Source organism: Cajanus cajan, chromosome 4 (genome assembly GCF_000230855.2).
Source record: "Cajanus cajan strain Asha chromosome 4, NIPB_CcT2T_4, whole genome shotgun sequence".
Lineage (NCBI taxonomy): Eukaryota > Viridiplantae > Streptophyta > Magnoliopsida > Fabales > Fabaceae > Cajanus > Cajanus cajan.
In genome coordinates this window covers 12890619-12962707 of record NC_138520.1, presented here as the reverse complement: position 1 = coordinate 12962707, position 72089 = coordinate 12890619, and the positions used below count along the sequence as shown (strand labels likewise).

Sequence of the window (72089 nt, the reverse complement as noted above, 5' to 3'; positions counted from 1 at the left end):
ATAAGATTCAAACTTAAAACCTTAAAATTTGAAAATTAAATATAACATCAATTAATTTAATAAATATTAATAATTTTTAAATATTTTTATTAAATAAAGTTTAGAAGTACAAAATATTTCGACTTCACTAATATATGTAGAAAATTGATAAATTTATCTTATATATCCATATGTGGTTGGACAATGTAAAAATTAATTATATTATTGGTAGATACTCTATTTATCTTTTTGATAGTCAAACATACACCATTCAATTTTGGAATTTTAGTAAAGTGACAAGCTTTTATATGTTCTCTCTTCCATAATAAATATAGTATTATTAAAAAAATAAATCTTAAAATATGTGTCATATTAATTTATCAATATATTAATTATCCCTTTTTTATTGATATTTTTAATAATATTATCTAAAAAGTGGTTTTTATATTATGTCGATTCTACTAAAAAAAAATTAATCATTATTATTTTTTATTTATTTACTAATTTTTTTAGTCTGTATAAAATAATTTAAAATAATATTTATAATGAGACGGAGAGAGTTGATTTTATGATCCTATTATTTAATCGATAATTTCAATTTTTTATGATTTAATTTCAAAACCACATCCAATTTTACAATGTTATTAAAGTCACAAGGTTTTCAATTCCACATTCTGTTTTAGAATTCTTTCATCATTAATTAGAGTTGTAATTTAAGAATTCTTTATTTTTTTAATCGACAACTTATAGTGACAATTTAACTTGTGAATTCCTTTTTCAATACCACATCTTATTTTGGAATTTTATTTAAAGTGACAAGTTTTTCAACACCGCATCCTGATTTGGAAATTTGTTCATCATTAATTAGTGTTGCAATTTAAGAATTCTTTATATTTTTAAGTTTGACTGCCACAGTATATACAATACCACATCGTATTTTTGAAATTTTATTAAATTGATAACTATTTCATTGTTGTATCCTATTTTGGAAATTTTCTTATATTTTTATTAAAGTGGTAACTATTTCATTGTATTTATATTTTTAATATATAAATTATATTATCATCGTTTTTACATATGAGACTCAATTACATAATTCACCAAAATTAAGAAAATTAATTTAGTTCATAATAATAATTTTTTTCTATATTTTTTTTTTCTAAAGCTGTCCTTATATTACTTCCGTATCTTAATTAATAATCACATATTTTTTAACCAATTAGGGTGGATGTTCTATATTATTTTTCTCCTAATTAATACTCATCTTTCTCCTATCCAATTAGAGTGCATTCTCCTTAACGAACTTATAGTTCATACATTTTACCAAATTAAGAGAAACATACTTTAATTAAGTATATTTCCTTATAACACTGGTGTAAAACAAAAAAAAAATTAGAGATATTTTAGTCTCAAAATAATTAAATATATGAGATAATATGAATTGAGTATATAAAGGAAAAAATAATTGTTCTAAGTAGAGTCTTATCAATAGGAACGAAGGTAGTATTTAAAATTTGTAAAAATAGATAATTTTAAATATATAAATTATATTTTAGATATATGATAAATAATTTATATATATTGTAGCACAAAATTATTTTTATTTATCACTAATTTATTTTAAAAATGTTAAAATTTAAGTCATAAATAATTATGATAAATAAAAACTGAATTACATAAGGAGTTAAGAGAATTTTTAAAAATCCCCTTGTCGAGGAAAAACCCTTGCATACAAGAAAGACATACGTGTTTTACATATAGGAGTTGATTTGCAATTTAAGAGTTCTTATTTTTCTTTTACTGCAACATTGTGTTTTGATGCTTATATATGTTGGCTTATGATGTGTTATGTTGTGTTGTTAGTTGCTTTATAGGGCTCTGAGAATTAAGGGATCCTTGAGAGCTAATTTGTTTAGAGATGTTTATGTTGTGATCAAAGTTAATCAAGAATAGGGGAATGTATATAAGGTTTTTCAGAAAATTTGAACTTCATAAGTTCTTTTCTATGGATTTTAGAGAAAAGTTTTAAAGAGATAAACTCTAGAGTGTCAAAGAAGACATTTTCTTCTTCTAACTTCACTAGAAGTGTTTAGATCCTTCCTTTTAGAGGAAATTGAGTAGTTTAGGTAGAGATTCAAGCTAAAGAGCTAAGAATGTTAGAGAAAAGTCATTGTAAGGAAGGTTTTAGGGTTTCTCTATCTTCTTCTCTTCTTTTTGCTTTGTGAAGCAATTGAGGTAAGGGAAGTTTGTTGTTTAATTCTTTAAGTTGTTTTTGTGACGCCTTTCTACCCCAAATAATTAAATAAAAATAAATAGATAATCACTAGTGCAAAAATTAGTTTTAAAATCGAGGTTTTAAGATTGGTTAAAAGGTGACCGATCTTAAAAGTGACTTGGTGGCAATTTTGGCAATTAATCGGTTCTTCTATGACTAATCTTAAAAGGTATGTTTGACACAACTTTTAAGATCGGTTACAAAAGTACTTTTAAAAGTACTTATAAGATCGGTTAAAATTTAACCGATCTTAAAAGTACTGTAACTATTTAAAAAATGCAACGCTCTCCCTTAGTCATTCTTCCTCGCATGCGCCTCCCTTAGTCATATTTTAAGATGAATAAATATATTAAGTTAATTAATAATTTATTTAAAATATTAAAATTTAATTTAAAAAAATAATATTTTAAATGTAAATTTTATAAATTCAATCGTTAGATTGAAAGTTTTTTACTCTGAGCTCATATGTAAAATTTTATATTAATTCAAGATGATTTAATACTTCATTCTTATAAAACCAAATTGACGTAATATATACATTTCAAAATATACTAAAATATGAACACTTTGATTCAGTGATTTAAAACCCGGATCGAACCGGCCGGTTGGACCGGGAACCAATGGTCCAGCCGATCCGAATCTTAAGTTGGATTATGTAGTCGACCTGTTTCAAACCAGATTGAACCGGTCAATTTTCCGGTTCAACCGGTAAATTGGTGGGTCAAATCGGTTCAACCACTTTTTTTTTTCTTTTTTTTTGTAAATTTTTTTAAGGGACCATAAACCACAAAAATAATAATGAAAATTAAATCTCTTAATGGAAGAGCAAAGAGTCTTATTAAATATAATAATGACTACTTGTTCTAATGTATTTGTTTGTAATATATACAACTTAAATAACTTTTATAGTATATTATTAATTTTAAATTATATATTTAATAATATAATATCTATGTAGATATTACATATATTATTTTGTGATATCAATTGCAAGAATATTATATATGTACATATTATTTATATGTTTAATTTGTATTAATATACAATTTAACATGCAATTTTTTATGTATTTTTTACAAAATAAAAATAAAAATAATTTTAAATAAGATAGAAAAATTGAAATTTAAAATAAGATATGAATTTATTAAAATTTATAAGTATAAAATATATTTAATATGAATATTTTTTAATAAAAATAAATAAAAATTGAGTCATGCGGTTCAATTAGTGACTCGCCGGTTCAACTTTCGACCCACTGATCTAGTACCCTAACCGGTTCAATGACCGGTCCGGTTTTTAAAACTATGCTTTGATTACCTTTAAGTTGTTCAATTTTAACAAAATTTGATATAAACATATAAAGTGATATGAACTTTCAATCTAACGGTTGAATTTATAAAATTCACATTTAATATAAAGTTATTGAGCGGTGTAATACTTAGTAAAAGTTACACCAGTGTTATTATAACCCTTATCATTTTAAAATATATAAATTATTATTTAAACTTTTAAATTTATAATAAATAATTTGAATTGTATCATAATATTAACTTTAAATAGAAATAAGTAGATTGTTAATTATACAAGTAAGTATATATATATATAAAGATTAATTAAATATAATATAATTATTATTATTGGTAATATAATTATTATATAATTTTTTATATTTTTATAGTGGTCTAGACACACCAAAATGAGAGGGATCCAAAAGTAGTATAAGTATGAGATTGTATATATAGTTGAGGATGACTTAAATGAATTAATTTGTACTACTTATACTAACAATATGCATTTGCTTTTCGGTAGCTTATCTCACTCCACAATTAGGCGTGCTTGACTTGGAGTAATATATGGGTAACCTTCTGAGAAGTTTTCCAAAAAATGTGCAGTTTCCCAAAAAATGTGCAGTAAGGACATAATACGTTGAAAAGTAAAGTGTCATGAAATAACATCCTTGAGAGGCCAAATATGAGGGTTGTTACATTAATAAATTTATTAAAATTAAACAAAAATTAAACCAGATACTTTTAAGATCGGTTATTTCATAACCGATCTTAAAAGTTTAGCTTTTAAGATCGTCTCTTTTAAGATTGGTTCTTTAACCGATCTTAAAATTAAAAAATAACCGATCTTAAAAGTCTTTTTTCCACTAGTGAATCTAACATCAACAATTTTATAAAAATAATAATAAATTTATTTAAATCAATACCTTGTAAAAAAAGGTTCACAATACTATTCCATAATTTTATTAAAAGAAGAAAGTATAGAAAATATTGTTTGACTCAAAGCAAGGCACAACCGCGTAATTTAATAAAGTTTCGACAAAAAAACATAATGAGATAGAAACTTTGCCCCGATGTCATAATATTAGAGCAAAACCATTTTTATGCCTCTCCCTTGTCAAACACATCTTCTTGTACCTATTCTAGTCCTACAAGTGGTGTTCAACCCAAACATAAGCATATAAACATAAGGAGTGAGAATACATCTCATCCATACACAACATATATAAGACATAAAGGTAGATACACATATTTATAACATCAATACATCTTATACTTATATAAGTATCCTTCCATACATATACAATAACCATCTTTATACATTCAATTCTCATTCATGACCAACAATTCACACAACGTATATCAATTACAAATCAAGACTTGTGCAATGAATGCTCCTAACACCATATGCATGTGGTACCAATCTCCTCATCATTATTGATAATACAAAATAATCTAAATGTCATTAAATGGGATCACCCCATCGAATAGTGTAGGGACCATCCATCAATAGTAATCCCCTCTGAACCACCTCAACTGGGGGATGTCTATTAGGGTTCTGTTAAAGTGTTACACCTGACTATGGTAGCCTCCCATTCCCGTTAGAGGTTTTCCCATCATAACACCCCCAGGGCATAGGTAGATGACTTATGATATACCACTTGCATGGACTCACATTATCCCACGAATAAAATATGTATGCATGGACTCAATACACACATCAAAACAACATAATATGCATAACTCATCTCCTCGAGTTCTAGTTCGCAACACTAGACTTATTCATTTCATCTCATTACAATTTTCATCACAATATATATATATATATATATATATATATATATATATATCATCATCATCATCATCATCATCATCACATTTCAACATCACATCATGTCAATCCAACCAGTTCTCAAGATAATTCCTCAAACAACATCATCAATAATGGTATACCAGAACTCATCATTTTACTTGACTATTCACATATTATTATTCATCAATTAATTCTCTTAATTCTTAGTTTTAGTCTTTCCTCTCGACTCCTCAATTATCCTTTAATTCTTAAAAGTAACATCATAAGGGAAAATGCGTGGATCCTGGCGAGGTTTGACTCGCATCGGGTGTAGAGACGTCAGTGACCTCTCTACTAAACTCATGCCTAACATGTGATCACCCATGCTTGACATGACGAGGTCTAGGACCTTTTTGTCTTAGTCTTGCCCAGTGTGGTATGGGTCATGCTCAATGTCACCTCTTTTGAAAAGTTCATGTCAAACGGCACTAGGTTCAACACCTCATGCCCTGTGCCGAGAGGTCTAGGACATCTCTAGCAACCCTACTCCCAATGTGACTATCTTCACACCCAAAGCGATCGTAGATACTACAATTTTTAGAATCGTAATCTGTACGACTCTTTTTCTTCAATTACACACAGATACACATCCAAGACTTCCAAACATAATCCAATTGGTCATTTGATCAAGCCATATTCAATAAACATCACCATAAAATCAATTCATCAAGATTCATCCATTCCAACTCAAAATCCCCAATTTACGTATAAATAACCTACCTTTCAAAGGTATGATGTAACATCCTATTTTTCTAATAAATAAATAATCAATAAGAATAATTAGAAATAAATATAAATATATTTTATTAATAAAATAAAAGGGAGAGAGAGCTCATTAGAAACATTTGGGCTAGACTTTAGGCCTAACCTAGAGGCTAATTCAAATAAGAGAGGTTAGATATGATTATGTCAGTTTACGTGTGTTTTTGAAATCCTAAGAGCCCACAAGAGGAGAACCAAAGGAGACCGTGGGGGAAAACACAATTTGACGACATAAGCTACCAGAGGGACACCATTTTGAGAGACTCGTTAGTTCAGGTAGGGGAGGGCAATTATCAAGTCCTAAGCATGTATGAGGGATAAGGATAGAAAAATGAACCCTAAGCCTTTTAGGTTATCTATTTGAGGGGAATTTCTTAAGTACGAATTTGATTGACATTATATTGTTATTGTATACTGTGATTCTTATATGTTGAATTGATTAAACTAATATTAAAATTATGCCTTATGAGAATTGCGATTATTTTGTATAAATTTTGTGGTTTTGGGTTGTATTCATAATTTAGGGGGTTTACAATGATTTGTTTTTAATTTAGAAAAATTATTAGAGTATGATAGTTTTAATTTTGAAGATGATACAAGTATCAAATAATTTTATGATTTGAATTAAAATAAAGAATCATGTGCGAATTAGTCAAGCTCAATGCAATTTTGTGGCTTGGATTGACAAACACAATCCTGCTTGAAGGAAGCACACTCGTGAAAAAGGTACCATAGTTGTGCTTGAAAGAAGCAGGCCAGTGTAGGAGGCACTACAATTATGCTTGAGGAAATATGCTTGTGCATGGCTAAATTCAAGGGAACCACAATCATGCTTAAGAAAGCATGTCTGTACCTGGCTGAATTTGAGGGAATCACAACAATGCTTAATTAAGCACACACATGCATAATGGATTTTAGTGAAGCATGTCCATGCTTATTTTATACATGGTCGTACATACTTTTAAATTTTGAATTAATTTTTTATGTCTTCAATAGAATTTTATCCTTAGATGTTAGCTTTAGAAGGGCACTAGAATCACCCAAAATAGAGGTCTAGAACTCAAGTTATGATCAAATTAGTAAGCAAAGGTCAATTTGTCGAAATTAGGCTAAAATACTGGAATTTTGTAATTTTTAAAAATAGTAGGAGATAAAATCAATTCTTGAGGTCAACATAGAAGTTGTAGATAATTATCTTAACGTTATAATAAAATTAAGATCAACTTGGTAGCATAGATACATCTCTAGATATCTCATATAGACCACACAACGTCATAGAAGGTTAAGATGAAAAGAAAAGGGTTTGTGAATTGTTTTATTCCTTGAGTGTTTAATTTTGAGACTTTATGCCTACATGTGATATAAGGCATGGATGTTGAATTGAGAATGATGTGTATAATATTACGTTTTGTAATAATGTTATGATGATGATGTATAGTGTTATATGCATGAAATAAATGATGATGTGATGTGATGTTGAGTTGTAATGAAACATATTGTGATGAGATATGGTTAAGTTGATGTATGAAAGGTTATGTTGAGATATCATTGAGTTGTTGTAATGAATATTGTGAAAATATTGATGATAAGATATGATGAATAAGTCCAGTGCTGCAGACTAACACTCAAGGAGTTGAGAATGCATTTGTGCAGTTGAGGTTGATTATTTGAGTCCACGCATACCATGCTATGTTTTCGTGGAATAATGTGAGTTTATGCAGGTGAGATATCATAGGTCATTTACTTGTGCCCCGAGGGTGTTATGGTGGGGAAACCTTTATTGCGAATGGGAGACTACTATGGCTAGCTATAACACTTTGATAGGACCTTGATAAATATTCCCTAGTGAGGTGGTTTGGGGGGATCATTACTACAAAGTGGTCCCTATACTATTCGATGGGGAGGTCCTATTCCATTACTCATTGGCTATTTTTACACTTGATGATGATGAGGAGATTGGTACCACATGTATGTAGAGTTTAGAGCATACATCTCATGGGTCTTAATTGATGAATATAATACATTTGTGATTGATGGAATGATGGTGATAAATGTAATGTAATATGTTAACCTATTATTAATATTGTATGAGAGGAATTGATAAAAGAGCATTATAAAGAAAAAACTATTTAGCGATCGACATTTTTTGTCACTGTATACAAAATATTGGTCTCTATTCACCTTAGCAACTGAACTAGCGCGACTGAATGCTGGTGGTCGCAAAAAGCCTAACCACTAAGCTATTTTTTGCGACTAAAATGGAATCAATGGCTGAATAGCGACTAACTCTATTGGTAACTAATAGATATTGATCAATTACTGCAATATTGGTCGCCTTATCAATGGGGACCAAATTTGCGACTGTGTTTATCTGTTGCCAAATTGGTCGCTAAACTTTAAGTTATTATTTAAATTAAAAATATGCAAATAAAATTCGTTCCCTATTTTGGTTGCTACTTAACTATTGAATTGCGTTAATCATTGCTAATTTGGTCGCTAAAATTAATGTATTTTAGAAAAATTAAATATTAATAATTGTCTTTAACAACTAATTCAACTAATAATTCATATTTACATTACTTTTATTTTTGAAGTAAATTTATTTTAATTAACAATATCTACTATCATAATTATAATAAAAATAATTTTTATATAACTCAAATAAAATAAATTTAATCAAATTAACATTTAAAGTAAAATTAATCACATACATCAATGTCGTTAATAATATTACATACAAATATAAAAAGTATAAAAAAAAATGTCTATAAGATAAAAAATATAACTTAGATACATTTAACACAACCATTCTTCACTTATATACTAAAATCAAATGATGATTTTTGATTTTTTAGCTATATCACTATACGTAGACTCGTGTATATATATATATATATATATATATATATATATATATATATATATATATATATATATATATGTATATGTGTGTGTGTGTGTGTATATATATATATGTATGTATGTATGTAATGTAATGTAATTGTTATATGAATTATGTGTGTGTATCGTTTTCCTTATGCTTCATATATGTTTTGATGGATGAGATATATTCTCACTTCTTATGTTTTTATGTTTCTATTTGGTGAATGTCAATTACAACAATAAAGTAGGTACAAGATGACAGGTTTAAAGAAGGAGAACAATAAAAAGGGATATTACTCTAATAGTGTGACATTAGGGTTAAGTTTTAGGATAAATGATTAATTGTTTTAAGTTGGATTTATTTTTAAGTTTTTTTTATTGTTAGAACTTATTTGATTTAAGAGGATGTTCTTATTTTTGATTAACTAATGTTTAATATGTTTTCTATGTTTTAAATAGTGGTTATGAATGTGAACCTGTTAACAAATTTTATGAGGAGAATTATTATAAATGTTTTATTTTTCAAAAATTTTGTTATATTTTATTTATTAAATCATTTGAGGTAGAAGGGTGTCACATACAAACTCATCATTCAAATAGATTGAACTGAACATCATACCAAACTTGTAAACTGAGTATCAATAGATTCCCAATTGTATTCATACACATAATATGACTTAAACATAAACCTATGCAGCTCAGGGATTGCCGCTCTGCCCTTATCCTTCATATATGCCTAAAGTATTTGATAATTTGATTCCTTCCTACTGATAGGAATCTATCAAGGTCCAATGTTATAAAATATGAGTTTCAATTGATGAAATACCTAATGACAATAAGAAGATAAAAAAGAATTAAAAATAAGAATTTGAAGAGTCAAACCAGTCCAACACCAATTACTAAAGATGTTATAATGGCCGGATTTTATTGGTTGATTTACTTAACACTTGGACTTGAAAGTTTTTTTAAGGGGATTTGGAGTTGAAAGTTACTTAAGCCTATTTTCTTATTTTTAATGTAATTTTCATATTTCATTTTAATTAAATAAATTCAGACAGCTTTACATATTTAAAAGGTTAGTTTTGAGTTATTTTAGGTTTCCTAATGAAAAATAAATGCTAGTGAAAATTTATTTCCTAATCGAGCTTAATGGAAAATTACTACATGTAAGTGAAAGGCAGCATATCTTAGTCTATAAATAGAACCTCTTGTAAGCATTCATGATAGACTTGAATATTAATCAAATTGTGAATTTCATATTGTGAGAGTTTTTTTCCTTTATCCTTGGATAAACACTTAATAGTGTTGGTTCTATCGATAGGTCATGGTTAAGGTCACGCTTCTCTTTGATAACTTTGGTTCTACCGACAGGTCATGATGGGTCATGTTTCATTACCTGTTTTCAAGATGATTCTATCTAATAAAAATCATATCACCTACCTAGAGTGATGATCCTATTGAACAACACGCTTCTTGTAGCTCCGGTTGCTAATTCGTGTCTTCCCTAATGATCTCCTATAAGTTTGCAAGCGCTTTGGCTTTTCAAAAGGTGTGTAATGACTTGACCCCTCTCTAATTCTTCTTTTTGAATCAATTTTTGAGTTAGGCCTAGAGTCCAACCCAAAATCTTTTAATTTACCTCTCCTCATTATTTTATTAATAAAATATTTCTTTTATAAAATTTTAATTATTCTAATTTATTTATTATTTGTTTTTAAAAATATAGGATGTTACAATTTTAAGTTGTTGTTGATGTTTTTTGGCCTATTAATGAATCAATTGTTGAGAATTGATGATGTTTATTTTTAAAAATATATTTAATAATAAAAGTTTTGTTTTAACTAAATAAATAAGATAAAGTACTTTATTTAAAATACTTTTTATTATCCTACCAACAACTCAGTTGCGACGACAGGGTAAATAATAAAGTTTTATTTTTGAGAAAATAAAATTTATTTTGATAATTATATAAATAAAATTTTAACTTGTGCATTTCATATTCTAAATGCTTATGATATATAAGTACATACTATATTTTAATATATAAATGATATTTAAAATTCATATAAATATATAATTTGAAACAAATGAATTATATTTTAGATTTAAGATAATTAATTTATATTGCATTACAATAATATTTTAAATTATTAAAAACTTGTTTTTAAATAATAAAATTTAATTAATAAATAAATAAGATAATAAAAATTTGAATTTGATAGAGATAAATTTTTTTTGAAAAATGCTCTCGTCGAATAATAGTTTCTAAAACTGCTCTCATATAAGATAGTCATTCACGTTTAATATATATGAGTTAGTGTTTTAAAGTTAATTAAAAAAATTATTAGCTAGTTTACTTTAAAGAAACATACAAATAAACAAGCTCAAATAGAGTTTCTCATAAGTTTACTTAACGATTTATTTAATTATATCATTATTCAAGTTTTAATATAGTTGATAATCTTTAATTGAATTTAGAGTACCAAGGCCTTTATCTTGCAATATGATCATTATTCTATTGCAAGGAGTTATGGTGAATTGGATCCGGACCTGCTGGAGTCTCTCTTAAAATATGATTAACATTGTTAGGTTTTAAGGAATAATGGTGAATTGGATCTGAACCTCCTGACTCTCTCTTAATATATGACCAATATTATTAGGTTGCAATAATATGTGAAAGATTGGATCTAGATCTTTTGGACTTTCTCTTAGAATACATTTAAAATTATTAACACTATCTTCTTGAGGTTTTGTGGAGTGAGAAAATACTAGACTTTTTCTTAGAATATGTTTAACATTATTAACACCATCTTCTTGAGGTATTGTTGAGTAAGAAAAGCGAGTTGCAATAGTTATGATATTATTAATGAACAATACATAACGAACAACTATTAGGAATTTTTTTTTTTTTTTTGTAAAAGTCATGCATATATGTAATAGTTAGAAATAATATGAAATAAAATTAAGGGTTGGTGAACATTACTTATAATATATATAAAGCTTAATTCAATCACCTTATTAACTCTTTTTGGATGAAATATTTATTATTCTTTTTTGTTGTCAACATATCACATCCCTTGTAAAAAAGAAAATCACATCCTATTTTGAATTTGTGAAAATATTTTTTTAAGTATTAATTATGATTGTTATTCTACAATGCCAAATTTCGCACATTTTGGATTGTTCATTATGAATGTATTTAAAGAAAATCACATCTTGTTTTGACTTTATGAGAAAATTCTTTTTAAAGTATTAATTATAGTTGCGGATTTAAGAATTCTTATAATGACAAATGTCACGCATTTTGGATTGATAATTATGAATATATTCAAAGTAAATAAGTGAAAATATTTGACAAGTGAAACTCGATAGATCATTATACAGTAGAAGCTCTTTAAATTAATACTCGGTAAATTAACAAACTCTCTAAAATAATAAATTTGTCCGGTCCCGACTTGGGCCAATGTAAAAAATTGAAAAACTCGATAAAATAATAAGATAATAATTTTTCGGGAGATCCCTTTATAATTTTCGGTCCCAAGAAAATCATAAATTAATAATTCATAGAAACTGAAAAAAATATATTACACTCTATTGAAATATGATTCAATAGTTGTCTGTTTTCAATGCATATGTACTTCAAAGTTACTAATTTACGTTGAGTCCCAAGGTTCGCTGCAACGTAATTCTAAGAGGCATAGACTAATTTGCCTTTTTGTTTGGTATGTACAGTATAATTACTTAAAAACTCTTTAAATTAATAATTATTAATTTATCGATAAATTAATAACTCTCTAAATTAATAAATTTCTCCGGTCCTGACATTATTAATTTAAAGAGTTTCTACTGTACTTGTTACAGTTCAATTATAACACAGTAGAAAACATAAAACATCTTCCAGTTTAGTATTTTCATGCAAATATATGTATAGAGTGCATAAAACATAAAGCAATTCCTTATAGGATTACAACAATCCATGTACACATGCACACACGCGCGCGCACACACACACACATATATATATATACACACATACAAATATCAAACATATAAAACCCTAAGTGTTGATCAAGCATTTCTATACACATGGTTGTACAAAGCAGACTCCACAAAACACCATCTCCTAGATGTCGAACTAATGTACTCACCCTCCATCCTAATCCTGACTTACTCCTATATCAAGTATGATCATAACAATCGACATATGAAAAAGCAAATGTAAACTTGTGTAAAGGTTTCACATATGAGATAGAAAGCAATAAGATAGTCCAACACATTAATATTCTTTTTAGGAAATCTCTTAATGAAATAATATTATGATTTATGAAGAGAAATTATTACAACACAAATCTTATCTTACTTATAATAAAGCGAACAAACTCACAAAAAACTTTCCATACAATAATTTTTCTTTTTATATATTATTTACATACAATAATTTCTATTCATAAATCATAATATTATTTCCCTAAGAGATTCCAAAAAATAAACATTAATTATAGCAAATTGGAATTGTATTGACTAGGGATGGTGTTCTTACCGGGGATCTGAGGTAGAGTTGATCCGCTGGGTAAGGTCGGTGAGCCTCCTTCGCTGGTACGCTTGATGTTCCAAGATGGGGGTGATACCTGCAAAAGAGACTCCGATGCTAAAGTTAGGGTTTGTATAAGTATGAGTCTCGTATAAGTAATGCACGTACCTTGGTGTGAATTAGGGTTTTGTTGGGCCTTGGGCTTGAGATCAGTTATGATCTGGTTAGATAGCGGATCTCGTCTAAACCGAGATCTCTCAGCGCATGTCCGAGGTCGTTCTGCGCTATGATACCGAGCTCGAGCTCGGCATGGCGGTACGGATAGTACACTAGCCCCCCAAGCTCCGAAGACCACAGGCCGAGGAGTTGATACCGAGCTCGTCAAGGGGTCGTGACCTTTCGCGTGCGCCTACCTGTCGAGATGCCATGTGTCGTAACTGTCATTTCTCGAAAACGTGCAGGTGGCATGTTTGATGGGGGTGACGGTTATGCAATGATGATTTGCGTTTTTCATAATGGTCTTCGATTAATGTGTCGTCAGGTGTGCACCCGGACCGACATGTGTCATGACTGTTTTGAATTTTTGGGAAAACCCTTTTCTTTCTCTCGCGCCCTTTCCCCTTTCACTTTACTCATTTTCGTTCTCTTTCTTCCTTGGCTTCTTGTGTACACTGATTTCTTCGTCTTTGCTTTCACCATCTCCGTCCTTCTCCGTCGCCTTCTCTGGCAACTGAGTTTTGTTGTCTGGTTTTCGTTCTTGTTCTTTGTTTTCCAAAAAGAGTACCAGGTACTTCTATTTCTTTAACTTCTCATTTTTCTAGTATCTCTTCCATTTCTTGATGGCTGGAGAGAGGGGTGCTGCATCTTCTGCGCCTGCCAAAGGTAAGGGCAAGGCGCGCGGCAAGGCGGTGGCTGCTGGGGCGGCTGTCGCCGAAAAGAAGAATCCGCCCAAGGACCTCGTTCCAGGCATTCCTGGCTACGACTGGGTCAGGCGCGATGTAGGGGAGGCCCAAAGTGTGTTTAGGTCCTTCCTCGAGGTCAATGCGGTTCGAAAATCGCATAGGATTTGTGACCCTTCCGTCTTCCGAATGATCCGGCTTGAACCTTGTCAGGCTGGTGAGGGTGTGTACATGGAGAGTTCTACTGACCCCCCCCCCATTTCTATGTCTACTAGTGTTTCTTTAGGGATTTAGGCGTCTTCCTTCCCTTTACCCAATTTGAGTGTGATTTTTTAAATTTTATCAACTCGGCTCCTTGCCAGTTGCACCTGAACAGTTTGGATTTTTTGCGGGCTTTTCAAGCCCTATGTTTGGTCCTAGGGATAGAGGTGTCTCTTCCCGTTTTCCTTCATTTTTACCAACTGAAAATAGGCGTTCCGCCTTATGGCTTGTTGTCTCTGAGTGGGAGTAAGGATGGGGTTTATTTACCTTTTACTCCCAGTCATATAAAAATTTTAAGCAAGAGTTTTTTCGGGTGGCACTGGTGGACGTCAACCCGTTGGAGGATGGGGCATTCTACTTTGGCGGGTTGCCGAAGTTCCCCTTCTATTGGTGCTCCGCCCCGGCTAGGTTTCACGGGGTGGGAAAGTTGGAGTTGACGACTTCGGAGTCGGCCACCATTAAGAACCTTGAAGCACTTCCTTGCCCGCTGGATTGCAAGCTCGTCCTGTCGCTTGCGAACTCAGCTTACAAGGAGAGGGGCTTAGAGAGTGAGTATCCCATTTTTCCTAGATTGTTAGGGTTTGTAGAAGCTCATCTTGCTGATGTGTCTGTTCTTTCTGTTTGCAGGCATCATGGGCAGGAACAAGTGGCGAGAGCTGAATCATCGCTACAATGTTGCTGACATTGAGGTCCCCGAGCCTCGGGAGGAGGAGGTCGCCCCTCTAAAGACAAATAGAAAAAGAAAGAGGGGTGAGAAGGAGGTTAGAGGGACCTCTGCCCCCCCAGATGCCGAGGAGGTGACCTCCAAAGCTGCTGATGCTGATGCGGTGGACCTCACTGGAAGTCCACCATCTGAAGGGGCTCCCCAAATGGCCGTCGCGCAGACTCCTGAGCAAGTTGCTCCCTCTGCCGAGGTGGTGGCCCCGGCCGCTGAACAGGTTGCCCAGGCCGCCGAGGTAAGTGTCTTGCTTTGTGGTTTTCAGTTTTCTGTTGTATTCTGGTTGGGCTTTGTTTTAAAGGAAGGTTTTAATTTTTTGCTTGATTTTTCGTAGGCAGGGAATGCTGCTGAGGTCCTAGCGCCTCTAATGTCGGATGCGCTAGGCTTGGATCCTTCCACTGTCGAGTAGGGGGCGCCTGCTTTTGCTTCTGCCGAGGTTCGCGACAAGGGGCCGAGTTTTGAAGTCCCAACCTCTGCACCAGCGACCTCGTTGCCGTCGTCTGACCAGGCGAAGGGGGCTCGAAGAAGCCAATACCTCGCCCAGCACTTCGTAAAGGGCTCCTCCCAGGTGCGGTTAGACCATGTATGCGCCTCAGAGGACGTCAATTCTTTGTGGAGTGCGGGGGTTACCTCGGAGAAGTTCTTCTCCCGTTCCTCGCTGAGCACGACTGATCAGGCTATGATTGAGTCGGCTGGGCCGGTGGAAGGTTTGGATGCCGCTGAGGTCTTCTTGTAGAGAAGCATGGCCATTGTGGATCACTGGAAGCACAAGTGGTCCAAGCAATAAGAGGACTTGGCGAAGCTGAAGGGTCGGGTTCAACCTTTGAAGGAGGAGGCCAAGGCTTTGAGGGACGAGAATAGGTCATTGGCGGCTGCCCTCGGGGATGCCAAGCTGTAGAGTGAGGCCGAGCTTCAGGCTACACGGAGGGAGGTGGAAAGAGTCCAAAAGTCCTTGGAGATTGATCTGAGGGCCAATGAGACCTACGCTTCCCAGGTGCGCGAGCTACAGGATCTTGCCAACTCCTCTCGAGCTCGGGTGCGTTTTTTGGAGGACGAGGTCACTGCACAAAAGGCCGACCTGGTGGCAGCGGCCGAGAAGCGTCTTTGTGACGAGGTGCTTCTTGGTGGCCAAGTAGAGGAGAATGCCGATCTGAGGGTGGACATCGCAAAGCTGGAGGAGGCAAAGGCAAGGCTAGAGAAGAAGCTCGAGGAGACTGAGCGGGCCGTCGTCTTCGAGCACAAGAGGGGATTCCTCAAGGCTTCTCGCCAGGCAAGGTTGCTTGCGCTGGGGTTCGACCTCTCCGCTATGCATGTGGAGAAGGAGGTCCGCTTTGGAAAGCTGGTGAAGGAGGACGACCTCGAGGACAGCTCCAGTGAGAATGCTTCCGTCTAGGCCGTTTTTGTTATATTCTTCTACTTTGTTGTTTTCTTTTCCTTGAATTCATTTATTGAACATTCGTACTTGTTTTGTATATGTCATTTCCTTTGAGTTGTTCATCTTGTGTTTGGATGAGTTTGTTCGGAATTTGTTTTGCATTTCGCGTTTTGTGGTGCTCAGACTTGGCTTAGAATAAAATGATTTGAACCGAGGTTCGAGTTTTACATTGGGTGAAAACAAGGTACCTTGCGGTGGGACTCGAGTCCAAGTCTGACTTCAGGTTAGAGTGGTCCTATCGAGATTGAAACTCGACCTCGGCTTTAGGATAACCTATCTCAACCCTGAGGGAATCGTGTCAAGGTTCGAACTCGACCTTTACTTAGAGTGGGAAAAGTCCTTTCAAGGTTCGAACTCGACCTGGATTTGTTGTAAGGTGATTCTTACTAATGGTTCGAACTCGACCTCGCCGGGGTTCGAACTCAACCTCGGACTAGAGTGGAACGACTTGAATGAAGGTTCGGACTCGACCTTGAGTGGATCATATGAAGGTTCGAACTCGACCTTGAGTTGATCATATGAGAGTTCGAACTCGACCTTGAGTTGATCATACCGTGGTTCGAACTCGACCTCGGAGTGAAAGAGAGTGAATCGTATGAAGGTTCGAACTCGACCTTGAGTTTAGCGCAATATGCGTCATTTTGAGGTTTGTATTCGACCTTGACTAGGAGCGAGATAAGTTGGATTGAGGTTTGAACTCGACCTATGCGTAAAGTAAAATAACCCGAGGTAAGGTTCGAACTCGACCTTGGAGTAGCGTAAAGCATGATGTAAAACTAAAAGAATATGAATGGAGTAGAATGAGTTATTTTATTGATTGTATATATGTGCCTCGTTAGAAACCCTCTCAGCCAAAACCCATTTTTCTGTTTTTTGGGATAAAAAACTGAGGCGGGAAAAGAGTGCACAACTCATTCGTACAAAATTAACTGAAGTAAAACTTGAGATGCGTGGCATTCCAAGTTCGCGGTATGGGCTTTCCGCTGAGTTCCTCCAGTCGGTATGCTCCGTTTTCCAAGTCTTCTGTAATTCAGAATGGGCCACCCCAGGTGGGTGCAAGCTTTCCATCTAAAGTGTCTTTCCGAGCTTCGCCTAGCAAACGCCACACTAGGTCGCCAACTCGAAAAGAGCGAGGTCGCACTCGCGTATTGTATCTTCTGGAAGCTCGGAGCTTGCAGGCTTCTTCATGGATTTGAGCTTTGTCTCTGAGCTCGTCAAGTAAGTCGAGGTCGGCTGCTAACTCTTGAGCATTCTGTTCGCTGTTGAAGACTTGGCGCCGGTGAGATGTCTCTCCGATTTCCACTGGAATCATTGCGTCAGTTCCGTAAGTCAGCCTGTAAGGCGTTTCTTGCATTGTTGATTGGGGGGTGCAATGATACGCCCAGAAGATGCTGGGAAGCTCATCGACCCATTGCCCCTTGGCGTTCCCGAGGTGCTTTTTAAGTTCTCAGAGTATCACCTTATTGGCTGCTTCGGCTTGACCATTTGTTTGCGGGTGTTCCACTGAGGTCGGAAGATGCTTCACCCCGAATTCTCGAAGAAAGTCTTTGAAGCCCTGTGCAATGAACTGTCGGCCGTTATCAGTAACAAGGGCGTGGAGTATCTCGAACCTGCATACGATACTTTTTCAGGTGAATTTTTGTTTGTTCTCTGTGGTTATCTTAGCAAGTGGGCATGCCTCGATCCACTTGGTGAAGTAGTCGATTGCCACCAGGAGGAACTTGAGTTGACCCTTCACTAGGGGGAATGGTCCCAGGATGTCCATTCCCTACTGGGCGAAAGGCCACGATGACATCATCTGGTGGAGAGTTTCGAGTGGCTGTCGATGCGCGTTTCCGAATTCTTGACACTCTTTGCACTTCTGTATGTAGTCCCGACAATCTGATTTCAAAGTGGGCTAGTAGTATCCTGCTCGGAGTACTCTGGTCGCCATCGAGCGTGCCCCGGAATGCATGCCACATATGCCTCGGTGGATCTCCTCGATGACATAGGCTGCCTGAGGTGGAGTTAAGCACTTGAGTAGTGGGGTGGAGATGCCACGCTTGAATAGTTCGTCGCCAATGATCACGAACTTGGCCGACCTCAACCTCATCTTCCGAGCTTCGCCCCCGTCCTCGGGCAAAACTCCTGCCTTCAAGTAGCTCCAAATACCTGTCATCCATCCCTGGTCTTTGATGTTACTGGTGTTGACGATCTTGTCGTCTAGACTAGCTTTGAAAGGAGGTCGGCTCTGGTGTTTTGTTCTCGCGGTACATGTTGTATAGTGAACTCATCAAAGGACGAGATCTGCCGTGATGCCATGTGGAAGTATCGCTGTAGGAGAACGTCCTTGGCCTGATACGTTCTGCTGAGCTGTTCTACAATGAGTTTCGAGTCTCTGTTGCAACTCACTCTCCGAGCTCCGAGGTCATGAGCCAGCCTCAACCCCGCGGGAAGTGCCTCATATTCGGCCTGGTTGTTGGTCACCTTGAAGCTAAACTTTAGGGATTTCTCCAAAGTGACTTGGTTCGGCCCTTCCAATATGATACCTGCACCACCACCCTTAGAGTTGGCGGACCCGTCAACGTGTAAAGTCCATACCTGTGGTTCCTCGGCAGAGGTGGGCGTGAGCTCGGCTACGAAGTCGGTCAGGCATTGAGCTTTCAGGGCGCCACGTCTTTTGTACTAGATACCGAACTCGGATAACTCGACCGACCATGCAATCATTCGTCCTGCGAGCTCTGGCTTTCTCAAGATCTGCTTGATTGGGTAGTCGGTCTTGACGACTACTTGGTGACTCTAGAAGTAGGGTCGGAGACGCCGAGTCGCGGTAACGAGTGCCAGTGCCAGCTTCTCTATCATTTGGTATCGTTTCTCCGTGTCTTGGAGGACTCGGCTGATGAAGTAGATTGGAGTTTGTACTTTCTGGTGCTCTTGTACTATGACTGCACTGATGGCGTTTTCTTCCACGGCCAAGTAGAGGAGGAGGTCGGTTTTGTGATCTGGCCTCTGCAGGATTGGTGGGGTCGCGAGAAAAGCTTTAAAGCTCTTGAAAGCTGCTTCGCATTGGTCTGTCCACTCGAGGTTTTTTGGCTTGCGCAACAGGGTGAAAATGGGCTCTGCCTTGTCCGCCAACCTGGGGATAAACCAGGAAAGGGAGACTAACCTTCCTGCCAGACGCTGGACATCTTTCACGGTCTGGGGACTCTGCATCTGAATGATGGTTTTACACTTTTCTGGGTTGGCCTCGATCCCCCTGCTAGTGATCATGAAGCCCAGGAACTTACCTCCCTAGACGCCGAAGACGCACTTCTCTGGATCGAGACACATGTTGTGTCTCTTGAGTTGGCCGAACACCTCGGCAAGGTCGGCAGCAAGGTCTGCGGCCGAGGTGGTTTTGACCACCATGTCGTCAACATATACTTCCATGTTCCGCCAGATCTGTTGGTGGAAAACTTTGTGCATCAGTTGTTGGTAAGTGGCCCCTGCGTTCTTGAGATCGAAAGGCATCACACGGTAGCAGTAATTGGCGTGATCGGTCATGAAGGATGTATGAACCTCGTCAGGCGGGTACATCATTATCTGGTTGTACCCGGAGTAAGTGTCGAGAAAACTGAGGAGGGCGTGCCCGAATGCTCCGTCAACCAACCTTTTCGGCAGGGGGTATGAGTCCTTTGGGCATGCTCTGCTCAAGTCGGTGTAGTCGACGCACATTCGCCATTTCCCCGAGCTCTTTTTTACCAACACCACGTTTGTCAGCCATGTAGTGTACCTGACCTCGCGGATGAAGCCGGCGTTCAGCAACTTTTGTGTCTCGGTGATGATGGCCTCCTGCCTTTCACCACCGACCTTCCTCTTCCTCTGGGCCACTGGCCTTGCCTCCTTGTGTATCGCTAACCTGTGACAGATGAAGTCAGCGTCTATACCTGGCATGTCGGCACTGGACCAGGCGAAGAGGTCGGCTTTCTTGAGGATCTCAGCTTTGAGCTGCTGCCGCAACTCTGGGCTCAACTTCCTATTAATTTTTGTGCATTGCCCGGGAAGACTCCAGATCTGGAGGTCATCGAGCTCGTCGATGGGACTTCGTCGTTCATCATGGGAGTCGGACCTCGGGACGAGGACGGTGATATCCTCGTGGGTGATGTGAGCCATTGTGGGGGGATCACTTCGGCGTCGCTCGTCGGGTGAGGAAACTTTGAGACTTTCAGCGTAGCACTGTCGAGCTATCTTCTGAGTTGCGGGGTGGACACCACTGCTCCGAGTTGATTTAGCGTCGGCCTCCCAATGATGATATTATAGGAGGTGTTGGGTTCCACGAGGAGGTAGCGGATCATGATTATCCTCGTATCGGGAGAAGGTTCCGAAGGTCGTCAGCAGATCCACGTACCCTTGAGTGTGAACTCGTTCTCCTGTGAATCCAACTAGTGGCTCTATGTGAGGCTGGATGAGGGAGTGAGGGATGTCTAACCAGAGGAACGTCGACCAGTAGAGGACGTCGGCCGAGCTTACTTGGTCGATCAACGTCTTGTGGACCTCCCAGTTGGCGATCTCCACGGCGATGACCATCGGGTCGTCCTGGTTGGGGCAGACGCCAGCATAGTCGTCGTTGGTGAAGGTGATCAGCGGTGAGCTCTGGTGCGAAGCCGAGGTGGTGGAGTGGACGTCGTTGATGCTGCACAGGTGTCTTTTTCGGGCTGAGCTGCTGGAGCCTCCCCCTGCAAAGCCACCTGCAATGGTGTTGATTACTCCTCGTAAAGGAGTTGACCCTGTTTCCTGGCTTACCTCGGCTTGCACTGCTCCACCGGCATGTTTCTGAGAGCTAGAGAGTTGGTCCGTGCGAGATCCTGAACCATGGCCTCTGCCTTGTCCTCGTCCGCTGTAGCCTCCTTTGTGACCCTGTTGTCGCTGTACATATTGGCCGAGGTGGCCCGCCTGGATGAGTTCTTCGATGCGGTCTCGGAGTGTGCGGCACTCTTCAGTGGTATGCCCGTGATTTCTGTGGTACCGGCAGTGTAACAACCCATTTTTCGTGGGCCAAAGGCCCAATTCGTGGCCCAGAACGGGCCGTTTCAATTTTGAAACGGGCCGTTCTGGAATAGTGAGTATGGCCAAAATTATAGAAGCAGAACGGGCCGTTCTGATGGGAGAATGGGTCATTCTGGTTTGGAGAACGGGCCGTTCTGGAAGTAGAACGGGCCGTTCTACTGGGTTTGAGAACGAGCCGTTCCAGTTGAAAAATGTACGTAGGTTTGAAGGGCCCAGAACGGGCCATTCCGATTTTGGAACGGGTCGTAGTGGTAGGTGGGCGAAAAATCCTATAAATAGGCCTCAAATCCTCTCATTTCTACACACCTCTCATTCTCACTCTCTTTTCTCTTCTGTTCTCTCTTTCGTTCCTCTTCTTCTCTCTGAAGACCAAGGGGAACTCAGAGGATGAGGTTCTGCTCCAATTTTAGTTCAGATCCTTATTTAAGGAAAAAAGAGGAGGAGGTTCTACCCGAGTTCCTATTTATCCAGGTACGGGGGAAAATGAGATTATTTATAAGTAGAGTTACATGAGGGAAATTGGGTAGGGGAAGAGCCCTATTTTATAATTATTTTTGTTTGGAGAATTAATTATCTTATGTGATTCTATATATATTTAGAATTACGAATATATGTTTAACTTGTAAAAATGATGCTCTGGGAGAGAGAACGAAATTATAGAAAAGTGCCTGTAAGTTAGGTTGTGAAAAATTGGATGATTTCTGTTTGAGAAATTGAGGATCCCATTATATTCTGTATGTGTTGAGGATTATAGATATGCTAATAATTTGTAAGAATGATGATCTGAGAGGGAGAACGAAATTGTAGAAAAGTGCCTGTGAGTTAGGTTTTGGAACAATTGGAGATTTTACTGTTTATGTTAAAATTATATTAAATTGATAATTCTGTTGTTTGTTATATTAGTTTATGAATGTTATTGTTATATTATTTGATGATCTAGATGATGAATTACTTGAGAGGTATGTGAATCACCATTTTGTGTGGATTGTGTATGTATTGTGGAATTGAGATGTGGATGTGGATGTGGATGTGGATGTGGATGTGGATGTGGATGTGAATGTGAATGTCGATGTGAATGAGATGTGATTGTGGTTCTTCACACCTATGACCAGGGGTGAGCACGGCCCGAGATTGTTACATGAGTATCGTGACCTTGGTTAACATGTCAGGGGTGAGCACGGCCCTAGGTTAGGGGTAACGTGACCTTGGAACAATGTTATATCAGGGGTGAGCACGGCTCTGGATTGTTACATGAGTATCGTGACCTTGATTAACATGTCAGGGGTGAGCACGACCCTGGAATAGGGATAACGTGACCTTGGCACAATGTTATATCAGGGGTGAGCACGGCTCTGGATTGTTACGTGGGTATCGTGACTTTGGTTAACATGTCAAGGGTGAGCACAACCCTGGGATAGGGATAACGTGACCTTGGCACAGTGTTATATCAGGGGTGAGCACGGCCTAAGATTGTTAAATGGGTAGCGTGACCTTGGCATAGTGTGAAGTGCAAGATTTGTGATGATTGGTGTGATTGAGAATTATGACGTGATGTCGATGTATGATTGATTGAAATACGATATGTTGAAATATTTATGAATATTAAGTTATAATGAGATAATATGTTGTGTTTTCTTATGTGCTATATATATAGATGTTTTCTTTTCTCACCGTGCGATTTGTGGATATTTTAGGTGAGGAAGATCCGGCTACGAGTGACATCTAGAATGCTAACAGTTGAGTTGTGGTTATGCTCTGATATTGTGACATCGGGGTGACATCGGGGCAGAGGATTTTCTTTAGGATATAGATTGTTATATGGAATTAGAATTGTAAATATTATTTTTGAAAATCATTTGTAAACTCTCACGTTTCATTTTTATCGTTGTGGTTATTGAAGAATAATTTTGAAGATTCTCATGTGAACCCTTTTACCGAAATTGAAAATTGTTTTTGTTAAGTTTTCATTATTACAATATATGTGTTGGGGTAGTAAGGGTGTCACATTTAGTGGTATCAGAGCAGGTCAATCCAATCGACCGTGAGTTATGAGTCTACTATGCTTGTTTGGTAGATGAGTAATGTGATGATTTGATTGTAACTTATTGATGTGCTAATGTGATGATTGATTTTGTTTGTTTATTTGTGTGCATTGTGTTCTTAGGATTTATTTGGAAGACATGATATAGCTTAGTTGATGATTACTCATTGGTTTTGATACTTCTTACTTATGTAAGAAGTAGTGGTTAAATAGTATCGCTCGTGTTGCGAACACATGTGCCAGTAATAGTGAACGAAGCCTTGTGCTAGCCAACTAGAACTTTAGATGTAAGTGATACATTGATTTGTCGAGTGTACTAAGAATTTGCGATTGGTGGAGTTTCTGACATCTATAGTTGTAGCGGTTGAATCTAAGGTGATTGTCTCCTTGGTGAGAGATTGAAATGATGGTAAATCCCTTGAGTGTTAGTACTGGCATGTTAACTATTTATGGTTTAGGTAGCATGTGAGTTGTTTTCATTGAGGATAGTAGTGAGAGACTTGAATGAGAAATTGAGGTGTGAGTTTGGAAAGAGTCGAGGTAGTTTGTGGCATACACTATTGTTGTTTGGTGTAGAAGATATTTTCACTACAGTTTTGTTGTGCCAGTATGAGTATCATATTGACAGAATTAGATTTTGTGGTCTTCATGAAAGTTGTGGCTTTGGATATTATCTTTCCAATGAAACTGGAATAACATAAAACAGAGGTCTAGAACTTTAGTTATAATTGCTTTGGTGATCAGAAGTTTAGTTGTAAGAGCGAAATACATTTGTGGTGATTTTTTTTTTTGAACTTTTAGCTAAGAAAATGATCTTTTGGGAATCTTATGTTTTCATAAAAGTTGTAGCTTATTTTTTTTAGCTTTCTTTTGAGATAGGTTTGAAATCATTTGGATGAATATAACTCTATGTGTCAGGTAGATATATGCTGTTATGAATGTTTTTGAGATTTTAGGCATAACAAGGTTAAAAATGGATTTGGTGATGTTTTGAGGTTTGGTCATTGAAAGGTTGATTAAAATGATATGATTGGTTCATGGTGTAAACGATGATCAATTCATACATGCTTAGGGAGGTATATGTTATCATGATGTTTTTGAGTTACTAGGCAATGCAAGGATAAAAATGATTTTGTTATGATGTTCTTAGGTGTTGTCATGTGGATTGTAAGGTTGTTAAAGGTTGTATGATGCTATGTGGTAAAGTTAAGTTCATGCACATGTTATATGGTGTAAAATAGTGATAGATTCATATATATGATTGGGAATGATATATATGAAGGTTTAAATACGTATTTTAATATGATTTGATATGCATGTATGTTGATATGAGGATAGATGACCTTATGGATCAATTAGCGGGTGTTCAGTAAGGTTGACCTTAAGGTGTGCTATCATCAAATTGGAATTAAGAGTGAGGATTTATCAAAGATAGCTTTAGGCTAAGTTATCTAAGTATGAATTTGGGTTGTATAAGAAGAGTTTTCTAAGCCATGTAATTTCTTGTGGAGGTAAAACGTAGATCTATCTAAGATAGAAGTTGTGCTTAAGTGAGAGATACTTGAGTCTATTAGCGAGGTTATGAGTGTCTTGGATTAGCTCTTTGTTATTGGATATTGATTGAGTAACTTTCTAAGATAGCACTACCTTTGAGCAGATTGAGTAAGAAGAGTGTTATTTTTGTGTGAGATAGTAAGTGTGAGAGTAGTTTCCAAATTCTTAAGGAAAGATTGACTAGTGCACTAGTGTGAGCATTGGCCAATCTTAGTAAGCCATTTGTGGTATGGGTTGATGTTTCTAAGATAGGTTTGGGTGGAGTGTTGATGCAAGAAGGAAAGGTAGTAGCTTGTGATTCTAGGCAATTGAAAATTCATAAGAGGAATTACCTTACCTATGATTTTTTTTAAGTTAGCAGTTGTAATATTTAGAGATACTGCCTATATGAATCTAAACTTGAGGTATTTATTGATAATTAGAGCCTTAATTATTGGTTGACTGAAGGAGTTAATTATTAGACAAAAGAGATAGTTTAACTTTCTGGAGGACTAATATTTCAAACTTAGTTGTTATTTGAGTAAAGTCATTGTGGTGACCGATGTTTTGTGTAGGAAACCTTTATATTTATCTTTCCTTATGATTAGAGAGATGAATCCTTTTGGCTAATATTTGAGATTTAAGTTTGGCTTATAAGGTTACCCTTAGTAGTGTGAGACTAAGTATGACTTGAGTAATGAATAGATTGTTGAAGGAAATTGGAGAGGCATAATTTTGGTGACAAGATATGACGCTATAGGATAAGGTGATGGATAAGAATTTGACTTGGGTGTAGATGGAGTGGTGAAATTAGAGATCTGATATGTATACCTAGTGAACTTACGCTAAGGTGCTTGATCTTTAGAAATGATCATAGAAGTAAAACTAATATTGTGGCAGATGCCTTGATTATGATAACCTCTGATATATCATTCTTGATGATTTAAGGATTAGATTTGATTGAAGAATTTAAAGACTTATGCTTGGTGTGTGAGATTATCCTTAGGAGCATTGAATTGATTATGTTGAAAGTGACTAGTGAATTAATGGATGATCTTAGAAAAAGAACGTAAGAGTACTCTTAGCATTCATTTAAGAGCTACTACGATGTATCAGAGTAGCGCAGCGGAAGTGTAGTGACCTAAGATGAAGAGAGGAGTAAAGCAATTGTATACTTGTGGTTAGCATACTAGAAATCTTTAAGAATTTTGTAGCACTTAGACGCTCCATTTTGGAAGTGAGATGGTGAGTGGATAGACCTTAGTGGTAGGTTTGTCTAAGACGTTTAAGAGATTGATTTTATTTGTGTTTCAGTGGATAGACTCGCCAAGTTTATATGTCTTACCCTTAGAAATCCTTTGATAAAATTGATAGAGTTGTATATCAGTAAGGTAGTGAGGTTGCACAAGGATTAGAAAGTAAGAAGAGAGAAGTCTACCATTACAAAAATTTCGGGGACGAAATTTCTTAAAGGAGGGGAGTATTGTAACAGCCCATTTTTTGTGGGCCAAAGGCCCAATTCGTGGCCCAGAACGGGCCGTTTCAATTTTGAAACGGGCCATTCTGGAATAGTGAGTATGGCCAAAATTGTAGAAGCAGAACGGGCCGTTCTGATGGGAGAACGGGCCGTTCTGGAAGTAGAACGGGCCGTTCTGCTAGGTTTGAGAACGGGCCATTTTGGTTTGGGAACGGGCCATTCCAGTTGAAAAATTTACGTAGGTTTGAAGGGCCCAGAATGGGCCGTTCCGATTTTGGAACGGGCCGTAGTGGTAGGTGGGCGAAAAATCCTATAAATAGGCCACAAATCCTCTCATTTCTACACACCTCTCATTCTCACTCTCTTTTCTCTTCTGTTCTCTCTTTCGTTCCTCTTCTTCTCTCTGAAGACCAAGGGGAACTCAGAGGATGAGGTTCTGCTCCAGTTTTAGTTCAGATCCTTATTTAAGGAAAAAGAGGAGGAGGTTCTGCCCGAGTTCCTATTTATCCAGGTACGAGGGAAAAGGAGATTATTTATAGAAATTGAAAATGTTTCTAAATATTTTAAAAGAAAAAGAAAAATGGATCATCAAAAGTATTCAATTTTCTTTTTTCTTCATTAGTATAGCTCCAATAATTATATAATTCCTCATAATAAATTCTATCTCTTGTAAAGATATGTAATTTTGTTTCCATCATTTTTTTAAAAACGGATAAATTTGGTGGAAGAGTTACATGAGGGAAATTGGGTAGGGGAAGAGCCCTATTTTATAATTATTTCTGTTTGGAGAATTAATTATCTTATGTGATTCTATATATATTTAGAATTACGAATATATGTTTAACTTGTAAAAATGATGCTCTGGGAGAGAGAACGAAATTATAGAAAAGTGCCTGTAAGTTAGGTTGTGAAAAATTGGATGATTTCTGTTTGAGAAATTGAGGATCCCATTAGAGTCTGTATGTGTTGAGGATTATAGATATGCTAATAATTTGTAAGAATGGTAATCTGAGAGGGAGAACGAAATTGTAGAAAAGTGCCTGTGAGTTAGGTTTTGGAACAATTGGAGATTTTACTGTTTATGTTAAAATTATATTAAATTGATAATTCTGTTGTTTGTTATATTAGTTTATGAATGTTATTGTTATATTATTTGATGATCTAGATGATGAATTACTTGAGGGGTATGTGAATCACCATTTTGTGTGGATTGTGTATGTATTATGGAATTAAGATGTGGATGTGGATGTGGATGTGGATGTGGATGTGAATGTGAATGTGAATGTGGATGTGAATGAGATGTGATTGTGGTTCTTCACACCTATGACCAGGGGTGAGCACGGCCCGAGATTGTTACATGAGTATCGTGACCTTGGTTAACATGTCAGGGGTGAGCACGGCCCTAGGTTAGGGGTAACGTGACCTTGGCACAGTGTTATATCAGGGGTGAGCACGGCTCTGGATTCTTACATGAGTATCGTGACCTTGGTTAACATGTCAGGGGTGAGCACGGCCCTGGAATAGGGATAACGTGACCTTGGCACAGTGTTATATCAAGGGTGAGCACGACTCTGGATTGTTACGTGGGTATCGTGACCTTGGTTAACATGTCAAGGGTGAGCACGGCCCTGGGATAGGGATAACGTGACCTTGGCACAGTGTTATATCAGGGGTGAGCACGGCCTGAGATTGTTAAATGGGTAGCGTGACCTTGGCATAGTGTGAAGTGCAAGATTTGTGATGATTGGTGTGATTGAGAATTATGACGTGATGTCGATGTATGATTGATTGAAATACGATATGTTGAAATATTTATGAATATTAAGTTATAATGAGATAATATGTTGTGTTTTCTTATGTGTTATATATATAGATGTTTTCTTTTCTCACCGTGCGATTTGTGGATATTTTAGGTGAGGAAGATCCGGCTACGAGTGACATCTAGAATGCTAACGGTTGAGTTGTGGTTATGCTCTGATATTGTGACATCGGGGCAGAGGATTTTCTTTGGGACATAGATTGTTATATGGAATTAGAATTGTAAATATTATTTTTGAAAATCATTTGTAAACTCTCACGTTTCATTTTTATCGTTGTGGTTATTGAAGAATAATTTTGAAGATTCTCATGTTAACTCTTTTACCGAAATTGAAAATTGTTTTTGTTAAGTTTTCATTATTACAATATATGTGTTGGGGTAGTAAGGGTGTCACAGGCAGTGCTTGGATTTGTCGGCACTGTTGGGGGTGTGACCTGGTGGTGGCAGGGTGAGCAGGTTGCTGTTACTGGCCTCCTCCAGGATGTGGACTCTAGGCGAGTTCAGGGGAGTGTAAAAGTCGTATCTCCCCCCTTGCTTGTCCTAGCAGTTTTCTTGAACTGGGTGTCATTGTTGACCTTGATCTTGTCCTTGTGGGCCTGTTCTGGCTTCATTGGCCCCTTGTCGCGGACTTGGTCACGAAAAGCGGAGTGCTCCTCCATCTGGATGTAGCCCGCAGGACGGGCGCGGAGCTTGTCCATGTCGCGAGGAGCCTCACGACATAGGCTGTCGACGAACGGTCCGGGTTTGAGTGCAATGAGCATGGCATGCAGGGCGACGTCAGGGTTTAAATTTTGGATTTTGACCGAGATGTTGGCGAAACGCTCCATGAATGCTCTTAGTGACTCATCGTCGCCCTGGCGGAGGCTAACCAAGGCGGCCGATGTGACTTGGTGGGGTCGACTGGCGGCGTACTAGGCCGTGAACTGCCTCACCAGAGTGTGGAAGTTGTCGATGGACTCAGCTGGCAATTGGGTGTACCAATTGAGTGTGGCCCCTTTGAGCGAGGTCATAAAAACCCTACTCAGAATAGCATCGTTGTTAGTGTAAAGGTTTACCTGTGTTGTATACAGGTCGATGTGCTCGTCCGGGTCCGTCGTGCCATCGTAACGATCGAGGTGGAGGGGCTTCCATCCGTGAGGGAGTGGTGTCTCCATGATGCCATCCACAAAAGGGTGACGGCGAAAGGTTGCTTGATCCCCTGCGACATGAGTAGGGGCCCTGCTGACTTCATGGGCTGACTTGTTTGTCGGTGCATGAGATCGATGTGTGGTAGGGCATGGAGTCGATGCCCTAGTCGTAGTTTGGCGTTGAGAGACCGAATGTCCCTCTTCCTCGTGCAGGTTGCTCGCCTGAAGAGGATGATCAGAAGGGCGTCGAAGGAGCTGGGCGCGAATCCGCTCGTTCTCAGCGCGTAATGCTGCTAGGTCGGCTTCATTAGCGGTCCGTATCGCTGCTAGGTCGGTTTCGTGCTTGGCACGCATGTTTTGCAGATCGGCATCGTGTTGTTGTCGCATCTGTTCGACCTGGTCGATCAGTCTCCTCAATGTGGCTTCGTTATCCATGGTAGATGTGTGATCTAGGTCGTTTGTTACTCGTCTGCTATGGCTTCTGGTGCAAACCATAAGCGTGGCCGATAAGAGCTGTCTTGATCGGCCCCACGGTGAGCGCCAAATGTTCTTACCGGGGATCTGAGGTAAAGTTGATCCGCTGGGTAAGGTCGGTGAGCCTCCTTCGCTGGTACGCTTGATGTTCCAAGATGGGGGTGGTACCTGCAAAAGAGACTCTGATGCTAAAGTTAGGGTTTGTATGAGTATGAGTCTCGTATAAGTAATGCACGTACCTTGGTGTGAATTAGGGTTTTGTTGGGCCTTGGGCCTGAGATCAGTTATGATCTGGTTAGATAGCGGATCTCGTCTAAACCGAGATCTCTCAATGCATGTCCGAGGTCGTTCTGCGCTATGATACCGAGCTCGAGCTCGGCATGGCGGTACGGATAGTACAGATGGTAATGGGCCGCGCTCCATGGGGGCGGGTAATAGTAAACTCGCCCCTGTCTCGTTAGATGAAAATTGGCCCCAAACTCACATCATATTCGTGCGGGTATTCATTAAGCGAGTACCCATGAATTTCTTGAATACCCACGGATATTCATGGATATCCATGAATATTTATAAATTTTTTAAGAAATTAAAAAAATTATATTACAAATAATTTTAAGTTTATATTTAATGTCATTGAAATATTAAAAATAAAAATTCAATGTTAATTTTGAACTTGTATTTAACGTTAATTTTGTTGATATAATAATAAAAATGCAAGATAATCAATAACTTAAAATATATCAATCTGACAAGTAAGTTAAAGTCTCGTCAGAAAGCTACAATAATTCAATCTCATAATTTCAAACAAAAGTAAACAACTTAAAATACATAAATCATATTGGTCTAATCAAAGCTAGAAAATTAATCAAATTACATTCAACATAATTCTATAACATGCTTAACACATGTTGGTAACTTCATCAACCTCACTTTTGTAAGAAAATAAGATGAGAGAGTGTAGTTTTAGGGTTATGTGGTACAAGAATAATTAAAATATTTAAGAAATATTATTAAACGGGTACCTGCAGGTATGAATATCATCATATCCACCCCCGCCCCGTTTATAAACGGGTAAAAAATTATCTGTCCCTATTATTTGTAGACCCAATTAGCTTATCCATTTATTATCCGTAGCGGATTTTACCCGCAGATACCATCGGGTGCGGGTATTTTTGCCATCCCTAGTATTGACATAATAAAACATTAATTAATAATGATTAATTATATTAATTATTAATTATTTGTAGTTATAAAAATGAATATAAATAATAAAATTACGCTAAAATTTATTTCAGAAAATTCTCATAAAGAATATTTCACGCGTAGAAAATGGTAAAGAAAATTCACATAACTATTTTTATATAATATAAATAAGAAAAATTACGCTAAATTTTCTTTCATAAAATCAAAATAAAGAACATTTCAAGTACAAAAAAATTATAATAAAAATTAATGTAAAAAATATTCAATTAAAGGAAATGGAAATTTTAAAAACATAATAAAAAATTAATTTTATTAATTATGAGCAATTTTAATATGAATATAAATAATAAAAAAATGACCAACTTCTGAAACATTATTTTTTCTTGAGATTTCCCACAAAAAAATTTATTATAGGAAATTAAAATTGTAAAACTCTAATAAAATAAAATATTAATTATATTAATTATTAATTATGGGAAGTTTTAAAATAAATAAAAATAAGTAAACAAAATTAAAATGGAACAATTTTTTAAGTATTATTTTCCTCCAAATAACTTTTGAATATATCATGTGTATAAGAAATTGTAATGGAAATTGATCCCGTAATTTTTTAAATGTAATATATTTATATATATATATATATATATATATATATATATATTATATGCACTTTTTTAATATAATGACTTGATTAAGAAATTATTCAATGCATTGCACGAGAAGCCTATCCAGTTAATAACAAACTCTTTCACTTGGTTCGAAGACTACAAGATGTAACATCCCATTGTTTTCAAATAGGTTAATAAAATATTTTTTAATTAATTAATTGGGGTTTAAAATATTTTCAGTAATTTGATAAAATAATATCTATTAATTATTTTTTAAAAATTCAAATATGAGGTTAATTAGTTGGATTTCTTATTGACATGCTACACATGTGGGTGAGAATTAGGGTTTTATTTAAATACTTTAGTAATGCTAGGTCTGCCTCACATGTGATCTAATCGTACATTGTGATCTGAAGAGGAAAGTAAACCAGAGGCAACCAGATAGAAATTCAGATAGCAAAATCTTGAAGCTAGCACCGGTCATGGTAAAAAGGGAGTGAGAACCTTACTCTAGCATGTAGGATAACGAGATTGACCCCCAATCTCTAGGATGTGTATGTATGTTGGAGAGGGATTAAACTCGATCCTTTTTGTGAACCTATATGAAATTGAATGTTCTATATATGATAGACGTGTGTATTAATGTGTTAATTTGTTATAAAAATTGTATGTAATCATGAATCTATTTTTGATTGGATGTAACTAGCTAAACCTCATGTATTAACTTATATTTTATTATTCTATGTTAATTTTATTCCATTAATTAGTGTGTTGCTCTTTTCTTAATGTCTCTTAAGCTATGCATGAGAAAAAACACCCATTGAATATTATGTTTAGGAATAAGTATGAGTTCAATGGTCATTTAATAGCTATCAATGTTTTCAATTCCTATATTTCAACCACTTCAAACAAGAAATTGGTGATTTGAGTGAAATATATAATTCTAATTAAGTGTAACATCCTGAATTTTCTACTCATATAGTTGTTTAATTATTATTTCTTTTTATATTTATTGGAGTTATTTTCTTATATTTTTTAATTAATTAAAGGGGTTTTATAATATATTTTAGAGACTTTTAGTAATTATGAGTATTTTTTAATTAAATAATAAATATTTGTAAAAATTATTTTGTATAATATCTATTAGATAAATATGTATTTTGTTGATATTTTGTTATAATAAGTATTTAGAAAAAAAATAGGTGTTTTTATCATAATTTTTTATATATTTTATTTTAATTATAATTTTGTTGCGAGAAATATATTTATTTTAGATATTATATATTTATTAATTATTAATTATTGTATTTTGTTATAATCATCTGGATTGGGAGAAATATGTTTATTTGATATATTATTTATTTATAAGTTTTAATGTTTGAGGGAAAAGAAAAGAAAAATATAGTTAAAGTATTTTTACTAAAGGTTTAAGTTTGGGTTAAGATTTTAAATAGGTGGTTATGGTAATTCTTTTATTTTAGGCTTCTCATTTTCATATTACACATACACTCTAAAGAATGAGAATGAGAACTAGCTAGAGCTCATATGAAAACACTTCGAAGATCCACGTCCATCCGCTAGTGTTCATTAAGGTAAGGGGGTGAGTAGTCTCACTCTGAGTGTGAGATAATTGTTGGGTAGTAAGATTGACCTCAATCTCCTTTTTGTTGTATGCGTTGTATGAGAGAAAAACTCAATTTATATTTGTTCCTTATTTTTTTGTCTTCTATATGATTCTTCATTACACTAATTGATGATATTGAGTGGTATATATGTTTAATTTTATGTATTGAACTAATCTTGTGGATCTTGATCTATGGGTTTTTGTGAGAACCCTAAGGGATGCATTTTTGGTGATCGTATGAGAAGTTGATATGAGTATGTAATTATGTGCATTATATATGATGTTTAAATTATATATATAATTAATTTCATGTAATTTGAATTGTTTGAGAATCTGTGAGTACATTTAGTTCCTATAGGAAACCCTTGTTTATATAGCAAAGTGAAGATTGATGTTAATTGTATGAATATGTGAAACTAAGGTTGAATTTGAGTAGTTGATGGTATAATAGAGTAGCATAAAACTTTAATATATGTTCTTACTGATTGGATTGAGAGAAGAGAGTTTCGGTGTAAGTATGCCTTATTCTGAAAATTTTGGTATGAATATGTCTTGTTTTTATGTGATTTCTCTATGTGTGATTAAGAAAATTGGGTTCTAATTGTTGGATTAAAAAATAAATATTTGGAGCTACAATTTAGACTCGAGAATATCACATAAATATATTAAGGAATGACTGAATTATGTGAGTTAAAAGATGAACCTCATATTTTGTACGCGAAATGTAACATTCGTATGTTGCAAGCCTTTCGATTAGACTTAAATGACAGAATTAGGTTTTATAATCTTCATAAAAGTTGTAGTTTTGGATGTTAGCTTTCAAATGCCATTGGAATAACTTGACTCGAATTATGATTAAATTAGTGAACAAAGGTCAGACTGTTAGACTTAGACTAAAATGTTGCAGTTTTGTATTTTTTTTTAAATATTAGATGGTAGAATTAGATACTAAGATCAACATTGAAATTGTAAATAATTGTCTTATCTTTTTAATAAAATTAAGATCAACTTGATATCATACATATAGATCTAGATAAGGTGTTTGGACAACACAGTGTTTTAGAAGATTAAGTTATGAAAATGTAGTTTGTGAATGATGATAATGAATAGTTTTACCCTCTAAGTGTTTGATCTTATGAATGATTTGAGATATTTGTATCAATATTTAGGAAAGATAAATCATGAGAGAGAATAATTGTGAATAACTTATAATGTAAGTTGATTGTTAATGACTTGAGGTGTATCAGGTTGAATTGTGAAAATGAGTGTTTGAACTGTAAACATGTGATTATTGTGTGATACAATTTGTTGTGTGTGTGTGTGTTGATTATCTTATCCAAGGAATGATTCTTGTGATAATTGATGGATAAGATTGACTATGAAACTGTGAAGTTATGAGAATTGAATGTTGTAAATGAAATGTATATAAGACAAATCATACATGTGGAAAATTGTATGTATGGCAAATCGTGTGTATGACAAATCTTATGTATGTATAATGATTCATGATATGATAGATTCTTTGTAACATGCATCATATGCACACAAATTGACAAATTGTTATATATGCACTACGAATATCTTGTGATTGGTACCACATGCATGTTAATCGAGAGTCTGTATCTATTACATCTGATATTTTCATGTGACTGTATTGTATCTTGAGAATAATGATTGATGTATTGTGAATGAGTTATTGTGTTTGATAATGTTAATTATATGTTAATATCGATGCTATTGTTATAAAGAATGTATTGAGTGTGTTTGACTATCTATCTCTTGTGTCATGCCATGAACTAGTGAGATATTTCTCACTCTACTTGTTTCTGTGTTGTTCTTTTTTATGTTATTTTTGGTGAGGCTCATCAAGATGTTGATGATGCTAGTGACGAGGCTTAGGCTTAGACCTTATGTAGAAGTGCTCTGATAAGATATGTGACATCAAGTACATAATTTTAGGATTATTCATTTTATTATCATTTACTTGTAGTACAAAATATTGGATTATTTAGTTATGTGTTATTTTTGAAAGTTTTACTAGAGAATTTGTTATGAGGAGTTTGTTATGAAGTATCCTTTACCAACCTTGATTTTATTTAGATTGAATATCTATGCAGGAACTTAGTTATTTGACTTAAATTATTTTTGTGTTGTAGTTAATAAACATGTGAGATAGAAGATGTTACATTAAGCCTCTAATGAATTAGGGTTTGGATATTTTTAGTAGTAATGTTCATTAAATATATAAATATATAGGAAAATATTTTGTGAACTAATACATGATGGTGAATTAGTGAAGTCTAATCTCAATTATCAATGGTTTTACTCATTAATTTTCTATTATCTCTACTGTCAAGTGTTTGATAAAAAGCCCAAAAGATAACTTTACATTTAATTACATTGCTTTATTTCTCCTTAATTTACTTATGCTAAACCAACTTCCACCAAACTGAAGTTTCATTTTATTGAATTTTGTATTAAATTATCATTGTCATATATTGCACAATTTTTTTTAGAAGCAATATCTTTTAATTCAAAAATACTACAACACAATTTGATCATTTGACAATTTGTTAACAGTTTATAAAGGAAAAGGGTATAATGACTTGTCTTGAAGAAAGTTTACACATTAAGGTGATATATTTCCTTGTTCCGTGGGTTGAGTGCAATTTGTGTTTATCTTTGGAGATAGGATTTTTCTAAAGGTTCTTGAGCTAGTTGAATAGGATTTTGGCTAAGATTGAAATGTTTTCTAATAGGGTTTGAAGAAATTCTTGATTATTTTTTGTGTAAAATTGATTGTAAAACACTTTTGGTAATGTTAGTGAGAATCTTAATGAGCTACTGAGGACTGGATGTAAGTCTCTAAGGTTGAGAGTGAATCAATATAAATTTTAGTGTTCTTTTTTCTCCCTCTCAAAACTCTTTTAAATACTTGCACAATTATATTTTTACTAAAGGAATTTGAAAGAGCATATCTTTTTATTATTATTTTGTTAATTGTGTGATAAATTGTTTGACTCCTTGAAAGTTGTAGTTATTGACAAAAAAATAGTTTAATTATGAAGGACAAAAATGTTCCAAGAAATATTCATCTTTCCCACTTAAGTAACTGATTTATTTTATTAAGCACCACAGTGTTAGGCTTTGCGTTTCAATATTGTTTCGTAAATATTATAAATAAGAAAAGTTGCGAAAATTACACAGTGAGTTATTGAATTAAACAAAAAAAAAAGTTATTGTGGCAAATAAAACTGTTAACTAGTGAAAAATGAGTACTTCTGGATGGAGAGGGTACATCATTGAAGGATGAAAGATGTTTTTTATTTTTATTCAGATGAGAGATATTTTTTTGTCGTAAAGGATTTCTCCCCTATTTTCTCTATTTATCTCTACTTTAATTGTAGTGTTTTCTCTCACCATGAATAACTAACTTTGTTGTTAAGATTGTGGTATAATTTATGCTTTCAACCCTAAATGTTTATTTTTGATTAATTTCTTGTTTATTCAGTTGGATTGTCTTACTATTTTAATTCTGACTTGAAATTAAGCCCTTTTATAATAAATTTAGAATATAATTGTATAATAAAAATAATTTTTTTTAATTAATTATAACATAATCTATACATTCTAAACTATATATTTATTTTAGTTTTTGCTATAGAAAATAAAATTTCTCTATGACTAAAATACTGGTTATATTTTAATACTTAAAAAATAAATTATAAGAAAAATAAATGAATAATTGAAATATAATATATTTAATTTTTTAGAAATATTTTAGCATGTCCAATTTATCATGATAAATATTTATTTTATATAGCTATAATATATAATAAATAAATATTTTAAATATAAATTATAATTATAAATATTTTTTAACATACAAAATATAGTTAGATTTATAACAAACAATTGATATTTCAATATATTTTTTTTAATTGTTGATAGTTTTAAAAAAAATGGAATTTAATATGAAATTAATTTTTTTTGAAAGAAATGAGAAGTTGAGAAAAATTTCAAAAAAAAAATTATCATTGTAGAAAATCAGTTAAAAATGCGTTCGTTGAAAGATAGTAATTATAATAGTACGTACTCTATTTAAGATAATTATTTAAATATATATATATAGAGAGAGAGAGAGGGGGGGGGGGGAGACTGTGTGAGAGAGACGTTAATAATTTATTTAATTTAATAGCACTGATGAATTGTGAAAGTTAAAAAATATAAATACAGATTAAACGAAATTAAAATTTTAAATACCTATTTGCAAAGAAAAAAAAATTAAGGTAATTGTTCTTCCTTCTTATTGGAGTAACAAAACTCGCTATTGCTCTTTTCTTTTCTTTCTCATTTCCAACGGAGAAAATAAACCGGACTTCAAAGTAACAAGCAAGGTTATCTTTTTCTTTTCCCTTCGTCTAGTAAATATTCTTCTTCTTTTTTTTCAACCTCATCTTTCTTATTTAAAAAATTAAACGATGATAAGAGCATCCTTTTTTTTATATTGATTTTTCGGTTCATATTCAATCACTCTTCTCTTTTAGGAATTCTAGATCTGCTTTATACGAAGGCATATATAGCTCCTAGGTCTTCACGAAGCTCACTCAAAATTGTTGAGTTCATACATACATATAAGCCTAGAAGAACCTTGGATAGAGTTGATCAAGGTGGATCGAAGGCATGGAAAGAGACCTCTCCCTTGTGATCATGCATCAAGGGAGAAAAGGGAAGAAGATTTCAATTTTCCTGTTCACACATCATCTAAGAAGCAAGAGGAAGAAGCTTCTCTATTCCCCTATATACCTCCAATCAACACTGGTGATGATAGCACCATCTCTACACCAATACCACAATATGGTCAACTAGCCTTGATTGAGACGCACGACCCATCCCAGCAGCCTTTAAATCAAGGTAAATTTGCCAAGTTCATGCACCAACACTTTTTTCAATTTATATATATTATTATTTATATACATCAATAATTTCAATTCCGGATCAATCTTTTTTCTTTCATTTTCTTCTACAACAAATTTATATAAGGAGACCCAAAATAAAGATCTAAGCTTTTTCAAAAAAAAATTGTTTTTTTTTGTTATTATTATACTAGCCTAAGTGCAATTAGCAAATCTGGATCTCTCCTTGAAAAAGGATAAAAAGAAATGGGTATCTTTTATTTTTCTTTTTTGAAAAAAAAAAAAAAAAAAGCTATTGTTCTCTTGATGGCTGATGATGCACATGTAAAATATGTTTTACCTTGGAAAACTACATGCCAAGCCATGCCAAACCACTTGAAATGACACTCCCTTTATTGTATATTTATCTCCCTTCATGTAATGATTTTGATTATTGTTGAGACAAGTGGTTCGGTATTTCCCATGGATGGGCACTTTAATTTGTTAGGGTAGCTAGTTGATGTGTGTTTCATAAATGACAAATTGGACCATACAAGAAATATTGCTGCCTAACTAAAGCATTAATATTATTATTGTATGCAATAATTGAAAGGCAATGCAAGAAAAAGACACTATAGAGGAGTTAGGCAGAGACCATGGGGGAAATGGGCTGCCGAAATCCGCGACCCTAAAAAGGCTGCTAGAGTCTGGCTTGGCACGTTTGACACGGCAGAGGCTGCAGCCGCTGCTTACGATGCTGCTGCCTTGAAGTTCAAAGGCTCCAAAGCCAAGCTCAATTTCCCGGAACATGTTCTTGTTCCTCCCATGCCATCATCACATTCTAGTAACATTAATCACATTGACAATAATGTTAATAACTATGCTACTTCAGTATCATCATTGTGGTCACCACCACCATTATCGTTGTCATCATCAGAAGGGTTTCCAAATCTGATGCAGTATGCACAGCTTCTGTGGAGTAGGGATGATGATGATCTACAACGTGTTGCTTCGGGTCTTCAGCATCAGCATCGTACTAATGAGGCTTTTCATGATCCGGGTTCTTCTGCTTTGTTCTCGTCATCTTCTTCTTCCACTGTGGCTGTGTCTGATCAACAGCAGATTGGAGATGGCACGAGTGTGGCGACTAAGGGGGGAGAGTGTTGTGATTCATGGGGTTTTAGAGGGAGTGGTTTTCATGATGATGACAAGAATTGAACGTAATGTTAAGGGAAGCAGGTAAGTTTGATGTACGCCATGTAAAAACCTACGTACGTGTTGTTATCATGATTCAAATAATGTTTCTTTAGATCAGTGTTATTTTATGATCAATTTCGTTTCTATAATCTGTCTGATCTTTGAACATGTAGAGAAAACAATGTTGGTTGATCTTTTTCAAAACCTTATTCTTTTTTATTTTGTAATTCCATTATTTCAAATCCTAATTCTATGGATTATCGAATTGAACAAGAAGCATTTAAGAAATTAGAGTGTTAGTAACATTTTCTTAAACATACTATATTTTTTGGTATGGTGGACTCACTAAAGGTTGAACCTGGATTTCTTGTGTGTTATTTCAATTCTAATTATGTACTAGATTGATTATCGTGGTTCTCTTGAAAACACTTTTACAAATGCATTCTCTTTTATGTGTTAAAATTAATAAAATTTTGTGTGAATGAGAATAGTTAAATAATATAAAACTCACAATTTTTATGTTATTTCTAACAAAATAGCAGGTGGTGTTGATGACATTTTTCAATAAATTAATTATATGCAAGTGTTTTTTCTAATATTATATGTCATTAGTAAAACCCTATGGACGTGAAGGGACGTGATGTGTGGTTTAAGTGTTTAACATTCTTGTGACCGACCCGGGAAATATATAATCCCTCCATCCAGTTTGGCCAGTGGCCAGTTATTTGTTTAGGAGATTGGTTAAGAAATTAATAGATAAATTTCTTTTATCAAATTTATAATGAGAAGAACATTGATATTAACACTATATTGGATAAATAATAACGGTTTGTTTGTTATTCTTAATTAAATTGTTAAAGGTTTTAATCTTGTCATTATTAAGTATGAAATACATTATATTAAAAAAAGAATATTTATTTTATACTCATTTATGATTTTAATAAAAATTAATCACTATTTTTTATGATAAATATTTCATATTTATATTATAATTATTTTAAAAAAAATAAAAAAAATATTAATATCAATAAATGCTATATTTTTTAATTAAATTTGCTTATAATATCTTAAATAAGCAAACCCGTTTCAAATTGTCTGCAATTTAAATCAATGCATACATCTTTGAAAAATTAATTATTATCATAATAAAATTAATAGTCTTCTTCGATTAAAAGATTCTTATTTAAATAAAATTATATCATTAATTGATTTTTTTATACATCAGAACTATAAGAACATTTCTAAAATTTGAACTTAAAATTATGTATATACTATACAAATTTTCATCATTAGATAAATCTTAATGGTTAAATTAAGTATTTAAGTAATGTGATATAATAACAATGATTTTTTTTAGAAAAAATAATTAAAACTTTATTTTTAATAATAAGTTGTATTTTAAAAATAAATTGAACTTTTAAAATGAATAATAATTTAAAATTAAATGAAAAATAGGGGTGGCTCTCATTTTTGACTAAAAATTCAAAGTTTTTTTTTATTATTTTTTTTTATAGAATTGTCAAACTTTTCATGTAATTTCTTGGTGTATTCATGATTAGATAGCAATGAAAAGTACACGATTTACTTGCTGTAAAAAAATAGTTTAAAATTAAAAATAAAATAAAATAAAATATATATATATATATATATATATATATATATATATATATATATAATATGTAGGTGTGTACTATATAGTATATATAACATCGTTTTTCATACATAAAATTAATTTTAAATTTACAGCCATATCCTCCGGCATGATTCAATGATTGATATATATAAGATTTGAAAAAGAAAAAACACGTAAATGAGATTTTTATTATTATTATTATATGTTTTTAGTCGAAAGTATTATTAGAATGGGAGTTTGAGCCTAATTCAACTTTATAAAATTATTTTTATTTATATATTTTTAATTATTTTTATCACTAGTTGATGTGAAATTTAAATTTTTTCTAATACACCTTCTCATGTTTAGTATTATTAGGCTTAGCGTGCATGCATTAAAGGTGGGTGGGTAGCCTTTTTTAATCATTTAGAATACGCAAGATTTGGATTTTTCTAAGATGGATGGGTGGCCCTTTTTAATTATTTAAGATATGTGAAATTTGGATTTTTCTCAATACATCATTTGCATTTAGCACTATTTGATTTGGTATGTGTATCAACAGTGAGTGAGTAACATTTTTTAATAATTTAAGATACATGAATTTTTCACGATACAGATTTCACAATATACTCTTTACGTTCAACATTAGACTTAGACTTGGTACGTATATTAATGGTGGATAAACCATTCAGAGTGGATTTAAATAATTATAATATTATCTTAAATTATGGATTTGGACTTAACTAAATCCCACAAAATTGAATTGTAAAATGAAGATTGTCTCCACGTATATATTTTTTATTTATCTTAATTCTAATCAATGTAAAAATTAGATTTTCCTTAATAAATATTTATCAACTTTATGATAATAATTAATTCCAACTGAAAAATCTGAATAACTGCTCTTTTTTTTGCAAGACTATACGTAAAATATTTGAATTTGGTATTATTTAAACTAAGGACATGTAATTATATTAAATACAGTTAAAAGAATATTGTTCACCTTTCTCAACAATGTTAAAACTCTACTATAAATGAAAGGCGATAAATTTAACTCTTCTAAACTAATAATTAAGAAAGTATGTATGTAACAACTCGACTGGTCACTACACACACCACTGAACACCGGAAATACCAGACAGAAAGAGCGAGTATATAATTATAGGATCTAGAATATAAGTATATACAAAGTCCCAATCCGACTAGAGTTAGAGTGTGCTAAAAACATCCAACCAAAAACAAAATACAACGTCAACCGCTACACCTAGTAGCTAATACAACGAAACAGCAACTAAGTCAACTTCGCCTGCCAGCCGCAGACTCACCACAGGCCACACACCTATCCCTGCTCTGCTCCCGTACATAGTATGATCATAACAGTCCAGCCACAAGGAAACAACAAAGGGTAAGCTAGTATAAAAAGAACAACGTATAGCAAGGTTAAAAAAAACTCAGAAGAAATTTCAACTATTAACACAACAACAGTCTACATCTCATCGGTTATACAACAAACCAGCCATTAGTAAATAATGCGTCGTCACGCACACCACCTCGGAGATCTCCTACAACAACTCAGCCGCTTTGGCCTACAACAACTCAGCCCTTAAGGCATACAACAACTCAGCCCTCAAGGCCTACAACAACTCAGCCATTTCGGCCTACAACAACTCAGTCATTATGGCCTACAACAATTTATATCAACATTCAACACAACACAACTTTTACAACTCAACATATCAACTTGCAACACAACACAACTTTACAATTCAACATCAACTTGCAACACAACACAACTTTACAACTCAACATCAATCAACCAACATCATCTACTAGTCATCACATTATACTCATCCATTTCAACTCAACTCAGCATAAAACAACATAATTCACTACATAATGATATCTCATCTCTGCGCCCGGCGCCCTCGTGGTTGCGCCCAGCGCAGTACAACCAGAGAGCCCCAGGAGACCAGCGCGCCCAGCGCAAGCATGCTCGTGCCCAGCGGGACTCAGCTAGAGAGCCCAAGGCTCTCTCGCGCCTGGCGCAATACCAATTGCGCCCAGCGCAGGCCAGGCAGAGACTCTAAGGAGTCTCACGCGCCCGGCGTACCTAACCCAGTGCCTAGCGCGGGGAAGGCAGAGACTTCCCCTTGGTCTCGCGCCCAGGCGCAATTTAAATTGCGCCCAGCGCCCACAAGGCAGAGACTCCCAAGGAGTCTCACGCCCAGCGCGACAAGGGTCGCACCCAGCGCAGCCTCAAGATCTCCAAAAACATGTTACAACAGGTATCGCGCCCAGCGTGGTCCAAGTCACGCCCAGTGCGGGCCAACCAGAGACCCACATTCTCAAGCGCGCCTAGCGCACTCATCATTGTGCCCAGCGAGCTTGGCCAAATGGGGTCCCCTGGTGGTCACGCGCCCGGCGCAAAGAACTGCGCTCAGCGCAAAGCGCAGCAGTAACCTCATCAGTTCAAAAAACTTAACTAAATCCTGCCAAAACAACCAGCAATCCAACATGCAACCATCCAAAAGCTTCATCTTTCATCAAACATCAACAAAAACGTCTCATTTTCAACATGTAACCACATTTCATCATAAATCTCAAAATTTTATCAAAACTCCGAAACCCCCAAAAACCCCATTTTCAACAATCTTAGCCCGAAATTCAACAATCATCAACCAACAAATGAGTTCTGAACTCAATCACAGCCAAAACAGCGAAAATAACCAGCTTCCCTTACCTCGGGCAAGATTCCGAGCTTCCGGGAATGAAAAGATGAAGAACGGAGGAGAAGAAGATGAAGGGAAGAAGCTCCGCACGGGTTCAGTCAAGAAATTAAATCCTTCAATCAGCACCTTCAGCCACCAAAAACCACAAGCTCAAATGAGAGAAAGGAGAAGGGAGAGTAGAGAGTGAGTGAGTAGAAAAGAGAGTGAGCAGGAGTGGAGAGGGAAAAGAAAAAGAGAAGGGGTCTCACAATGTAAACTAAAAATATGGTTAAATTTGAAGTGGGTAAGTTTAAATATTAGATATTTAATTTAAATTAAATGCTGGTATATCTTCAATTAATTACTTTTTCATTTCATCCAATAGCAGACTTAGGAATCCGAGTTAGTATTAGTAATTAAGGACAATACTATAAAATAATAAAACATTATTATGTTATCATATATATATATATATATATATATACTAGAAAAGTATAATTTTTTTTGCGAATTTTCTTGTAATAATAATTTTGTAAAAAAAATTTACGAATTTATTTGCGAAAAATAATTTACATATATTTCTTACAAATTTTTTTACGAAAAATAATTTACAAGAAATTTTTGCAAATTTTGTTACAATTTTAATGATCATAGAAATTTTTTTCTATGGTAAAAATTTACAGAAAATATTGTAAGAATTTTATTTTGTTTCGTGTAGATTTTCTTACAAAAATAAATTCGCAAGTAATATTTACTAAATGGTAGAAAAAATTTGCAGGTAACTTTTCCTGCTAATTTTCCTGCCAATTTTAATTCGCAGGAAAAATCAAAAAATATTTAAAATTATAAGTTTAATATTTTAAAAAAATTTAAAGTCCCATATCGATTGAAAATAAAACAATTAAAGAGTATATAAGTTGGGGCAACACTTACCTTATAAGTTGATTTGTATGGTTGAGTGTTAGGCTTATAATCTATAATCTTAACATTAAAAGATTATTATGTATCACATGTTGGAGGCATAGAAACAAATGTTTAAGATGAATTCATTGTGAACATTTGAAAGTTAAAGAATCATTGATAGAATTTATAGTAATTTATTTAATTTTTTTTTGTACAAAATATTCCTGCAAAAATTTTTGCGAAAAAATTCGCAGGAAACTTTCGTGCGAATTTTTTTTTGCAAGAAACTTTCCTGCAAATTTTTTTCACAAGAAATTTCACAGGAAAATTTCTTGCGAATTTTAAAATCGCAAAAATATATTATCTACGAAAGTATTACTTGCAAATAAAATTTCGTAATAAAATTTCGTAAAAAAATTTGTAAGAAAAAAATCACATATAATAAAAAAAAATTCTAGTAGTGACTTATATGCATGAACGATGATTATTTCTTATTTTTAACACATACAAATTCTGAAGACAAGAAAAAATATCAAGTTTTTAACATATACTGTAAAATATCATGACCCACTTACCAATTATTGGTAACGCACGTCTACACTTTTTGCTTTGGTGGCTTGAAGTGAGAAAATACTCGCAACTACTCTACACCGTTTACACGAAGTGTCAGTAGTGAGAAACAAAAATCAAGGGTGAAGTGGAGACAAAGAAGGAATGGGAATGCCAACAGCCTAACACACTGAAAATAAATGTGCGAGAATAAAGCTGAACACTAAAAATGGGAGAGAGAAAAAAACTAATGAAAATTTAAATAGAAAATTGCAACATAGAAGTTAACATATTTATTTTAGAAAAGATAAAATTAAACTTTTAAAATAAATATTCAAATAAAATATAACAAACTAATGGATTATTTGTACCGGGAAAAGACTGATAGGAGAACAAAATTAAAGTATGGATTCAAAAATATAAGGCTTAAATATGTTTTTAGTCCCTCAAATTTAGGGTAAATCTATTTTTGGTCCCTCAAATTTAAAATTATTGTTTTTAGTCCCTGTAATTTCAAAAAATCTTAATTTAGTCCTTATATTCAAATTTTGTTAAGAAATTCATCAAACATTATTGCATAAAATCTACCTATTAGTATCCCTATTAGTGAAAATATCACATTAAATCTAGTTGATATTGCATAAATGTCTTAATTAATCACTTTCAAATATGTTATTGGTGACCTAAGGGACTAAAACAAGATTTTAAAAAATTACAGGGACTAAAAACAACAGTTTTAAATTTGAGGGACCAAAAACAAATTTATCTTAAATTTGAGGGACTAAAAACATATTTAAGCCAAAATATAATTATGGGGTGCAGCTGCCGTCCGCTCCTGATTTTATCTATCACATGAAAAATGCTAAATGATCAAAGTTAAATCTACAAAACAAATGATACTATTTACAATAAATAAAAAAGAAAAGGTGAAATCATGAGTTAAAGAACGAATAAATGAGTTTCAAAGAGTTGTAAAGTTATTTAAGTAAAATATTGATGTCTCATAGTTGTAACATGATAATATGAGACGTGTAAATAGAAGAAAAAAAATATCAAAATATAAAAATAAATAAATAAATAAAATTGATCTCCTCATCATTAACTTCAACAACAATATTTATCTGCTAAATCAAGAAATCTTAAATTAGTAAATTTGTTGATACATAAATGAAAATATACTACACACTTTAAATAGGAACCAAAGTTATATATACTATAATGACTTAACATGTAGAATCCTCGAATAACAACGAAATTATTAATTTATTAAAAGTCATACATTTACTTCTAATAGGATAAGTAATATATACCATGATCATCGAAATTCATACCACATGAAAAACATATAACAGTAAATGAGATTTCAAAAACATACAAGTATAGGAAAGAACATTTATACTACTTGCCAACATGTAAACCAACCAAAACACATTACATGATTTACAATATTTACCAAACCACATTGCACCAACATGTTTGAAAGCTAAAACACCCAAGCAATCAAATACACAATACAATCATATAACACAACAATATACTCATTTGATGCATATGAACAACAATAACAACTCACACCATATCATAGGCACACTCAACCACTAACGTGTTGTCACATATTCACCTATAAGGATCTCCTAATACACCAGAACAATCTAAGTGACTTAACCCTACCGAATCAATCCAATAGTTTTCACACCAAAATGCACCCACTCGATTATAGCTAAAATGGGATATCAGTCCCTAGCTTCTAATTTCTCAAGTATCTCCACTTACACTAAGAAAGTCTAGTTCAATCATCAGGAATAATATGGTTGTATCACGACCTTGATATGCATTACCAAGTCACATATATATGAAATTAATACACTAACTATTTGCAAGAAATCATGCAACTTACAATATCAATTAAGAGTTGTAACTCTTGACTTCATAATTTACTCCACATTGACTAAGGACCTAAACGAGACTCAACAAAATCTGCTCCAAGAGTTTCACACCTACTCAAGAAGAGTTTTCAAGCATTGGCCTCACAGAGTGCCAAAACAAGATTCTTTATATGGAATCTTCAACTTTCAACAACACCTCTCTTCTAATCCTAAGCAAATCAACATGTTTTAATGCTCATAACATTCTCAACAGCAAAGTCTTAACATACATCATTTATATACATTACGCCTACGTCAATGCATATAAAGATCAATCATACCAACTATACTTAGTATACCAATGCTAGACAACTATTCATAATAGCATATCAATGCACATCCACCATTTTCAATCATATAACTATAGCATTACAATGCTCAACGTCACCATCCATCATACAATATCTACATATATCATCATATATCGACATACATTGACTCATCACTCCTCATACATCATACAACATACAATAGACTCAATTATTCTATTTATGTTCACAAATTCACCCATCAAACATCATGTATTATCAAAACAACTTGCATTTGGTGCAACTTACCTCATGCCCAACACCACTAAAGTAAGGAACTTTTTAACTTGTCTATGTCTAGTGCCACTCAACCCATACCCAACGTGACTAAGGTAGAGAACCTATGATACCCAACATTTGGCTTGGCGAAACCCATGCACAGTCTCATGTCGAGCAGAAAGTCTCTTCCAAACTCACGGTTGACATATTTACAACTTTTGAAAAGTTAGTGTGTTTGGGGTTTAGGATTTTGGTGTCAATTTTGTCGATCTTACTATTGAACGTGTATATCTATATCAAATTTTGTTAAAATTGAACAATAATTTAAAGATAATTAATTTTTTTATATTTTAATATATTTTAAAATGCATATATTGCGTTCATTTTGATCTATATGAATGGAATACCAAATCAACTTAGATTTTTTATATATAATCTAGTGAGAACTTTTCAATTTAATGGAAAGTTTTAAAAAAAAATAGTCATTTAGTTGAATGTTATTAAGTTGTATAGTAGTTGATAATAATTAATAAATTAATAAATCAAATAGTAATTTAATAAATATAAAATATATTAGTATATTTATAAATGAACTAGTAATTTAATAAATATAAAAATATAACTTAATATATTTTTACAAAAATATAAATATATTATAAGAAAGTTATGTTAGAAGTGATTAAAACATGGAAATAAGATGTTTAATACTTATATATTTTCAATTAATATTTTTAAATATATTTATATTTATTAAATCATTAGCTTTTTTGAAGAAAGATATTAATTTAATATACTAATAAAATTATTAGTATAGCTTATAAATACATTATTAATATATATAATTTTTTATTTAGTAAGAATATATGTATTAATTTGTTTTTCAATGAATATATATATATATATATATATATATATATATATAAATCATAACTTTAATTTATATATCAAATAAACCAAAAATGATACATCTTACTAGAAATTTTGTTCGAAAAATCTTCCGAATGTTTAAAATATTAAAATAATAAAATTATAAACATATCTTATTTAAAATTCTTATAAATATTAATAATTGAATGGCTCAAAACACTAATTCAGAAAGCATAGCACTACGTTAAATAAATTAAACACGTTGTGTAAGCGTTACTTTTTAGAGTTCAGGGTTGGTGGGATCTAATCACATCTTCAAATATTTTAATCATCTGTCACATCAAAAATACATCATTTGTCATAACACAATTACTATATTTGGAGAAGAAGAAAAAAAAGACAAAATATTAAAAATGTTATGAATAATAATTAGTGGTTTAATGAGTGAATGTTAATATTTATTATCAATCATTATTATTTATATTTTTGTTATGTATTATTCTCTATTTATTGTGTAATTGTTCAATTATCACGTGTACTTATAAATAGACTAGTCCTCTCCCAAAAATAATACACCAGTCAGATTCTTTTCTCCATCTCATATTGTCTTATTTGTTCTTTCTATTTTTCTTTCTTTTATAACACGTTATTAGCACGATAGTCTTTTATCTATTGGTATTGCAACTACAAGAGAAAGTTGTGAAGAATTTTCTTGAAGAAAGTCATATTTTTCAAGACAAATATTTCAAGGTTAGCTATACAAAATTTTATATTAATCCAAGATGATTTGATACTTCATTCTTATAAAATAAAATTGACGTAATATATACATTTAAAAATATAATAAAATATGAACACTTTGATTACTTTCAAGTTATTGTTCAATTTTAATAAAACTTGATATACACATATAAAGTGATATGAACTTTCAATCTAACGGTTAGATCTACAAAATTCACATTTAATATAAAGTTATTGAGCGGTGTAATACTTAGTAAAAGTTACACGATGTTATTGTAATTCTTCTCGTATATATACATATATATATATATATATATATATATATATATATATATATATATATGACCGTTAATTTGAAAGTTCAAATCACTTTATATGTTTATATCAAAATTTGTTAAAATTGAACAACAACTTGATGGTAATCAAAGTGTTCATATTTTAGTATATTTTGAAATGAATATATTATGTCAATTTTTTTTTATAAAAATGAAGTATTAAATCATCTATGATTAATATAAAATTTTGTATATATGATCTAAGAATAAAGAACTTTCACTTTAACGGTTGGATTTACAAAACTCACATTTAATATAAAGTTATTGAGCGATGTAATACTTAGTAAAAGTTACACTGGTGTTATTATAACCATCTTCTATATATATAGTGATGTAATAAAATATTAATTATATTAATTAATAATTATTAGAGGTTTTTAAATAAATTAAAATTATAAAAAGTTTACAAAATTTATCTTAAAATAATTTCGTTGATATTTTTAATACAAATATTCATATTCAATTGCAACCAATTATATACGTTAAATTAAGATGATAAATATTATATCATTTAATTGAGTTATTAAAAGTCATTATTTTTATTTTTTAAAATCATTTTTAAGCACTAATAATAATAATTTTATATTTTAAAGAAATAAAATTAAAATTAAAAAAATATTTTACAGACCAAAATCAAAATTTACATATTTTACAAGTACTAAAAATATATTATAAAGATTAAAAATAATATTTATAAAATTAAAAAAAAATCAAGAACTAAAATTGAAACTCACTTATTTTATAAAAATTATAAATATATTTAAAACTTAATTATATTATAAAAATTTAAAAATAATATTTCTAAATTTAAAAATAATGAAATATATTTAAAATTTATATATATTATTATTTACACATGCAAATCTGTACTAGTTTAATAGTCATTTAATTAGCTCTTAGGTGCTAATTATGATTAATTAAAATAATTAATTTCTTTAACTTACATTAATTGCGTTAAATTGAAATTACCATATCACCTTCATTAATTTTGGTATGAAAAGTTACTGCAAACTACTTTTAACTATTTTTTAAAAATATTTTTAAAAAATACTATAATTAACATTGTATATATATATATATATATATATATATATATCATAATTCGTTCTTTCTTCGATTAAAAAAATTAAAATTTCCAAATTAAAAATTTTGAAAGACTACATTTTTTTATAATAAATTAAATTTTAATTAACAATAAACTAAATCTTGGATTTTTTTTTAATATTTTTATAATTTTATGTATTTGAATATATATATATATATATAATTTATTTACTCTGAGAGTAAGTTTATATAGATTTAATTTACTCAAATTAATGTTCTACATCAAATTTAATTTACCTAGATTAAGTTTATAATTTTTTAAAAATAAAATTTATTCGATACTTCATTTCATTAATTCAAATCAACATATAAAATATTTTTATGATTATCTGTCAATTTGAATAAATAAAAAAAAATATCAAATAATTTTAAATGTTTTAAAAAATTTACAAACTTAATCTATAAATTAAAAACTTTTAATTTAACAATTGAATCATTAAAATTTAAGTAACAAATATACTTACTCTTAAAATAAGTAATTCTAAAAAATATTACTAAATATATTATTAAAAACTATTTATGCATTTCAATACTCGAAATAATTAATTAGTAAATTAAATAACAGAATAAACAATTAGTGAACATTCAAATAGTTCTTAGATGCTAATTATGTTTAATTAATTTGATTAATTTCACTTAATTACATTAATTGCATAAAATTTAAATTACCCAGGTTATCATTAATTTGATATTATAATTAACATTAAATATAAGAATATGAGTAATTTGGTTTAAGATGGTAGAGGTCTGAAAGGTATAGTTGGGAAAAATTCGGCACAATGTGAAGGATGAGAGTTAATTCCAAGGACGGAATTTTTAAAAATCAGAAGTAGTGGTATCGGGGTCCCTAAATTTTAAATCTGTTAGTTTCTTAATTGTCAGTCATTAAGTGTTAGGTTATTATTGGGTTTTAGGATGCTGATTAAAGTGACACCCTTCCTACTTTCAACACATATATTATAATAATATAATTAGTTAGTGAAATAAATTTTTTAATATTGGTAAAAGGGTTCAGATAAAACCTTCGTAACTGACCTTTCATATCTAAAACAATTGAAAATATAGCTTGAAAAATAAAACCTAAGAGTTTACGAATTATTTTCAAAATAATAAGTACAATTCCAAATGCATATAAAATCCATTTCCTAGAATTTCTCTGTCCCGATGTTATAATATCAAAGCACACCCACAACTTAACTGTTGGCATTCTGGATGTCACTCATAGTCGAATCTTTGATCACCTAAAACATTCACAAATTGTACTGTGAGAAAAGAAAACATCTATATGTAAAACACACAAGGAAAAGTCACGACATAATCTCATCATAACTCAATACATAATGCAATATTTACAACCATTCCTACAATTCATAATTCTATCAATCATGCATCATCTTTACATCACAATTCTCAATCACACCAATTCAGCACATCATATAATTTGTACTATGTTAAACTCACGCCACCCCTGTAGCATCTCCTGCCCAAGGTCGTGTCACGCCAACATAAGTACTAATTGCCACACACAAATCTTGTAGTTAACACTATATCATGCTCACGCCACCCCTGTAGCATCTCTTGCCCAAGGTTGTGTCACGCCGACATACGTGTTAATTGTCTCACACATCCCACACTATGTCATGCTCACACCACCCCTGTAACTTCTCGTGTCCAGGGTTGTGCCATGCCGACATAAGTGTGAGGAACTATAAACACATTTCATTCATAATCATCACAAATCTTTTAATTAACACTATGTCATGCTCACGCCACTCGTGTAACATTTCTTGCCCCCAAGGTCGTGCCACGCCGACATACGTGTTAATTGTCTCACACATCCCACACTATGTCATGCTCACGCCACCCCTGTAGCTTCTCGTGTCCAGGTTCGTGTCACGCTGACATAAGTGTGAGGAACCACAATCACATTTTATTCATAATCATCACAAATCTTGTAATTAATATTATGTCATACTCACGCCACCCTTGTAGCATTTCTTGCCCAAGGTCGTGCCACGCTGACATACGTGTTAATTGTCTCACACATCCCACACTATGTCATGCTCACGTCACCCTTGTAGCATCTCTTGTCCAAGGTCATGTCACACTGACATAAGTGTGAGAAACCACAATCATATCACATTCACATTCAACACAAAATCTCATTTCATGCTAACATACTCACATCATTATTAATTATTAATTAACAACATCTTAGAATATCAAGAATAGCATACGTCTCCCTTTGACAATCGTCAAAGAAAATAACACATAGAGAGTTATACCCATCCAAATAAGCTTAAACATACCTCAAAAGAAACACAAGAGAATAATCTAAAATTATTATGAAGACATGAAATTCATACAAAATCACCTACTTAGCTAAAAATGCCAAAAATCGCAATAGATATAATTAACATTGACAGCTTATCCATGTTCACTAAAATAGTCATATCTAGAGTTATATACATGCTTTTTGAGTGATTCCAAAGCCATTAAAAATATAACATCACAATCTACAACTTTTGTGAAGAACACGAAGCCTACAAATGTCTTTAAAGTCACCTCGTATAGCTGACAACATGAAACTTAATCTTTCACGCACTGGAATGGAGTCTAAACTTATAACTCGCATAACTCAATCAATTCTTAAATTTTTTACACGATTCCAGATTCTAAATTATAGCCCCGATTGTCTATTTTCTAACCCAATAAACACAAGTTGATTTGGTTAATTACGCAGAAAGATATCACAGAAATACTAAGGTACGTCCAAAAGGAAAAATCTCCCAATTACTAATCAATTCATATGATTAAGAGTGTTCATCAATCTACAAGAACCCTAACTTACAGAGCACATCCCAATGAATCCAATTATCATCTAGATCATCAATTTTAACAAATTATATAACAATGACATTTATAAATCAATATAAAACCTTATTGAATCATCAATTTCATAGAATCGTAACTCAAATAGTAAAATCTCCAATATTTTTTCAAAACCTAACTCAGGCACTTTTCTATAATTTTGTTATCTCTCCCATATCATCATTTTTACAAATTGTTTACATATTCCTAATCCTCAATGCATACAAAATTTAATGGGATCATCAATTCCTCAAACAAAAATAATTATAAAATTATCCATAATCCTACGGGATTCCTCTTCTACCCAATTCCCTCATGTAACTTTGCATACAAGTAATCATTTTTCTCCCGTACCTGGTTGTGTTAATCAAAATACTCTTGATGTAATGGAAGTTGTTCCTGATCTCTTCCTGGTGCTCCTCCTTAGAGCTATGTGCTTCTCTCTTTTTTTTTTTTTTTTTCTTTCCTAGTCCTTGAGAACGCAAAGGAGGCAAATATGGTTAACTCTACCCGACCCTTTCTTAAAATTAATCTATTGGGCTGAGTCAACCCAACCCACTTTCCTTCCCTTCTAACCCACTTTTCTTTTTTCCAAAATAATTAAATAAAATAAATACATGTATATTATAAAATATTTTTCCTCTATAATAATAATAATAATATATTTCTGACCCAAAATATAATAATATAATTTCAATATTAAAATATCATATAAAATCAACCTTCCCTTAAAACATATAAATAATTATTTAAAATGCTAATAAAATACTTATTTAATACGTATAAAGTAATTATCCAAAATAATAATTATTTAAAACGTACAAAATAATATTCCTTTATAATTATAAAAATAAATCTGACCAAATACCATATAATAATAATAATAACCTTTTTTTTGAAAAATGGGGTGTTACAATTAAAATAAAACGTTATTGTTGAATTTTGTAGGGTTTTCTATAATTGAATTTTTTTTAAACATCTTTAATTGTTTTTATCTTTTCTAGATACAAGTTTGGGATTGTAAATTCTAAATTATTAAATTTGGAATTTAACAAAATGAGTAGGTTCCGAAAGATCCCAATAAAGGATGCGTCAACTGAATATGAATATTTATGTTATATTTAATGAATCACAAAACTCTTATAATGGAAGGAGAAGTTTATTGACAATTAATTGTTGACTGATAATGAGATTAATAGATAATGAGATTAATAGATAATGAGATTAATAGAGTTAGTAAATGATAACACAAAAACTAACTTATATAACAAAATTAAAATTTAAAGACCTAAATTGCTTAAAAAAATCTTTCAATGACCTATTAGTCACTTTTACCATCTTTAAGGGACCAAATTGGATGTTTACTCTTAAGAATATATATTTAAAATCACAATTAATTATTTAATCAATTAAAAAATTAATACCTTGTAAATTAAAACTTTTGAATGAATGCACATTTTATAATAAATTATATTTTCATAATCAATAAACCAAAAGTATTTTTTAAACAAACTTTTCATATTTATGTATTTTCAAATATATAATTTTTTACTAATATATATTATCAAGTATTATTTATTTATTTCGATGATTAATTAGCTGATTATAAAAAAAAATAAGTTTTACTTTACATAAGTAGAATTAACAACCGGTTACCATCTAAATAGTGATTAGACACTAACAAAGTAATATTTTCTCTTAAACATGCAGTTATTAAAGAAATAGTTGCCAACAAACTAATTAGGAGAAAATAAGTTATTCACAATTTTACACTATAATTGAATCAGAAATTATGTATGGCAAGGATGCATTGGTCGCAAACATGGTGCTTTGGAGGGATGGAGATTTTGAGTGGATTTAGTCTTAGCGTAGGAGTCTATTTCAATGGAAATTGGATTTATTAACATAATTAGCCGCTGATTTAGGATCAACTGTCTTAAACAATGATTTTTGTGATAGGTGGTGTTGGAAGGGTTCTAATGATGAGATATATAATGTGAAATCAGCATACAAGGCGGTGATTAATGATGGTATCTACGCAGATTTTCCGCTTCATAAATTTCTCTGGTCCAGTTGTATACCTTCTAAAGTATCAGGTTTTGCTTGGAAAGCCTTGCTAAATAGGATACCAAGTAAATGTAACTTAATTAAGCGGAAGGTTCTTAATATTTCTGCTAGTGGATGTGCTTGGTGTGGTGAAGATTTAGAGAATACTTCTCACCTATTATTCGGATGTTATTATGTACAACGTCTAAAAATTAACCCTAATTTTATATGATTATATATTTGCATATAACTTATATATATATATATATATATATATATATATATATATATATATATATATATTGTTTTGGATTGATAACACAAATAAGTAATAAAAGGAAATTTTCAAACTCACATACACTTAGTTAGCTTATAAGGTCTTAAAATATTTGCAAAAATATATACATAATTCTAAACTACTCAAATTTTACATTATTATCTTCAATATTCACATACATCTCATTTTATTATTATGAGAGTACATACCTTACATATAGCTCTTTATATTTGCATCATATCAAAAAAATATTTACAATAATGTACATTCTTATAATCTACCTATTTCCTACACTATTTATACGATATTTACATATCCGGTTGATATAAATTTACTATAGGGTTGACATGATTGGTTGGAGGAAGATAAAAAGTGACTACTATCTAGCCATCTATAACTACGGGATGTTGCTGTGTTGGTGAAAAATAAAAAGATGACAATCCTATTCCTTGAAATGTCACCGCGTTGGCAGCCGCGTCCATAGCCCAACTAGTGCCTGGGAAGACTGCAGTGATAACGGTAGTAAAAGGGCCAGGAAGGATTGGCAAATCCATCTATTATAATATATTAAATTTTTCACAAACAAGGAATAGGAGTGAGAACACTTATTAAATAAATATATTTAATTAAATAAAGAATAACATAAAAATTAAATAATAAAATTTGAATCATTTTAATAGTGACTAGTTAGGATAAATGAGCATTATTGTAGTATCAACCAAATGTCAACAGAATATTTTACCATGAATGATTACTCATTTAAATTCCCAAGGTCAAACCTCCAGCTATAAATAATTCAAATTTTATCTTCTATGGCCATAGAGCAATATTTATTTTTAAAACGAGTCAATGACATTATAACAAAATTATATTATAATTAATTTAAAAATAATAACGCTAAATATATTTGGGAATTTATCATTATTTAAGTTTTAATTAAATAACATATACGTAAATAAAATATATTAAGAGCCCCAAATAATTAAATGGCAATGATAATTATTATAGAATAATTAAACAATATAAAATATGAACATATTAATAATTATTATGGATAACAATAATCATATAATAAGCAAATAAATGAAGTTAGGGACATCTCACTAGATAAAAAAATAACATAATAGGAATATAAAAATTTAAAGATATAAAGTTCTCCTCCCCCTTACCTCGAAATGCACACTTATCAGAAGTTTATTTTCTTCCGCTGTGATTTTCTCTATTTTCTCTCGTTCTCTCTTCTCTCTTTTGATTTTATTGCTGTTGCTGCGTGCCTCAATTTACTGTAACGGAAGCCTATTTATAAGGAAGGGAGGCTCACTGAATTCACGGATTTGAGATACAATTTTTATCACGGATTTGAGGTACAATTTTTTTATCCCCGTAATGATTTTTATCACAACTGATCAGTAAATTTTGCCACGATTGCACATTCCCTACTGTGCCATTTCCACGTAATTGCTTACGTTTAAGCCTCATAAATGCTTTGCCACATTGTACATTCACATTGCTGCACATTTCATATATATATATATATTCACTACACCTGTACCTAAAACTTCATCATACTAAGGATAACGTGCGTACAAGTTTTTATCCCTAGTAATTATCATTTTTTTTTATTACACTCATTCGTATTGTTTATCTATATATATCTATATATATATATATATATATATATATATATATATATATATATATATATAGTTTAATATAATGGTTTACGTTTAAACAATTAAAATTTTAATACTAATAATTAAAATATTCTTCTAAAAGAATTATTAAATATTTCTAAAAGTATAAAATAAAAAAAATTTATAATAATTATATAATTTATAAATTTTATTTCACTAAAAATGTTATAGTAAAATTTATATATATATATATATATCCATAAATATAATTATCATAATTAAAATTTTCAATACACTTAATAATAATGTTGTGAATATTGTTATTTAAAAATATTAGGATATTATATTATGCGTATGATTATCTATATTTGCTTAGTTTGGTATTTCAACAATTTTACACAACTTTTGTCATGAAATTTTTTTTTCTCATTTCTTCACTTTTATGTTTGTAGGAGGGACAAAATAGATTGAATCTGTCACGCCAGTTCATTCTGACTCATTATTTTAGTAAAAACAAGTTGACGGTTTTCAATTTACCAACCTGTCTTGACATTCCAAATATAGGTTGAAAGCATAACAGGATGGGCTAATCCATCACCTCGTTTTCTTTTCTTCTTCCAAATTTTCTAATATAATGCCTTTTTTTTATTAATGTTTCACTTTATTATATTAATATACAAGATTTAAATTAAATGAGTATTATTTTTTATCCTTTTATAATAAATATAGGTTGAGTATTTAAATTATATTCATGAGGTCCTATTTTATTCTAATCTAAACTTTTTTTACCAAAAAAATATAAATTATAATTAAGATTTATAATAAATAAATGTTTTTAACATATGCATTATATTTTAGATCTATAATAAATAATTATATTATAATATAATATTATTTTGAATTATCAATAATTATTTTAAAAAATATGAAATTCAATTTAAAACTAAAAATAAGAAACATGAATCGAAAGAAATGAAATGTTTGAGAAATTTTCTAAATACATTATCGGTGAAGAAAATCGATTTAAAAACTCTCATTAAATAATAATTTCTAAAAGTGCATGTTCTCTCTCAGAGTCTCAAAATATTTATTTTATTTCTAATTTATATATAAAGATGACAAGATTGTATTTGAGCTATAGTTATCCCATTTAAGTTTGTTTTTGTACTGTTAAGAAACTTGATAAAATATCTACAGTTTTTTTTTTTTTGTCTCTAACATGTAAATCGAAACTGTTTCTATATGTATTGAAATCCACTTTAAAATAGGCTATTTGATCACAATAGAAAAACACTATTTTATGTATTAAACATCATTAAAAAAATGTCATATTTTGAGTTATACTTGGTTGTTTGAGGTATCCTTTGCACCATTAAAATAATTGATGAAAAATGTATAACTCATGTCTATACTTCAAAAATCAAAATCAATTTTTATCTTAATAAAAAAAATCAACTCCAAGGTACATCATTTAATCACGAGAAACCAAAGTCTTGCTTTCTTTAATTCTTTGATTCCTTTCACTTGAAAAAGGCCCATATTTGAATGAGATTATATATTATATTTGAATAAGATGATCTCATGCACTCCTCATTTCGAAAATATCAAAATGTCATTGTGTTAAGTCAAAAGATGTCCTCTAAATTCAGAGTTTTAATGTTAATAAAAAATATTTTTATATAGAAGAAATTTCTGTGAAAATGTCTTTGAAAAACTTATTAGATAAAGTGTAAGACACTGATCGTCTATAAGATAATTGTTAGTCTAATGAAGTATATAATTTGTCTCATATAAACTAAATACTTATCATTTAAGACTAATGACAAAGTTCGCTTTGAATATTTTATTCCTTAACAGATCGAATCAAAAAATCATCTCGGAACTCACAAATCTATCAAAGAGAAGAATTATGATTTCTACCAGAACCAAATCCCTAAAATCATGGGCAGATAAAGTCACTACTACAACTCTCTATGCTGACATTGCTTATACAAGCTCCGTTTGGTATGAAAAATTGATTAGTAGCCTCTTTGATTAGATAAGAGATACTATTTGGTATAATGCATTTAATGCTCGCATTAAATGTGTCAAAGGGTTACTTGTCATCACAAGGGAAGACGATGAAGACAAACGAAACAAACTTGTGAGTTAAACTCAAAGTGTTGCAATGGTCATCTCCTCCAAAGCTACTATATAAGAAGTTTTGAAGATCAAGAAAACAAGAAGCTCTTTGATTGAAATACAAGAACATTCACAAACACATCTCTGCTGTATAACCTTTTTCTTGTAGAAAAATCATTGTACCAAAAAATTATTGTATTCACATCTTAGAAAGATGATCATAACAACCTTGTAATACCTTGATAACTGTTGTTCTAGGACAGAGCCTAAAGAGACTTGATTGTAAAAGAATACTTTGGTAGTGACTTGAAGAGGTCAGTTAAAGAACACTTGTTGTAAAGCCTAGAGAGGCTTGACTATAAAAGAATACCTGGGTAGTGGCTTGAAAAGGCCAGTCAAAGAACACTTGTTGTAAAGCCAAAAGTATCTTGGAAAAGAATATTTGTAACTTTGAAAAAGTTAGTGGAACTTAATCTGGTTGGATTAAGAACTAGACGTAGTCTCGATGGATGAAACAAACTAGTATAAAAATATCTGTGATTGGGAAATAGAATTCATAAGTGTGGAATATATGGGGGAGAAAAAGGTGATGGGTGAGGTGTAGAACAACCAATGGGGTAGAAGTTTGAGTTTAGCAAGGGAAAAATCGAGGAAAATTTGGTAGGTGTTGTGCAAGGTTGGAAAAAAAGGTTGGTGGGGTGAAGAATGTAGGGAGTTGCTTCTAAAATGAAAACATATCGTTATTTATAACTTGGTAAAGCATGAAATATTGTGAATCTTCCAATTGTTGTAGGCAGGCAAGTTTGGTTTGCAACACTTCCAATTGAATAGATATAACAACAAGAAATGTTACAAATAGTCACATGCTAAAAAAATGTTATTATAGATACAATATATGTTGGTATAAATTTGACATATAGATACATACATTTTAATTGTTAATTTTGAATGAGGTTCAACAACATATATTGTGTGTCACTATAGCTTATACATGTATTTTTTAAAAATATATCAACATACATTGTATCTATACTGTAGGTAAAAATGGTTTCAGTGGCAAGTATTGTGTTACTATAGGATTTGTGTCACTACAATTGTTTTTGTAATGTATGGCATAGAGGTGGTCTTTTATAGTGCTAGAAATGGATGTTAGAGAGGAGTAACCTGATAAAAGCACCATTTGATAGAGAGAAAAAATATTACATACATTTTATGCTAAGAAACTACCAATACTAAAACTAATGGAGGAGATAAAACACTAGTATTTTCCATTGTTTTGTGATTAAAAGAAGAAAAAGTTATTGAACTTTGGTATTTGCTTTGAAAGAAGGGAATTGTAACGTTAATTGTTTAAAGTTTAGTTAACGCTAGAGAGAAGAGTATACAAGACTTTCTTTGAGAACGAAACCTCATAAACTCATTCTCAAAGGAATTCTAGAGAGAAGTTTTAGAGAGAAGGTCTCTAGGTCCGTGAGCTTCTTTCTCTCCCAAATTTTTCTGTTTGATTCTTTTTCTTCTCTAGATCACTAATCTCTTCTATCTCTTCTTTGAATTCAGGCTAGAAAGCTTGATTTTAGTTGATTGAAGTTTGCAGGTAGACCGTTTAGAAATTCTTCTCCTTCTTCCTCTTCATAGCTATTTTGAGCCAATTGTCAAGTAAGGGAAGCTGGGATTTGGGGTTTTGGGTTAAAAATGTGGGGCTATTGAATGAATTGAAGGATTATGTTGGTAGATTTGTGAAATCTACAAATGTGGAGAGGATTCAAAGGGGTTTTGTGTGGAAATGGGAGTTTTTGTTGTTCTTGAGGCAAAGCTAAAATTTGATGATCTTATTGAGTTATTGTGGATGCATGTTGTTCTTCTTGGACTTTTTGAGTTGTATGATGTTAATACTTGAAGTATTTTGGGTTGCATGTCTTGATCATTGCATGGATTGAGAGGATTGGGAGATTTGAGTTGTTCATCTGCTGGTATGAATTTTCTGTATTTAGGACACTAAGCATGAGTTTTCATGCTTAGTGTGATAATTTTGAAATGCTACTGGAACTCTGAGACTAAGCGTGGGATTCTACACTTAGCGTGAGAGTGAGATGTGCCTCTGGAAGGCTAATGCTCGAGCATGAGATTCTATGCCTAGCGTGAGAGCTGAGTTGTGCCTCTAGAAGGCTAAGGCTGAGGGTGAGTTTCTGTGCTGAGCGTGAGGACTTAGTTTAATAAAATTATTTTCTAATTAAGTTGGTTGCTTACATGATGGATGAATTATATGTTGATAGCTTGTTATTTGAGTTGTTATATGGTTAAATGATGTTGAATAAGTTGTAGAGATGTGGTATGATGAGGAACAATATGTGTTGAACATGTTACGTGTTGTTGGAGTTGTTTATATGTTGTGTAGTTGGTTCATATATGTATGATATATGATGAAAATTGGTGCTTGATTCATATGTATGATTGGTAATGATATATATGAATGTTTAAACATGATTTGGTATGTATTTTCATATGAGGATGATATTAATCACGATGGTGGATTGACCATGTATGATATATGATGCATTGTTGCATGTGATGCCTTATGGCATGTGTCTAGCCTAGGACTTGAGGAGAAGGAAAATGTTTTCGAACTAGAAGATCTCACATAGAGTCTCTTGAGAGTGGTGCTTGGATGTCACTGATTTTAGGTGAGAGTGGTGCTTAGATAGGCCACTAGTTTGGGTGAGTTTCCTCTAAGTCCTTAGCTAGTGTTGGAGCGGAGTATGTGGACGAGGGTTATTCCCTTAAACAAGTACTGGAGAATATGCGTGGTTCCTTACGGATAGTCGGTGGGCAAACTCCACAAGTGACTTGGTAATGCATGTCAAGGTCGTGGTAATCCTGTCCCCAACTATGCTATCCTAACGGTGGAACCAAACTTCCAAGTGTGTAAGTGACATCATTCCAGTAAACCCGAGTGGAGATTAATATCCCAGTTTGCTGTGACTGAGCCAGCACATTGAGCGTGAAAACGTTTGGGGTGGTTTCGATAGGATGAGATGTCACTTATACTGCTCTGTTGTTAGAGATATCTCCTAGGTGAATGTGTGATGACACATTAGATGATAGATATGCATTGATATCTTTCATGTGTTGCTTAATTGCATGATTGTTTTTATGATGAAGTATATGGTGTTTGACTTCATAATTTGTTGACTTGATAATTGAGTAACATAGATGTTTATTCTTATGCTTTGTCGCCACCCGCCGAAACGGACATTGGCATTCGCGACGATGGTCGGACTCTTTTTAAGTTTTGAAAAATGATGGATTGTTAGAACGACTTATTCTCAAACTGAGACCTCATCGAACTAACAATTTTGTTAAATGATTCTTACCAATCCATGTTAATCCCAAGCGGGACCCTCCATGGATTAGTGGTTTTCGCAAAAAGAAGGGGTTCTTGGAGTCGCCACCAATGTTTTACTCAAAACATTGGAAAAAGATATAAGGCAATTGATTTTCACAAATCAACTTTGGCCATTACAACCAGAGTCGGGTAAGGGAGTCGGTTACGTGCGAGGAAGGTGTTAGCACCCCACAACGCCCCTTTCGGGTTCCCTATGACGGATTATTTCATAAATAATAGTGTAAAGTTACTAAATTACCCCTATTTATTAGAAACGATTATGAGTAAAATATTTACATGATGAAAACTCTAAACATGCAATGCAACAATCAAAAAGCAATAAATAAAAGCGGTAAAAGAAGGGATTTGGAAAGAAACCTTCGAAGCGGGCTTTTATATATTCAAAACGAAGTTTAGGAGGATTTTTGGCGCTCCTTCCCACTACACGTCCGCTCGCTCCTTTCCCTAAAGATAATTTTTACTATGGAAATCGAAGAGATTTCCCTTCGACTTGTTCGAGTCTCAAGCTAATGGCTCATGACTCAAGAACTTCGTCGGATTGGCTCTCGGAGAGACTTCTAGGGCAGAGAATAGCTCAAAAACCCAAGAATACTCAGCACGAGGGTCCAGAAGTGTGGAAAAAGTGTGGAATGACGTGCAAATGACGTCCTATTTATAGGATTGAGGCGCAATACGGCCTGGGAGGTCAATACGGCCCGTACTGAGTTTTTGAACTACAGTACGGCCGTATTGAATTTGGTACGGCCGTACTGAAGTTTTCCGTACTGAGTTTTTGAACTACAGTACGGCCGTATTGAATTTGGTACTGCCATACTGAAGTTCAAAAACTTCAGTACGGCCGTATTGATTTCACTACGGCCGTATTGTAGTTCAAATGGCTCAGTACGGCCGTACTGAACCTCTAGGAAGGTGTATTGAGCTCCAATCCTCGCACACCCTTATTCTAAGCTACTCTAAGACTTCTAGACCTACAAAGAATCATCCTAGGGTCTTCCAGGAGTCCTTCCGGCTGACTTTCCTTCGGTCTTCGAGAGTCTTTGAGTCTTATTTCCGACCCGGACAATTTTAGGGGTCTACAGTTGCCCCCCCTTTACTTAGTCGAACGGCTTTTTTTGGTGTACCAGTTGACAAGTAAAGGAGTTGACCCAATTGTCCGGGGAGTAGGCCATCCTTCTGACTTGTAGTGTCTTCAGGTGGGAAAATTGTTGAGTAGCCTCTCTAGGGTGAGTATTAGTCGTCGCTTCTCCAGGCTCGTGCATACCTCGGTGTTTCTGACAACCTCGGTAGCGTGAGTTTGCCCTCTCCAGGGTCTGCATGCCTCCGTGTTTCTGACGACGTTGGCAGCTGCATACCTCCGTGTTTCTGACGACGTCGGTAGCTGAGTATTAGTCGTCGCCTCTCCAGGCTCGTGCATACCTCGGTGTTTCTGACAACCTCGGTAGCGTGAGTTTGCCCTCTCCAGGGTCTGCATGCCTCCGTGTTTCTGACGACGTTGGCAGCTGCATACCTCCGTGTTTCTGACGACGTCGGTAGCTGAGTATTGGTCGTCGCCTCTCCAGGCTCGTGCATACCTCGGTGTTTCTGACAACCTCGGTAGCTGCATACCTCCGTGTTTCTGACGACGGGGTAGCTGAGTATTAGTCGTCGCCTCTCCAGGCTCGTGCATACCTCGGTGTTTCTGACAACCTCGGTAGCTGCATACCTCCGTGTTTCTGACGACGGGGTAGCTGAGTATTAGTCGTCGCCTCTCCAGGCTCGTGCATACCTCGGTGTTTCTGACAACCTCGGTAGCTGCATACCTCCGTGTTTCTGACGACGGGGTAGCTGAGTATTAGTCGTCGCCTCTCCAGGCTCGTGCATACCTCGGTGTTTCTGACAACCTCGGTAGTTGCATACCTCCGTGTTTCTGACGACGGGGTAGCTGAGTATTAGTCGTCGCCTCTCCAGGCTCGTGCATACCTTGGTGTTTCTGACAACCTCGGTAGCTGCATACCTCCGTGTTTCTGACGACGGGGTAGCTGAGTATTAATCGTCGCCTCTCCAGGCTCGTGCATACCTCGGTGTTTCTGACGACCTCGGTAGCGTGAGTTTGCCCTCTCCAGGGTCTGCGGTTTTCCCTCCCCAGGGTTGCATACCTCCGTGCTTCTGGTCACTTTGGTAGCGTGAGTTTGCCCTCTCCAGGGTCTGCGGTTTGCCCTCCCCAGGGTTGCATACCTCCGTGCTTCTGGTCACTTTGGTAGCGTGAGTTTGCCCTCTCCAGGGATTTGTGATGATTTTGTCTCCACAGTCCACGATGCTGCTTCGACGGTTGTTTTTGATTTTGGTGCCGCTAAGGGCTGGATAACGCAGGGATCCGTCTAAGGGATGTGCAGTTACTCATAGGTTCTTGTGTCCCAACTTTCCATTGCGTAGTTGGTGTCCACTGGGGAAATTCTGATTCCTTGGGGATGCAGACACAAAGATGCTCTTTCTGAGGTGAGCGATGCCTTATGATTGGCTGACGTCCTTTCGACGTTGGTGGAGTATCCCGGTTATCCTTATTCGGGTGACTTTTTTTGATTTTCTGGTTTTGTTGCCTCTGCGTAGGCTGTTATCCGCTGGGGGATTCTGTCGTATTGATCTTGATTGGCCTCTTCTGTTAGGCGGATTATCTTGACGTTCGAATTCCGCTTGGGGAACGGTTATTGATCTTTTCGGATTTTTTCTCTTTTTTGAAGGAATGCCTCTGAGTAGGCGAATGGGGATTAAGGATCTTATGTATCCCAGAGTATTATTTAGAAAGCCTCTTCAGGCTTAGCTTCACTCGTCGCTCGAGTTGGAAAGCTATCTTCCACTGAGGAAGTCTAAGTCCTTTGACTCGGATATTTTGTTTGGATGATCATGCTTCCATTGGGGAATCTTGCTGATCTTGCTCTAATAGCTTTCACTGGGAATTCGGCCCAAGAGTGCAAGTTGAGATGTCTCTGGGGAGTATTATTTCGGCAAGCCTCTCCAGGCTCAGTTATTCTGTACGATTGTTGGATTTTCTGAATTTTTTTGCCTTTTTTGTCAATTTTTCGGCTTTTTCTGTTGGCTGCTGTCATACACAAGAAATTTTTCCTATTTTTCTATTTTATGCGACTGCCTCATGATAAGGTCTTTGAATGTGCAACTAATGTGTGTGATGCACAAAATGCAAGTTTAATCATTTTGTTAATGTTTTTAGAAAAATGAATGGCTCTCCCTATCCTCCTCTTCTTGGAGGAATTTCTGTCGTCGATGTGAGGGAGGATTTCTGTGAGCCTCTTACGCAGGAGATTACGGATTTTATAGGAACCCCTCCAACTTTCTTTATTGACCGATTATTATATAAAAATGAATGTTTTTGGACGTTATGGCCAATACGGCCGTATTCATTTCAGTACGCCCGTATTGAGTTGAAAATTTGTTCGTAACCCTAATTTTAGTACGGGCGTACTGAACATGGTACGGGCGCATTTTTTCTGAAGTTCATTTTTTTTTTCAATAAACAGAGAATAAGTGATCTTCCAGTACACCTATCATCTGTATGCATGTATGCGGTATGATGCACCTAATTCTATTTGATTTATTTTTCAAAAGAATTAACCGATACGTTTCTTTGCTTGGATTTTTGCCATTCCTCTAGACGGGCTGTGCGCTGCCGATTTCTGTAACCGAGGAATGATGCGTGTTATATCGAGATTGGTGTCATCAACCCAGTGATCCTTCCCTTCCTTTAGAAGACGTATCAACCCTCCTATTGACCACTATATCTCCATGTTTCCACTAGATTATTCTAAAATCGTTTGGGACAAGAGAAAAGAAGGGAAAGATATTTTTGTTCAAAAGTTTGTGTTTTAGAGGGGATTATTTTTGAAAATGGTTTTTGTAAGAATGGCTGGTCAAGGTAGGCTTGTGTGTTTAGGCTTGTTTGATTAAGCATTTATGAAGTTAAGAAAGTCTTGTCATTGACGTTGTGATTCGACAACTTAGATAGTTTCCCTTGAACCTTTCTTTTTGAATTCAGCTCATGGTACCATCACGGATTTCTTTTGCTTTTTGATTGTCCTTATTTTTTTGCCTAAAACACCCTTTTGTGGCGTCTCAGCGGACCTTTGTTTTTGTTTATTTTTTGCAACCCTAATTTTTGCCTAGGTCACCCTTTCGTGGGATTCCTAGCGGGTTCTTTGCTCTTATTTTTGCGCAGCCCCCTTTTTGGGTTTCTTGCCGAGCTTTTTTTGTTTTTATGATTTTTGTTTTTAAAGGATTTCTTTTTTATCCATGATGGCACTTGTCGAGGCCAAGGAATGGTGCTCCAAGTTGTCATACACACTTCCACATAAAAATGATGCAGGTTTATTGTTATTAAGACAATTTTAACCTCATTCATGCTTATTCAAACAGGGTTAAAATAATGTGGTCTAGAAATTTATTGCAAGCAAGAAAAGAAGCAATAAGAAATAATAAAGAACGATTTTATTATAATTATAGCGGAAACATGTGCCCTATCGAGGCTCGAGGGTCGGGCTGTCCCCGAGGAATAATCTCTAACAGTCATCAGGTCTATACATCCCTATCGGAAGGAGAAGAGCACATGATGACGACGACCGGCCTTGACGCTTATGAACCGGCCTTCCTAAAGATCTGGCTTAAAGAACGTCGAGAAGGATCTTGGTTCCTCTTCGTCCTTTGATCTTTATTAGGGTTGTATCCTAACCCTTGTTTCCCCGGATTATCCTTAATAATGGGTAGCTCGGGAATTCCTTGGGAATCCTTGCCAAGTCCTTGTCCAGGCAAGTATCCGTTCTTGGTGAGCATGTAGGCTACCTTCTTCATTTCTCGGGGAAACGTTTCGACATTGGCAATCTCCAATGCTTGGAAGGCGGTCTCTAGAGCTTCCTCTGCTGCATCCACGTAAGGTATGGCAGATGGCTTGCTGATGAGTATGTCATCTTCGGCTTGTACGGTCACCAGCTTGTCACCCACTATGAATTTGACTTTCTGGTGGAGCGTAGAGGGAACAGCTTTCGCATCATGAATCCAAGGTCGGCCGAGGAGACAGCTGTACGCGGGAGTAATGTCCATCACTTGAAATTCGACATTAAAGATGGTGGGTCCAATTTGGATTGGAAGATTAATTTCTCCCACCACTTCTCTTTTAGAACCGTCGAAAGCTCGGACGACCATGTTGCTCGGGCGCAGTTGGATTCCCTTGATTGCCACTTGATCGAACGTTCTTTTTGGCATCACATTCAAGGAAGATTCGTTATCCACCAAGACTTTAGCGATGTGGTATTCCTTGCACTTTACAGAGATGTGCAAGGGCTTGTTGTGATTCGGTCCCTCAGCGGGGATTTCTTCATCGGTGAAAGTGAGGTGATCATTAGCCGTGATGTGACTAACAATCCCCTCAAACTTGTCTTGGGAGATAGTGTGCGACACGTATGCCTCGTTCAAGACTTTCAACAGAGCTTGTCGATGCGGTTCGGAGCTTAGGATCAACGACAACAGAGTAATCTTTGCTGGCGTCCTATGAAGTTGATCCACGATGGAGTACTCGCTCTGTCGGATATATTTTAACAGCTCATCAGTCTCCTCCTCGGATTCCTTATTTTCCTCATTTTTTTCTTTTTCTTTTTCTTTTCCTTTATTCTTGGGAGCTTTATCATGAAGATCTTCGAGAGTGTAGATCCTGCCACTCCTAGTCATGCCCCCAAGTCCAGCGATGTTAGAGATATCGCTGTCGGCAGAAGAATGGATGTCGTATATCCATGGCACAACCTTATTCGATTCGTAGGGAAAAGGTCTTGGGCAGTGATCTTCAACGGTATCGGACCTTCCCCTTTATTCGTCTTGATTACCAACAACGGAGTTGATGTGCGTTCGCTTGGCGCGGTTGTTGGTTTACACTTAATAACAAACGGCGTGCGATCCATTCTGAACATACGCATCGATTAATCCTTTCTTTTTATTAATGTTTATTAATAAATTACTAGGAGGGATGTATGCAAATGAATGACTATGAAATGCAAAGGCAATTGAAAGATTTCATAGATCTCAAAAATTCGATTTATTAATTAAAGAAAGTGTACAACTCATTATACAATGCTTCGAAGCAATTTTTTACAAAATGAGAAAAGCCGATAGAAACCCACAGACGGGTTCATGTTTCTTCTCCATTCATCTTCGGCTTCCTCTACATGACGGGCAATTGCTTCGGCTTGCGTATGGACTGCTTGGCTCATATTATTGCTATGCTTTTGAGCGTCCTTCGCCTTTTGAATGTGGTAGTTGATCATGGCTTGCAGTTCTTTAAGCTCGTCTTTGGCTCGATCCTTCTCCTCTCGGAGCTTAGCCATCTGTGTTAATCCTTCCCTTTCCTTCTTGCGAAAATCGGAAAGGCTTGCGGTTTGTTGTTGAGCAACTTCCCGCCATTGCTGCGCATCGGATCGAGTCAAGAGTAGATCATCTTGCATGACCTTGATCAACTGTGCCTGCCTTGCGTACTCGGCTTCAAGGTGTGCTATCTTTGCGTCAACATCTCGGAGTTGACTATTCGGTTCGACCTTTGGCATTTTGGATGCCCGAATAGCCTTCTCATTAAGGTTAGCACACTCGTCCTTGAGCCGCTCTATCTCATGGTCTTTTTTCTTGCACTGCCTTTGTAGACCGTCAATGGCGAAACTGGATTCTTCGTTTTTCTCTTCAAGAACCCTCATCTGAGCTCCCATGATTTCCAGCTTCTTGGTCAAGGCATCGACTTGTTCTTGCAGCACCCTCCTCGTGACTGCGGTCGCGCAAGAGGTGGATGGTTGGGGCACCCCCCTCTCGCTCCTCCAAATCTCGTAGTCGGTGGACACGGATACCCGAGGCTTTCCAAGCTCTCGATCTCCCTCATAGATTGGTCTCTCCCACGCTCTAATGACAGCGTGCATGTCTCTCTGATACTCGAAATCAAAGGAGAAACACAATCCTCCAAGCTCCTCTTTGGTAGGAACAATCTGAGTCCTCATAAGTTGCCTCATAGCCAATCTAGGTGAATAAGCTATGCAACCTCTGAGGCCCATCAAAGGTATGCTTGGGTAACTGCCGCATCTCATCAATACACTGCTCGGACGGAACCAAGGACAAACCCATGTGAAGTGCTCAATGCTCCACTGTTCCATCTCTTCCTTCCATTCGGAAGCATAGCGGCGGCATACGGGGATCTTCGAAAAGCTCCTCAACGGATCGGGCAAAGTCCCCATGTGACTAGAGGCGTAGAAGTGTGTGATGCTCCACACATATAACAAGGAGGTGCAGCATCGGATAATCTTCCCTTGCTTCTGCTGAGATATGTTGACAGAAAGCAAGGTGTCGGCAAGAATGGCAGGCACGGGACTCTTCATGTGCACGTCCCAGGCGAAGAAAGCGTCCATAGCGGCATGGTCCACTGTGTTAGCGTGAAAGGGGAATAGGACTGTCCCAAACACGGCTAACGCTAGAGTCTTGTTGAAAGCTAACCAATCTCCCTCACCAGCTAAGGAAGAAAGGTGATCCTCAATCATAGCGAGCTTCCAACCTTTGATACTGTCGTTCCCCACTAAGGCAGATGATCGTGATGGTAGTTTGACTTGAGTAGCGACCCTCTCCACGACCACATAATTACCATGAAAAACATAGACCCCTGCTGATTTGGGCCATCGCAACATGAGCTCGTACTCCTCGAGAGTAGGAACTAAGTCAAACTGGGGGAACTCGAAGCAATGCAGATCAAGACTCCAAAAGTGAACCAATGCTCTCAGAAAGGCCGGATCCACACATATCTTCATCAAATCGAGGACTCGTCCATATGATTTCTCGAACTCAACACGAGCCTCACGTGGCATCAAAGAACAGAGGTGGTCCAACCTCTCAGCACGGTATAACAAGAAGTCAACTTTCTTCAACTGCCCTTGCACTCCCCTAGATCCCTCCATGATCTACGATAAGAATGCATGATATGAGATGATGGCGTTGAATATGCATGCATTGTGTTTATTCAAGTAAGCATTATCATGTTTTCGGGATGCTCCTAAGATGATGCATGATATTGCTTGGTTTGGATAAATATCTTTTTTTGGGTATTTTGTTTTTTGTATTTTTTGGGTGAAAAGGGAAACTACCTATATGAATGTGATGAAGGTAGATGTTAACACCATGTAATGGAAGATTCTTATTTTAAAAGGGAATGTTGTATGTTTAAAGAATGCAATGTATGCTCAAACAATGTCACATAAACAATGCACAAACAATTCACTCATCCACGAACAGTCACGAGCGAATCACGAGGTAGGGGTATCCTGCAGAAAAGTGCATATTCAAGGAGGTTCTAACTGTTCTCACCGGTCCAAGGCCCCCAAGGTGCCCCCATTATAGGGACCCAATTCCTCTCGTCGTAAGTCGATGGAAAGCTCCAATGCACTGTCGGACTTGAGTTCATGGTTTTCACCTTGAGTGATGTTTTCCGACAACGGTCTACGGGCACCTATAGACCCATTCGACAACCGGCCGTACTAACATCCACTCCCTATGGCTTTCCAC

General features: G+C 34.1%; 1 protein-coding gene across 1 annotated transcript; it reads left to right on the top strand.

The window, feature by feature from the left end:
• The first annotated feature begins 30798 nt into the window (after positions 1-30798).
• Positions 30799-40108, top strand: LOC109818971 (uncharacterized). The gene is made up of 3 exons (XM_083073390.1): positions 30799-30876; positions 38396-38726; positions 39321-40108. The coding sequence occupies exons 1-3, from the start codon at positions 30799-30801 to the stop codon at positions 39923-39925; spliced, it is 1014 nt and encodes a 337-aa protein (XP_082929516.1). The 3' UTR covers positions 39926-40108.
• The last annotated feature ends 31981 nt before the right edge of the window (positions 40109-72089 follow it).

Bases quoted from the DNA above. Each gene is read 5' to 3' on its own strand.
- LOC109818971 (XM_083073390.1), top strand. From the start codon at position 30,799: ATGGGGGCGGGTAATAGTAAACTCGCCCCTGTCTCGTTAGATGAAAAT. The intron at 30,877-38,395 runs GTATTCATTAAG...AGGCATATATAG, and splicing joins CTCACATCATATTCGTGCGG to CTCCTAGGTCTTCACGAAGC. The intron at 38,727-39,320 runs GTAAATTTGCCA...AATAATTGAAAG, and splicing joins CCAGCAGCCTTTAAATCAAG to GCAATGCAAGAAAAAGACAC.